Source organism: Calidris pugnax, unplaced genomic scaffold (genome assembly GCF_001431845.1).
Source record: "Calidris pugnax isolate Ruff unplaced genomic scaffold, ASM143184v1 scaffold273, whole genome shotgun sequence".
Lineage (NCBI taxonomy): Eukaryota > Metazoa > Chordata > Aves > Charadriiformes > Scolopacidae > Calidris > Calidris pugnax.
Window position 1 is genome coordinate 11,297,498 of NW_015094508.1, and position 70,667 is coordinate 11,368,164.

General features: G+C 40.6%; 5 protein-coding genes across 6 annotated transcripts in view; 3 read left to right on the forward strand and 2 right to left on the reverse strand.

The window, feature by feature from the left end:
- Positions 1-4,769: 4,769 nt before the first annotated feature.
- Positions 4,770-9,210, reverse strand: GPX8 (glutathione peroxidase 8 (putative)). 2 transcript variants are annotated; one of them, XM_014964874.1, is made up of 3 exons: positions 8,981-9,210; positions 8,098-8,359; positions 4,770-5,500 (listed from the first exon to the last, which is right to left on the reverse strand). In XM_014964874.1, exons 1-3 carry the CDS (start codon positions 9,185-9,187, stop codon positions 5,337-5,339), a joined length of 633 nt encoding a protein of 210 aa, XP_014820360.1. In that variant the 5' UTR covers positions 9,188-9,210; the 3' UTR covers positions 4,770-5,336. The 2 variants fall into 2 exon arrangements, with proteins under 2 accessions (XP_014820360.1, XP_014820362.1); XM_014964876.1 differs by lacking the exon at positions 8,098-8,359.
- Positions 9,211-9,622: 412 nt separating this feature from the next.
- On the forward strand, positions 9,623-34,285 carry CDC20B (cell division cycle 20B). Its single transcript, XM_014964853.1, has 11 exons — positions 9,623-9,718; positions 11,747-11,945; positions 13,555-13,676; positions 19,742-19,841; positions 22,527-22,637; positions 24,069-24,265; positions 24,935-25,029; positions 27,819-28,047; positions 29,138-29,263; positions 29,971-30,088; positions 34,122-34,285. The coding sequence occupies exons 1-11, from the start codon at positions 9,623-9,625 to the stop codon at positions 34,283-34,285; spliced, it is 1,557 nt and encodes a 518-aa protein (XP_014820339.1).
- A 4,952-nt stretch (positions 34,286-39,237) lies between these two features.
- Positions 39,238-44,475, reverse strand: GZMA (granzyme A). The gene is made up of 5 exons (XM_014964883.1): positions 44,350-44,475; positions 43,473-43,620; positions 41,690-41,828; positions 40,722-40,994; positions 39,238-39,974 (listed from the first exon to the last, which is right to left on the reverse strand). The coding sequence occupies exons 1-5, from the start codon at positions 44,408-44,410 to the stop codon at positions 39,819-39,821; spliced, it is 777 nt and encodes a 258-aa protein (XP_014820369.1). The 5' UTR covers positions 44,411-44,475; the 3' UTR covers positions 39,238-39,818.
- A 4,773-nt stretch (positions 44,476-49,248) lies between these two features.
- Positions 49,249-54,997, forward strand: LOC106901870 (granzyme A-like). Its single transcript, XM_014964882.1, has 5 exons — positions 49,249-49,354; positions 49,442-49,583; positions 51,212-51,359; positions 53,229-53,492; positions 54,225-54,997. The coding sequence occupies exons 1-5, from the start codon at positions 49,294-49,296 to the stop codon at positions 54,390-54,392; spliced, it is 783 nt and encodes a 260-aa protein (XP_014820368.1). The 5' UTR covers positions 49,249-49,293; the 3' UTR covers positions 54,393-54,997.
- Positions 54,998-70,524: 15,527 nt separating this feature from the next.
- The window catches only part of ESM1 (endothelial cell-specific molecule 1), an 8,838-nt gene continuing 8,695 nt past the window's right edge, over positions 70,525-70,667 (forward strand). The window contains exon 1 of the mRNA XM_014964877.1: positions 70,525-70,667. This exon is cut by the window's right edge and continues 447 nt beyond it. The gene's annotated coding sequence lies outside the window, so the exon portion shown is untranslated.

Genomic DNA, 70,667 nt, shown 5'->3' on the forward strand with positions numbered 1-70,667 from the left:
TCAACAGAATGTGACAGTCTGGCAGTGCATATTAGCTGGCTGTTGTCTCATCTGCCAACAGCTGCTAGCTGCACTCCATATTGCTTCATTCAAAAGCATCAGGGAAATCTCAGAGGTGGCCTCCTCTTGCTGTGGAATAAGCAGAAGTCAGTTAGCCCGTGCTTTTCTGTGGCTGCTAAAAGCAGCACTCAGGCAAGTAAATGTTTCAGTGTTTTGTATGGAGTTGACATTTATTTTGAGTGATTTAAGACCAGCTGTTAGGAAGGAAAAGGAAGGCTTCAAATTTGGCATTCATTGATGCTTATGCAAACTGTCTAACTTGGTGGCTGCTTTCCAGCATGGCTTCAAAGGGCTTTCCATCAAAATGGATATTGTAAGTAAAATTTTACCTCCATCTAGCCTAAATCTATAAGCTTGAATCTGGCATCTTTATGCATCCCCCATTATGTGGCTGTAAATGGAGGTACAGTGTGGCTCATCACCTAAAATAAGTTGCATTATGGAGTAACCAATGATAATTCTAATTTCAAAGTAACCTAAAATTGACCATACTGAGTTAATCTCTAGGCTAAGGGCCTAAGACTAGACTAAGGGCCAGGTTCCGACAGTGACCATAAACGGATGACAAAGGGCAAAAAGGACTGAAGTGTATGATACTAACTAACTTGTGGAGATAGCATACTATACTGGTGCTCATACAACTGAGGCAAGAAACTGATAGCAACACTATCCAGATCCTTTTGGACAGTCTAGGATCTGATTCCACATAGGTTTTATACTATTACTTTAATTGAAGTCTTACTGATTCAGAAACTTAACTGTGCCATTTATTTCATGCCAGTCACTATTTACTGCTTGAACTTGCATATATATACATATATGAAACATGAACCTCAAAACAGGTGAGCAATGCTGAATTTAGGTAGAAAATAAGAGATGTTTCCAGGCATGTTATTTCACGAGACATCTCACTGCAGACTCTGTGTCTGGTAGGCAGTGTACTGCTAGCTGGCTGCGGTGTCTCTGTGTAGCAGTCACTACTGCACTGTCACCTGCTGCAGGGGCACCTCCTTGCAGTTTAAAGGCAGTTCCTTTGGAAAAGTGCTGGGGTTCTAACTTCCAGGAATGCAGGTGGTGCATCTGTGTGTGATGGGATGGCAGTGTATGTTAGCTGGTTGAAATTCTGACACCAGCTAACATGCAGTTGCTGTCCTTTTGCACATACCTTCATCACCAAAACGGAGAGCTGCTACTTTTGTATAAGGAATATTTTGGGTCCACCTGATGATTGCCTTTTTTTTTTTGTCCATCAGGCTCATTTTTGGTATTATAGCGGTATCCTGTTTTTCTGTTATCCAAAGAATTGTGAGAATTTTTGGTTGATTTAGAATCTGGTTTTCATCTGCTTTTAGATACCAAGGTAACAGGAAGTTTATAAATACTTGAAACAGGTAAATAATTCAAACATTTCAAACAATTTTAAGCTCTGGAACTTTTCTGAAAGCAAAAGAGGCACAGTTTAAAATGTTGCAGGAGTTTTAAAGTTTGATTTTTTTTTTAAACTTTTTTTTAATAATGATATTTAGCAAATGCAATTTGGTTGGTATTTTTGGGGGCGGGGATGTTGTTTTGTTTGTTTTTTTTAACTGTGTAATTAGATGCTGCAAAGGCTTAAAATCACTTTCACTAACTGCCTGAATGCTATATCTGAAAAATAATTATCTTTCTATTCCATAAAAAAAATAAGAGAAGTCAACTTTAGAGTTGTTATTCTCCCCGGCTTCTCAGAATAACTTAATTTGTAAAAGGCAATACATTAAAACAACTGCTCATAGTCTCACCAACCGGGAGACACAATTTGAATAGGACATAATATACTTCTGAAGAATAAAGGCTGGAAGCACATTGATCCTTTTGATTCATTTTACACTGGAAGCTTCTATCAAACATAGTGCCACAAGCAACAGAGTTTTACCTCTGTCCTCATCCTGGCACTTCAGGCACTTACAGAATGGAAAAGAAACTCTTTGTTATTACTTGCTTTATCTGAGTGCTTCCGTATGTGCCTTGAAACCTGAAGGTCTCCTAGGAAGAGAAATAGCATCAATGTGAATGTTTGCAGAATTAGGGTGATCCTAGCATTGTGTGTGGTGATTAGGCAGTGTATTGTTAGTTAGCTGTTGTTCTTACACCAGCAACTGACTACACTGCCACATTAGCACATCACTCTTGAGACAAGGATATAAACACTCTTGTAAATATCTCATTGGATCCTTAGCTGGCATGGGGCCCAGTTCCCCTGACTGAGAGGGGCTGTGCTAGGTTATGCAAACTGAGTGAACTGTAGGGTATAAAAATAAGTGTAACTGTTTTTTCACACCCTGAGACAGCTAATCCAACTGGTTTCTAAAGAATTTACTAAATTATGCAAGTGTTAAGTGTTTGGGTTCTGTGTGAATATGTTTCCCTTACACCACTAAATGTTTACTGGAGCATTGATGCGGGGGGTCAGCAAATGAGTATTTTCTGATAGTACCTGTATTAACAGGGAGGTTTCCAACCAGGGACTGAAATGGATTTAGCATATTTGCACTCCCAGGCAATTTTTTGGAAAGAGGAAGTGACGTTAAATGCTATCTGTTGGAGATAATGAGGATGTGTCAGACCTAGGGAGTGAGGGAAGCATGAGATAGGAATGAAGGAAGTGTTAGGATGAAGGGTACAATAGGTGATGCTCAGATGGAGTCGAAGAAACTTTAACATTCATGGATTGAACTCTGTTAACCTTCTTAAGAGGACAGTTTTATCTTAAATTGGTGGGATTATTTAAGAATCCAATAGATACATTTTAATCTGTTTATAGCATTTGAAGTTTAGTATTTTTTATATGATATATCCTGCATAAACTGTAAGTTGATATTTATACAAGTAAGTATTCATATTATTTTGTGGGTTTTTGAGTATAGATAAATGTCTGTTTGTATAGCAGTGTTCTGACTTTCCAAATCTGTCTAGATTTGGCGGTTAAAGATGCTTTACCCTGGACAACTGGTAACTTGGTTTTAAGAAAGAAGTGATTCGTTTATCAATGCTCTGCCCTAAATATTACATTGGAAGAGCTGATATGTCACATGAAGAATAAGTAATACAAACATACTGAGTTTTTGGAGGAATGGTAATTAGCAGTGAACTTTGAAAAACTTACTCTGTGTAGATTCAGGATTGAATGGTACCTATATTAAAATTTCTATAAAAGATGGATGTAGTGGATTGTGACAGTGAAATAAGAAATTCAATGACTGTTTTGTCAGGCAAAACCTTATTTTTCTATTAATCTGAAGTAAACGTAATTCAGGAAGCAGTGAGTGAAATTATTCTGAATACTAGGAAGGATATTTGATCTTAATGCTGGCATTGAGTTATTTAAGATCACAGCGTATCCTGTGAAAAACAGAATATGGGCTTTAGTAAGTGAATCACAAGCAAGGTGTGCACACTCCCTTCCCTCCGTTGTCCCTTCCAAACTGGAAAAGGATACTGCACTGTTTAACTTTCATAGGGTATTTAACTAACTTGAGTGAAGTTTCCCATATGCTGAGTAACTGTCAGGCAACACCAGGACTACAAAAGATATTTTTTTTTCAGGTGTTCAGCTAACAGCACCCAACATTCCTTTAGATCTACCCTTTCTTCTTCAGTGATATGAGAAGCAGGGAGCTATAGCACTGCACATGAATGGACCTGCATGTTTTACTCATGTACATTTTCAAGTAAAGATATCATCCACCATTGTGTCCTGCCACTTAGTTCCATGGAATCTGGACTGCTCCCAGTGAGGGGAGAGGATCCATATCTTAATTCCCTTCCTGCTCCGTCAAAGCAGTAGGGACATGTGACAAAATTCACTTGACAAGTTCTGCTAAATGTTCCCAGGACTGGAACTGTACATGGGCGAGGAGACTGGAATAAAACACAGGACCTCAGCATAAGAACAGAAACTGTTTTGATGGGTTGGATGTGGAGTCTTGTGGGCTAATGACAAACAGCTCAGAGGCTGGTCTAAAACACCAGCAGTCGGCACATTTGGACTAACTAGACCCTTACAAAGGTCTTAACTGATCTTTGGAAGTTAGAGTGGCTTAAATTGTCATGCATAAGGTTTGACTTCCAAAATGATGGTTTTCATTACTGAGGGTGACTTTAAAGTTTAATCTTCCACATTGGTATCATTAAGCAGTCTTTTAATTTTTTTTAATGTCATTATCTTTCATGGAATTTTCTGTGGAATTCTCAATGGATTCCATACATGAATGAAAAATACTTCTTTTTTTTTTTTAACTTGCTTTTGAATTTCGCACCTTTTTAATACAGTTAAGTGGTTATCTTTGTTGGAAAATGTTTTGAAGCACTTCAGGTATTTTTGGTTAGTCTTAGAAGAGAACAGCACTACTGCTACCAGTCCTTTTTTCATGTAGAAAGCTATTCTGAGACACTATTTTCTCCTGTTTCTGTTTTTTTCAGCCCTCCTTTAAGACTTTTTGTGCCTCCTGAAACCTGCTGAAAGCAACCATGTACATTTACACAGGCCCTGCCTTCACCCAGGTCAGAAGGCTGGGAATCCATCAGCAGATGAGCTTATAGCCAAGGCACCGTACTTCAATGCAAATGTATGGAGAAAACTAAAGCAGTTAAAGACGTTGTAAGGGTGCTGTAAAGGTGAAATGTAAAATTAGTCAAAATACAAAGCAGGCAAGAAAACGTTTTTGCAATTTTTTTCTTCTAAAAATTTTATTTTCTATGTACAGTTTTTTACAACTAAGTTGACAGCTTCACAACTCAGTAATTTCCCTTGAGAAGGTATTGCAAAGCTGGTATCTTCAGCTGTATTGGTCTCTAAAAACCCTGGTATGATACCTCTGCACCCCATGTCTTTCAGTCAGGTCAAATATGTGTTAATGGACTATCAAAATCTATTTGTTACTCATTATATGGGAAACAAAACTCTTCTGTGCAAATACTGAGTAATTTATCAACAAAGCCTCTTCTTAGTAATCTTCCTGCTGATGACAATGCTAATTAGCCATCCTCAGGGATTTAAAGAAACATCCAGGAACTTTATGCAAACGGAAGGTCCATCCCTGCAAGGTACTGATTGCTTTGCCATTCTCAGTAATCTCGGTGGTTAATCCAACATTAATAGACATAGTGTAGCTGAAAATACTAGCGCCAAAAGAAGTAACATTACCTGATGGTTTAGCTTCTAGCAGCGTTTCCCAGGAACGTAATAAAGCTGTGTACCTGTGCTGTTGAATAGGTTCACAGTGTGAATGGCTTCTTCAGAGGTCTTCTCTTTTTTTCATGATAATCTGCCTGATTAACGATGCTACTTCTGGTTTGATACTTTCTATGGGCTCTTCAGGTCTCCAGAATTTCACAACTTTACCCTCAGGGCTGACAAGGTACTTCCAGAAATTCCATCGAGGCTCTTTCTTTGAAGAATCTGTAAGAATGGCATCAGGTCATTTAGTGATTTACACTTGTCATTGCTTCATTATCCTGCAGTGGTTCTTCAATTATTTATGCTGAAGTAACCCCACTTTGTTCTTTGCTAGTATTCTAGGCATGGATTAACCTTTTGGTGTTAGTGATCTGAAAAGTGGTGACTCATGCTCTCCCCTTATTGTAGAACCGTTTATGAGTTCCTACTTTTACTATGCTCTGCTTCCTATGGAGGAGGATATGAGGGCTGCATACTTATTTGGGGAATCCTCAGTTCTATGTTGGTTTAAGGGAAGTGAAGTGGGAGCAGGAAGTCATACTGGTGTTGGCTTAGTTCAACTGCTTTCATCTCATGAGGCAAAACCTTACCGGTATCTTTGTTATCATGAATACCTGACAAGATAATCTCTGAGATCAAGGGGCTATCAGGAAACTATGTGGCTCCTAGAGGAGGCAGAAGCAGTTTCTTGACTCTGGTATTGTCCTTGGAGAATCTCACAGGTTTAGAGGGAAATCTCTTTTTGAGAGAAGAACTAGAAGAAAATTCTGGGAGATTTTGGCTGGGGAACAGGTGCCCAGTGGGGAACAGTGCTGAACCCTACACTGATTCTTGGTAGCAGTGGGTTGAACTTTGCTGTTGGACTAATTCGTAATATCATGCTTGCAAGGGAGCACCATGGCAAGCAAATTGGTGTGGTTAAAGCTCATGTAATGGAGGCTGTGGCCCAGCTAGTAATTATATCTTTGCTGAGTTGGTGTGTCTAGGATCAGTCCTGAAGTAACATAACCCTGTCTCTGAATATTCTTCCAGTGTTCATTAATGGATATGAGTATATACTCATATATTTCATATATGAGAACTCATACAAAGTATGAATACATAGGAAGCTGGGCATTATTTGAGGAAAAGTGAGGCTACAAACCTTACTCTGGCCCACCTGCTGCTGTGAAAGCTCAAGAAGCTGTTGTGTGAAGGCCTTGGCACTGTGTTTATGCTACCAGTGGATTCTTTTCGCACTAGACTGTCTGACAGTGCTGGACAAACTAGCTAGTAGTCACAGTCATAAGGGGGTGTAGCCTGAAGATGTTCAACCTTCTGATTGTCAAGACAGCTACATGAAGAAAACAGGTGCTTCTTTAATTGAAGATGCACAGTAATTTCATGTGAAGCAAAGGAATGCAGCGAAAGAAAGACCTTATTCCAAAATATTTAAGTACCAGAGGATCTTTCTCCTTCTTTTTGGTGAACGGCACGTCAAATAAGAAGGGACTGAGTAAATATGACTGTTCTGTTTTTGTATAGGTATTAGCACCTGGTACTGATTGCACTTGTAGAATCTGGATTCATCCCACCCAGCTGGTGCTCTAGTCTCTAGGTGTGCTCTAGTCTCCTCTATAGTGAGCTGAGAGGCACCTCCAGAGTGCATTCAGTGATTGCACTGGACGTCAGGCAGCTCAGAGCAACGAGGCTTTACCTGAGGTCTTTGGTGACATGCCTAAGGGGAGGTAGGAATAAACACAGTTACAGTGACGATGGTGGCCACTTAAATGAGTCCTAAATGATAGTAATTTCTAAGTATATAAGAGGTATTCAGAGAGGATATGGCAAGAAGCAACAGGCAAGTGGCATGAGAAAGATTTCATTTAGATTTTGAAATAGCTTTCTGACAAGAGGAGCTGTGAAGAGCTGGGATAGACTGGGAGGTTTTGGATTCTTCCATACTGTAAGTCTGGAGAAGCACATACAGTACTGATTGGGGGAAATGTGATCCTGTATTGGGGCAGAGAAATGGAATACAGGTGTGGGCCTTTTCCCACCTCATTTTCTAGTTAAAATGATGTGATAGATAAGTATTTTGTTCTAATTATCCTTTCTTTCATATATCAGTGTTTAGTATGGATCAAACCCTTGGCCAAAGCTCAGGCAAATTTGGGTGTGTGGGCTCATTGGTCAACTGAAGAGAGATTCATTTAGCTTGTGAGAGTATGAGACTCCAAGTCAGTAAACGGTTGTTGTAACAGGAGTATGGGTGTGTGTGGGTTTTGCAGGTTGGGCCCTGAAGTACACAAGACAAATCAAGGCAAATCAGTTATATATAACTACAGCATATATATTTCTTCTTTATGACATTGTTTATATAAAGGGGGATATATAACTCTGCTAAAACAGGAATCTCCTCATCTGCATGTGTTTATGTAAAATCTTTCAGTAATTTAAAGACACTTCTCCCCCCAATAGTTACATTTTTGTCCATGAGAAGTTGTTTTTCATCAAGTGTCACATAATTTGAAATGGGATTTTGTAGATGTCAGTCTTTGCACTCAGGTTTATACATCTACAAAATGGATATTTCTAACAGGGCTGGTCACAGTAGTCTGTTTTTATAATCAGTGGGAAGAAATTGATGTTTTCATGCTACAAGTCTTCTAACCATATTTTTGATACCCACATTGAAACGAGATGAATTGAATGCTGAGTGCCCCTTTGGCTCCATAGGCTATGAAGGCTACAATGGTTCCTGACAAACCAACTCAGATCAGAGTTTAGGGCAAATACCATGGTTAGAGGCAGTTTGACATATAAAAGAAAACAGTTACCTATTAGAAATTTAAAGGCAGGCTCTGCTTCTGATCCTAGGATCTTGATTTTGTGGAAAACAGGGAAGGTTACTCCATAGTTTCCTCTGGCAAAAGATTCTACTTCCTGGCTTGAACTAGGCTCTGATTCTCCGAACTGGTTGCAGGGAAAAGCCAGCACAGTGAAGTGGGAGGGACCAAACTCTCTGTGTAGTTCTTGCAGTGCGATGTAATTTTTGTCTGTGTGTTGGCAGTAACTGGCCACGTTTACAACTAAAGTTGCCTTCGGAGAAATCAAGTTATGATAGTAAAAAAAAAAAAAAAATTAATAGAGATGTCATAAAGATTATAATTAAGTATTAAAATGGCATCTTCTACTACCACAATCGTTCCTGCCTGAAGGCTAAATTTAATGTCTGATGATAATTTCGTTAAATAGATAAGGATGATAGCAGCTTAAGATAGTTACTCTCAGACAGCTTGTTTTAAAAATCCAGTAAATGTATAAACTTAAACTTACAGCTTTGTTTAAATATAAACGCGTAAAAAGCAGATATTTAGGACAGACACTAAAATCATATGTACTAGATCAGCTTTCAGAACTCAACACAACATGCTACTATTTTTAACTGAGGTTAAAACACACAAATTGTATTGATAGAATCTATTGATTTATAATAAAGAGTATAAAACCCCATTTTTCTTGATTTATTAAATCTAATACTTAATTCCTGGTGCAGGCCTGGATAAAATAAATTTCTCTCTAGTTTACTCTTTGAAGAACAGGAATTTAGCACAAATCTCTGACGAAAATTTCCATAACCAAACTTTTTGTTAACCTACAAACAGAAACCTGTTTTTCAGTAAAGATTCAAGACAAAGACATAATGAAGTTGTAACTTACTTTCCCTCTGTACTTCTCCAAAGAAACGATCCTTCCTCTTGAGTCCTTGACTTCGAAAGAATAAAAATCTTTGATTTTAGGTTTAAAAAATCTGAGTTGCAGCAGGCAGAGAATGGCAGTACACAGAACCATCGACAGAAAGACAACAAAGACCCTTGCTTTGGGCACTGAGTATTTCAGTGGATAAGTAGTTGTAAGAGGCTCCATTTTCGAAATCTTTCGAGAGGAGCCTGCGCAGGCCTGGAATGTGAAGGAGGAGCTGAAATATGAAACTCTCAGCTTGGACTGGAAAGAATAAGCTACTCATTTTGTCCCTGTTGCAGAAGTGGCTGTTTCATTTCACAGTGCTTCTGCTGCGTTTCAGAGCTCTTGGGTGAAGTGCAGAAATCTCTCTGGCTGGGAAAAAAAAAAGAAATTAATGAAAAGTGTGTTCCCATCACCTGAGTATGCTAATTGCTCTGTTTAACTGACCCGTGTGGGATACTCCAGAGTTTGCATGCTGCCTTGAGAAGGGCCTCTTTCATGGGTTTGTGGGGCATCTCTGCCACATCCCCTGGGCCCCTGGGGTGTCCCTGGCAGAGCTGTTACCATACAGACCTGGAGCAGCAGTTTGGGACCCTCTGTTTAGGTAGGAGGACAGCAATGTGGCAGAAGCCACCCAATTTACAGCCTCTGTCCTGCCTCTCATCAACTGCTGTGGGATCACAGGCAGCTTTGTTAGTAAAACATGCACAGGAGGTGAGAAAAATTCCTTGTTTATAGGCTGGCATAAAGGAAGATAATTTTTTAATTTTTTTTTTTTAATGGAAGGGGCAGCTGATGATGGAAAATAGGTATTTGTATTGCTGCTGGCTAACCAGAAACTATCTGTGCTGAGATGAGAAGATGGAAGGTTTGCATGGGAGAAGAATGAATTAGCCAAGAATTTTGGGTGTAAGGCAGGCAGGTCTGGTTGTGTTTGGCTGAGGCAATTGTGAAAGGTACTCTGAACTTTAGAGCCACACAAGTCTGGTGTCTCATCTGTCTTCATTTTACTGTTTTATATTTTAAAAATGTTTGCCTGCTGCTCTTCGTTTCTGAGGGTACGTCAACATGTAGTTGGTACAACTCAAGTTGAGGAATTACAGAATTTTCTCTTGTCTTTTTTCATGTCTTCCCTTGCTCAGTTCCTCCCTCTTTCTTTCTGTCCATTTGGTATTCTGTCTCCTCCTCTCAGCTTTCAGTATTTTGTTTTGTCCTCCTCATGTTTCTGTTCTTGGGCTTTTCTAAGCTATTCCTTGTCTTTCAGCCCGCTTTGCTTGTCAGGCTCTGCTAACTTTCTTTTCCTCCCAGTCCAAACCACCATTGAAGAGTGATTTCTGTCTCGGTTGTTTTTCATATCACTCTTATTTTTTGCTGTGCTCAGAGGCTACATTTTAAAGGATGAAAATAAAATGGGACTTTCTGAAGGTAAAACCTAGAATCTGGGGGTTTGTTGCTTTTCACTGACTCTAGTATAACCTCAACTATACTTGATTTGTACAATATCACAATAGTGGTATGTTCAGCTGTTTCTATAATGTTCTATAATAGTAAGGCCCATGTTAATTTTGTTTAAGAAGATTATATAGAGAGTTTCACACAGTTGTACATAATGAAGAGATGCTTAGGAAGTATTGTGAAATTTCAGTATTTGTATGGGTGTTTCCTGTGATCTGAGGACGTGTGAGGCTTGATGTCTGCCTGGCAGTGAGGCCTGTGAATGTGATGTTCTGGCGCTGGGGACAGAAAAAGTGCAGACTTCCATGCTGAAATGAACAAAGCTGTATTCCACAAGTAGGTACAGGTTACTAATGTTGACTTTTAAAAGCAAGTTTGAATGTGTTTGATTTCTGAAAATCCATGCAAGATCCTGGTGTCTAAGTTATGTCTCAACAGCTTGTAATTTGCATCTAATGCTATTTCAGAAATAAACAAAAAATAAATTACAAGACTTAATATGTTAGAAATATTGACAGGAGTACCTAATAATGATGTAGAAGCCTATTATACTTTCTGTGCTTTCTTACTGTTGTTACTTTCATGTAAAATATTGCTTTAAAACTCTGGAAAACAACATCTCTTGCTCTTACATTCAAATTTTCATACATTCTTATGCTTTTATGATACATTCTTATGTACACGAATTGCTCTATGAATGAATTTGAAAGTAAGAAATGTAAATCTGTCATTTAATCGTTATTTAGTGTGCCTTAATATATTAAAAGTGAAAGCATACCAAATAATAATGCGAGCAAGCCACAGTGGTGGTAAGAAGGTTCAGAAATGAGAAGCGATCTAAGCCCTCCTTTGGGTGAAGATCAGAAAACCAGCCTGGTTGCAGACAGCCAGCACGCGGGTTTGCCCAAATGCCCATCTTTCAGGAAGGGACCAGACCCAGGATCTGGTGCTAAATGCCTGATGATGCCTTGGGCCTTTCAAAGGCCAGTGCTGTAGCCTAGTTCACGAGTGACACTAATTTAGTTTTCTGCTCTGCCACAGGACTTCCGTGTGACAGTTGATTCAGGGGTGCGTATCTGACCAGAAACCATTGTTTCTTTCTGTCTTTTCCCCCTCACTCTTTCTCCATCCAGGTGACTGGCTGCTGGAGCCACCCTCAGCCCAACACCCCTTCCAACATGGCCTGCTGCTCTGAGGGGGCGGAGGAAAACCTGGAACAGAGGGAAGGGGCAGAATGCTATTCAGTCATCACTAATTGTGGTGTTTTGTCTCCTTGCACTTGTGCAGGTCCCAGACTCGGAAAGGACCACGTACGCCAGGTTTAAGAGCTCGATTAAGAGGAAGCTGGCGGCCAGGGCGCCGGTGGCGAGCAGCCCTATTGTCACAAGATGGCAGCAGCTGCACGCAAGAGGCAGCACTGAGGGTCTGGCCGGGCCTTGTGCCTCCGGGGTGGCCCAGCACACCAACGCGCCTGGGAAGGCTCCAGGTCAGACAGGGTGCAGAGGAACATTGTGGTACAGAGGATGGCCTCATGGAGGGACTTCTGAAATAACCCAGTGTGGGGAATTAGTGTGAGGCGTGGGTTGGTGTTCCCCCGTGTCCTGCTGTCAGGGGCTGTGGGGATGGCAGCGTGAAGCAGCAGCAGGCTGTGCCGAGCTTCAGAGGTAGAGCAAGCTCAGGGCCAGCATCCTCTGGGCAGGAGGACACTGCGGTCATGAGAGGGCCTCAGGAGGACACTGCGGTCATGAGAGGAAAGGCTTGGCCCGAGGTTCCTGCTCCCTGTGCGCAGACAGGCTAGGGCAGCGGGTCACACAGACAGCTGACATCAGGGGTGGTGGTGAAAGGAATTAGAGACATGAAAGCTTCATCCCCAGCCATGCCATGCCTGTTGCAGACCAGTCTTTTTTCCTCTGTAATGGAGGTCTGTATTGGGCTGGGTTTCATATGCACTGGGCTGTAACAGTGCACAGGGTTAGCTGCTGCGGCTTTATACCTGCAGTGTTAGCAGTAGCTGACAGGAGAGCAGGAGAATTCATATAGACTTTTCTCCTTCACTTCTGCTCCTTTGCCTTACTGCAGACTCAGCCATAACTGCAGCACTTGAACGGGGCTACGTGGCTGGATGTGGTATAGTGTACGCCCACTGAAGGAGAAGCGTGCCCTGTGTTATTGTCTCTTCCTGTGATGTTTAAGGCTTCAGATGTTGACAAAGGCCAAGGAACACTCACACTCAGTTTACTTTAGGAAGAGACTAGATCAGCTTCATAGCATGGATCAAACTTTCTCCATACCCCATCAGAGTTCTGAATAACCAACTCTAGGGGAGGCTGTTTCTCTCCAAATACAGCAGAAAGGTGAAACAAGCCACTCTCTCCTACTTCCATCAGTGCTAGGAGATAGTGGGGAAGTATTTACATGGGGTGTGTAGAAGGGCTTCCTGGAAGATGTAGGGAACTAAAAAGTTCACTTCTTGATTAATAATTAAAATATTTAGAAAGCAAATAAAAGATGCTGTTTAGTGTTCAGGATGTGTTCTGACGATGCCATCCATGCTTGTTGGTCAGAAAGCGCAATTCTGTCTTCTGCCAAGCAGAATACTGTTAATAATACGTGCCCAGCTCTAGGAAACTCAGGTTCTGAAACAACGTGAAGTCTTCCCTGCTTCAGTTTCTAGAACAGAAAGTCCTGCATGCTGTATCCACTGGCAGTGGTGAAAGTCTGTAATGGTTCTGGGGAATCAGATACTGATTTCCTATGGAGTAGAATCTTGTGTAACCTGTCAGTAAATCTAAGGCTGAATATGAGCTACAGTAGTAAACAGGCACACTTTATAAAGGGAATGATCAGTCTGACCTTTTTTAGACATCTCTTTTAGGATAAGATGAATAGTGCTGTAGAAATGTTTTTCTCTTCACTGACAAAAGGAAAGCAGGGTGACTAGTTCAAATGTTGATACTTGCATTGTCCCACTTAGTGTGTCAGATCTGCTTATAGAGTACTGCTACTATGAAATCAGTGCTACTCTGAAACATATTTGGCAAATAACCCTATGTATGGTTTTTAAAGGAATTGTTTCCATTAAAATTGTTTTCCAGTGACACCTCAGATGCCTAAGAAACTCTCCATTGTGAAAACTGTTGTGACTCCACCTAGCAGTCACACTGCAGCAGACTTGGAAGGGAGGAATAGAGGGAGAGCTGAAATGGAAAAGAAACAGGTGAGTAATGCAACATTCAAATGCAGAGGTAGGGTATTTGCTTTCCTGATGTGTTTTTGCAAATTTTTTAAATTTTTTTTTTACCTTATCTTTGGCCTGGAATATATTATGCTGATAGTACCTTATTGACATGGAGAACAGTAAAAAGAAGAGGTCTGTTTAGGTCTGCTAGAGAAATGTCAGAAGTAATTGCTTCATCATTTATTTGATTCGGCTTCTCTCCCCTTCCTCCAGGCTATCATCCTGCAAACTGAAACCGAAACCAACCTAATGAAGCCCTCAAGATATGTTGGTTACCTCTGAGGGAAAACGTATATTTAAAAAATACGCATGAAAAACGTGAATGACTCAGCTTTCCACTTATTTTAATAACCCCTATGTGTGAAGAAGATCACTTCTTCAGTTGTGCAAGGTGTAGCTGTTTGTTTTGTCACATAGACAGAATGAGGTGCTATGAAAAATTTGCCCAAAAGTAGCTTTCTGAGAATAAAATATTTTGTCATGACAATAGGAGGTTAGATTCTTGGCCAAGGCTGAAAGAACACATGGAATCTACCTAACATGAAACATAGACTTCAGATCACCTCCCATTTAGGTGTTGCTTTCTATTGCAGTACACTATATCCCTTAATTTTTCCTAGTGGACACTGACACTTTTTTTTTTTGCCATTATCTATTGCTTTTTGTCATCTTAAATAAACCTATGCTCCAGCCACCCATCTGTTTCTTTTTGCTAACTTCTTGCAAATTGACTTCTCATGTTAAGCATGTTATTATCATAACATTACACTCAGAAATACCTTTCTATTTTAGTGCTGTCTAACTGACTGTTTCTGTATTAAGTTGTAAACTTTTAGTCAGTGACCATGCTTTTTCTTGTGCTTTCCTTTCCTTGATTGCCCCAGTTGCAAGGTCAGTACTGAAGATGCTGATAGCTGTTTTCATGTGATTACTTTTTTGACTACACCTGTTAAGTAAGGTTGCTTCAAAGATGTGTACCCGATAACCTTGCTTATAGTGTGTTATAATCCTTATTGAGATTATTGAGAAGTTTCTGTGAGGGTATCAAGCTCAACTTCTAAGAAAAGGAGGTAGTGTTAGGACAGGTTGGGCTAACAGGCTTGTTGATTCATATCCTCTAATAATTGTACTCTTTGAGAGTCGTTGGATATATGCTTTTACATCATTCTGGAAAACCTGGGCTTCAGGGCAAGCAATTGCCTTTCTAAATAAACAAAATACCCTGGAAAATCCTCCTTTCAACAACAGTGCTCCCGTCATGGTCTGATTGGAAAGTCTGTGAATTTTAGAAGTGTTAAAATACACAACTCAATGGGTGTCGAAGGCTCTGGGGAGAGCCTTATAGCAGCCTTCCAGTACCTAAAGGGGGTCTATAGGAAAGATGGGGAAGGACTCTTTATCAGGGAGTGTAGTGTCAGGATGATGGGTAACGATTTTAGACTGAAAGAGGGTAGATTTGCATTATATATTAGGAAGAAATTCTTCACTGTGATGGCAGTGAGACACTGGAATGGGTTGCCTAGAGAAGCTGTGGATGCCCCATCCCTGGAGGTGTTCAAGGGCAGGCTGGACAGGGCTTTGAGCAACCTGCTCTAGTGGGAGGTGTCTTTGCCCATGACAGGGGGGTGGGACTCAATGATCTTTAAGATCCCTTCCAACTCTAACCATTCTATGATTCTGTGAAAAAGTCTGTCCCTGTCTTTTTTATAAGCCCCCTTTAAGTACTGAAAGGCTGCAATAAGATGTTGCCGGAGCCTTTTCTTCTCCCAGCTGAATAACCTCAGCTACCCCAGCCTGTCCTTACAGGAGAGGTGTTCCATCCTTCTGATCATTTTTGTGGCCCTCTTCTGGACCTATTCCAGCAGGTCCATGCCTTTCTTAATGTTGGGCACTCCAGAGCTGGATCCAGGTGGGGTCTCACAAGAGCAGAATACAGGGGCAGAATCACCTCCCTTGACTTGCTGGTCATGTTTCTTTTGATGCAGCCCAGGATACAGTTGGCTTTCTGGGCTGCAAGCGCACATTGCCGACTCATGTTGAGCTTTTCATCTGCCAGTACCCCCAACTCTTTCTTGGCAGACCTGCTCTGAATCCCTTCATCCCCAAGCCTGTATTGATACTGGGGCTTGCCCCAGCTGCGGTGCAGGACCTGGCACTTGGCCTTGTGGAACCTCCTGAGGTTCACATGGGCCCATTTATCGAGCTTGTCCAGGTCCCTCTGGATGGCATCCCATCCCTCAGGCACGTAAACTGCACCACTCAGCTTGGTGTCATCTGCAAACTTGTTGAGGGTGCACTTGATCCCACTTTTGATGTCATTGATGAAGATATTAAACACTACTCATCCCAGTATGAACCGTGTGTCAGTCTTTCATCTCTATGGTGAAGTTACTTACCTAGAATTAAACTGTAATTTACAAGGAGGAGTTGAGTTAGAACTAAGATATTAGGAATTCTACATCAAGGACCACAACCATTTTCTAAACGTATGACGGGGAGGTCTTTGAGATAACACTGTCGGATGACCAAAACCCAAGTTCTTCCCAAAATGTAAAGAACTTGGAAGTCAGAAAATCTTTTAATCTTAGATATGATAAGAAATGACTATTTAATTTGTGCTGCTTGGTAGCATGAAGGGATGGGGTGCATTGAAAAAAGTAAAATCTTCTCACATTCCAGTGAATGTGTGTGGTCTGAGGTCTCTTTGTGGGCCAAAAGATTACTTCCTTGTATACACAGTTGGTTTTCCACCGAAATATCTGCTCTTATGTTAGGGACACAGACACAGATCCAAGCAATCTGATTAGCTTTCTGCCAGGTTGTCTGTATAAATCACATAGAAAATGCCTCTCAAAGCTGAAGGCCTGGTGTAGAACAGCTGGGATATATAAAATCTATATAAAAAGGAACAATTTTTTTCCAGCTATGTTTTTGTAAGACATTTCTTATCATGATTGGAACAGGGTTTTGAAAAAGTACACTGAGTGTGCTTGGAAGGATAGATTTCACAGACATTGGAGGAAGAACATACTAATTTTGAGTGGCTGGTAAAAACATCAGCTGCATTTTCACCTGATTGCAAATACAGACCAAACAGACAACTGACATCAGAGCATTCAACTCAGGGAACGTTGTGAAGGAATGCATATGAGTAGGGATTGGTGAAGAGATTCATATCCCCTGTGAGGTGATATGAGCCTTTGCCTGAGTCTTGGCTAGAGTCCTAAGCCATTCTTTTTTCTTTTTTTTTTCAAAAAAAAAAGAATCAGGTTCCAATAACAATTCAGATCTGCCTTTTCTTTTCTTTGTCTGCTGCATCATCTGATTCTTTGTCACCCAAGGAAATGATAATGTAATTGAAAACATCTTATTCAGCTGAGACACCTTCCATATATTTTCAGTTTCATGTTGTAATTCTGGTTTAAGGAATGGGATCATGGACTCCAAGCTCTGGGACCCTGTTTTGAGAGAGAACTCTGACATCCAGTAGGTCTCCTGCTGGAATCAATAGCCCTGCTCGTGTATGTACCACACAACTGACCTTCCCTCATAGAGCAAGCCTGAGGCATCAGACTTACAGTTGGCATGCAGAAACATGGCATTGTGTGCTGGTAAAATGAGGCCAAAAGCCAATTTAGAAGAGGAAGAGAGGGCACTAAGGTTTGGCAGGTGATCTGTGGTAGTACCTATAGATGTACAGGGCCTGTGACCTCTTCCACTGGTAAGATGGCCTTGTTCAAACAGCTTTGTTAAACTTTGTCATCATTAGTAGTGAATTGGTGTTTTATGGAAGGAAAGGTGGTGGCTCAAGTTAGAGCATAGGACACCGGTATTCTGTATTTATTACTGATCTCCCATCCAAGACACAAGCTGTTTTGAAGCTTTTATGTAATGAATGTTGAGCCCTTGGATGGCAGTTGTGTTATCCATGATGCTTACATATGTTTTTGACAGATTTATTCATTCAGTCATGTTTTCACTTCTATGTATTTAACAGAAACGTCCTTCTCAGCTTCCACTGGTCCAGGAGGCTGGATATAGCATTGCAAAAAGTGGTGACATGAAGGTCTGTGAAAATACCAATTGCATCTGGAAAGTGCCAGTACCCCCAACTCTTTCTTGGCAGACCTGCTCTGAATCCCTTCATCCCCAAGCCTGTATTGATACTGGGGCTTGCCCCAGCTGCGGTGCAGGACCTGGCACTTGGCCTTGTGGAACCTCCTGAGGTTCACATGGGCCCATTTATCGAGCTTGTCCAGGTCCCTCTGGATGGCATCCCATCCCTCAGGCACGTAAACTGCACCACTCAGCTTGGTGTCATCTGCAAACTTGTTGAGGGTGCACTTGATCCCACTTTTGATGTCATTGATGAAGATATTAAACACTACTCATCCCAATATGAACCGTGTGTCAGTCTTTCATCTCTATGGTGAAGTTACTTACCTAGAATTAAACTGTAATTTACAAGGAGGAGTTGAGTTAGAACTAAGATATTAGGAATTCTACATCAAGGACCACAACCATTTTCTAAACGTATGACGGGGAGGTCTTTGAGATAACACTGTCGGATGACCAAAACCCAAGTTCTTCCCAAAATGTAAAGAACTTGGAAGTCAGAAAATCTTTTAATCTTAGATATGATAAGAAATGACTATTTAATTTGTGCTGCTTGGTAGCATGAAGGGATGGGGTGCATTGAAAAAAGTAAAATCTTCTCACATTCCAGTGAATGTGTGTGGTCTGAGGTCTCTTTGTGGGCCAAAAGATTACTTCCTTGTATACACAGTTGGTTTTCCACCGAAATATCTGCTCTTATGTTAGGGACACAGACACAGATCCAAGCAATCTGATTAGCTTTCTGCCAGGTTGTCTGTATAAATCACATAGAAAATGCCTCTCAAAGCTGAAGGCCTGGTGTAGAACAGCTGGGATATATAAAATCTATATAAAAAGGAACAATTTTTTTCCAGCTATGTTTTTGTAAGACATTTCTTATCATGATTGGAACAGGGTTTTGAAAAAGTACACTGAGTGTGCTTGGAAGGATAGATTTCACAGACATTGGAGGAAGAACATACTAATTTTGAGTGGCTGGTAAAAACATCAGCTGCATTTTCACCTGATTGCAAATACAGACCAAACAGACAACTGACATCAGAGCATTCAACTCAGGGAACGTTGTGAAGGAATGCATATGAGTAGGGATTGGTGAAGAGATTCATATCCCCTGTGAGGTGATATGAGCCTTTGCCTGAGTCTTGGCTAGAGTCCTAAGCCATTCTTTTTTCTTTTTTTTTTCAAAAAAAAAAGAATCAGGTTCCAATAACAATTCAGATCTGCCTTTTCTTTTCTTTGTCTGCTGCATCATCTGATTCTTTGTCACCCAAGGAAATGATAATGTAATTGAAAACATCTTATTCAGCTGAGACACCTTCCATATATTTTCAGTTTCATGTTGTAATTCTGGTTTAAGGAATGGGATCATGGACTCCAAGCTCTGGGACCCTGTTTTGAGAGAGAACTCTGACATCCAGTAGGTCTCCTGCTGGAATCAATAGCCCTGCTCGTGTATGTACCACACAACTGACCTTCCCTCATAGAGCAAGCCTGAGGCATCAGACTTACAGTTGGCATGCAGAAACATGGCATTGTGTGCTGGTAAAATGAGGCCAAAAGCCAATTTAGAAGAGGAAGAGAGGGCACTAAGGTTTGGCAGGTGATCTGTGGTAGTACCTATAGATGTACAGGGCCTGTGACCTCTTCCACTGGTAAGATGGCCTTGTTCAAACAGCTTTGTTAAACTTTGTCATCATTAGTAGTGAATTGGTGTTTTATGGAAGGAAAGGTGGTGGCTCAAGTTAGAGCATAGGACACCGGTATTCTGTATTTATTACTGATCTCCCATCCAAGACACAAGCTGTTTTGAAGCTTTTATGTAATGAATGTTGAGCCCTTGGATGGCAGTTGTGTTATCCATGATGCTTACATATGTTTTTGACAGATTTATTCATTCAGTCATGTTTTCACTTCTATGTATTTAACAGAAACGTCCTTCTCAGCTTCCACTGGTCCAGGAGGCTGGATATAGCATTGCAAAAAGTGGTGACATGAAGGTCTGTGAAAATACCAATTGCATCTGGAAAGGTATGTTCCAATATAGCAAATATTCTCATGTGCACTGAACGGTAAGGTACAGTAGGCTGCATCTGTATTGGAAAAGCAAGTGCATCTTCCTGTTCCAGCAAGTGTTACGGAAGACTGCAGAGTGGCTGAGATCATGCCACTCGGGGCTGCTTCTAGAGTTCCCACTGCCTGTGGAGAGATAGTATTACACCTCTTCCAGTGTGGTATTTTACTTGGATCTCCTTTGGGTCTGATCTGACACATTAATGGCCTGAAAATGTTAGTTTCCTTTCGGCTTTTCAGTTTTAGAATCCTACAAATAACATGGGGTTGTGCTGCAGAATGGGGATGGGATAAGTATTAAATGGACTGTTGGGTACATGGGAGTGCAAGACATGAAGAGGTGGTGGGGTCCTGCTCCTACCTGTAGGGAAAGGTAGCTGGAGCAGACTGTCACTAGTACTGGTGTCATCTACTGGGGAGCTGGTTAGTTCTTTCCAAAAGATATCCTAGGAATGAATGAGCATAAGGGGGTGTGAATCATCAGGCAATTGGAAAACAGGTGGGATGTGAAGAGCTAACTTGTGGAATAATATAGATATTCCCAGTTATTTGTGTGTGAGCCAGTTCATTAAATATCAGACCAATGTTTTGTTGTGTTCTGTCTTGGACAGATGATTTGTTTTGGTGATCTGGCTATGTCTGTGTAGGATGGGTTCTTGCCAGTCAGGGCCTGATTCATGCTCATGTATGACGGTGAAAAACAGCTTCTTTATGAATCTGGAGTTTAGCTCCTGTAGAAAAAGTTCGGGGCTATGTGACAGATTTATATATTCCTTTGTTGCTCCTCTCCAGGCAAATAAGACTCAATTCAGAGCAGTCAATAACAACAGTATAGGGATTAGTCACAGTGTTTTTTTTTTTTTGATGGCAAATTAAGACAGGTATCAGTAATACTGGGTTTTATTCCACCCACCTGCTTGTTGAACAAGTGGTGTGGTGTGACAATACTGACTTTATACCACTTCCTGAGTCTCATTTTGAGAAGTGAGAGCTGAACTCCTACCATGTCAGTGATATCTACTAGTAACCAGGCAAAACAACAGAAAATGGTATAATGAAGCTTAATTTCCACTAATTAAAAAGCCCATTATGCGCATTCATATGTCTATGAAGTATGTGAATAGAGCTGAAAGCGCGATCAGTATGAATTCAGGGTAGATGAATTACTCATGAGAGAAGAGAAATCTGAAATGAGTTACAGAGATGATTTTATTGTTTATATCTCACCGCTTAATACCAGCTACCAATGTTAAAGAAGAAAAACATTTTCAGAGTGTTTCAGAAGTATTGCCATTCATCCAATGGTTACAATTAAATGTCTTAGTTTTCCTGAATTATCTTACTTGGCTGGGTTCAGAAAGGTTTGGTAAAGTTTTCAAAAAATAACAAAAATCTAGATACAAGAAATGCAGATTTTTCTATACAGAGAAATCTCATTTCAGTAATATTAAACTATTTTAGGGTTAAAATGCAGTGTTATATCAGGTATATCAGTATCAGGGGGGTCTGAGAAAGTCATTCCTGCAAGCCTACTTGATTATTTAATGGCACAAAATTTTAGATACAGAAGAAAATCACTGTGGCCTGCTGCTTGCTTATCTTTATTGACTTGTCATTATTTGGTGAGAGAAGGGGTACCATAGCTGAGAGGGGAAACATTTGTTGTCCAGCAGAAATGAATTCTGGATTAGGGGGGAAGATTGAGGACAGTGTAGGGAAGGACTGTGTGAAATAAGTTCTCCACAATTTGTCATTGGACTTCCATATGGGATGTCTATGTGTGTATTTAAGTTACAGAGTACAAAAACTTTGTCAGTGTTGGATTTTTTTTTAACAGAGCAAGTTAGTTATAACGGTAAATAATGTCTTCTGCCCCTGAAATTTTTGATACTCATTCTACATACTCCTCTCTGGAGAATAATTCAAGAAGTCAAAACACAGAGAAGAGCACAGAAACATGGATCTTCAGCTTTCTGCTCTGCATGTTACATCAAGATAGTTTCTTACACGTAAAAATCTAGCATTCATAGTGCTAATGATCTGACTTTTTTTCTATGATATTTAGGAGTCCTTGCAGCATAATGTAGACAATGACCACAAAGGATGACTCTTCTGCTTGCTCATACTTGTATTTGCTTTTGTTTCTCACTTATGCATTGTCACAAGCTGTGTGTTGATTTAAAAACCTTTTCCTGTGGTTAGATATTGATGGGGGAGACCTTTTGGTGGGAAATTAACACAAGAAGGCAGAGAAGTTAATTGCTGTATGAGGCGGTTTTGAAGTGGGAGAGCACGTATGAAATATTCTGTTACTAACAACTTTTGACAGAAAACTAAGGTGAAAAAGATAAAAACCAACATGGTCTGTATTGAGCTGTAGTACAATTTAAACAAAATATAGTGGACTGTATTCTCCGTTCTAGCTGAGTAAATCCATGGAGGTTTGAAAGAGGTGGTAGACAGTGGCTTTCAGCAAGTTTAATGTCTCTAGTGTTTTGAGCCGACTCCAGGATAAATTAAACCCTTCTGGCCTCCTCTGACCATGGAGAGACAAATATGGTGAGAATGTGAAAGGCTTAGGCCCAAGAAAAACTGGTGATGTTTTGCATTACTGATTTACATGTGATGAATCTTCAAATACAGGATGCCGAGAGGGTACCCAGAATGAGTTCAGAGCTGCTACCATCATGAAGCCTTCCATACCATTGGATCCAGAAGTGAGGGTTCATATTACTGGCTTGCGCAATGATTACTGTAAGTTTATTTCTCCTGTGTGGTGGTTTTTACAGAGATGCTTCAAGAAAGAATGTGAAGGTCTGTCTCCTTCACATAAAGTGGAAACTCTGCAGGACATATGCATGATGTCATTTTTCTTATAAGGATACATCTTTGAAAACTGCTTGCCCCAGGATGGAGACATGAGTAATCAAATCCTAGAATCACTACTACTTAACTCTCATGCAGTTTCCTTCAGCTATAGAGCTCAATACAACTTTCAAATCAAACCAATATACTTACCTCTGCTTAATTAAGTTATACGTTTCAGCTATCAGCCTTGGATATCTAGATGCCAGTCAACACATCAGCAGCTTGATTGAGCAGACTTTGAAATATCTTATTTTGAGAGACATCAATGACATTTTTTATGGTTTGTGTGGTAGATACCTTCTGAACTAATTTCTGACTTATGTCTTTGGTGGTATGCAGGCAAAAATTAAACATGCACAAGATGAACACACGTGGATCTGTGATCTACAGCAGCAAATAATATGTTTTAACACTGATAAGATTAACAAACAGCTGTATATGTGCAAGTGTGCATAAGTGTCTCTGTGGAGTTTTTTTCAACATATCCTTGCAAATGTTCCTGTATACCTATGAACAGGACAAGGGTTTGTTTGTATGATTTACACTGATTGTGAACAAGGTATGTCCTGACACTCACAGCACTAATATAAGTCTTTGGAAGTGATTTTGTAATATTTATTTCTGGCTGCAACAACCAGGACTGTAGTGAAACAGCTCACTGACGGATTCAGGTGTTCTTCAGAGTGATTTTAGTTATGAAAATATGATGTCAGACCTTGGCCTGTGGTAACAATCCTTTGTGTTTCAGTGATCATGCAAAATGACTTTTTAGCTGTCCTAAACGGGCAGCTGAGGATTTCCCTTGACTGATGGGAGAATATCCTGGGTTGGTATTAGTTGTTGTATACCAGCTTCTGGCCTACTTGACATAGCTGGCTGTTCTGGAGCTAATTGCTGTAGTAACTTGCTTTGCCAGGGTCTGCAAGTACAATGCACCCAGCATCAGGGGCAGTGGAAACAGTATTATTACAGCATATGCTTGCTGAGCAAGCTCTGAATGTGAGGAGCAAAATTAACCTAATTCCTTTCTGAATTTTTTTCCTATCCCATGCAGGGTAAATGTTATCATTAGCCTGAAGAGGTAGGACAGACTGTAGCATATAGACTCCCTCCTATGTCAAGACCTTGGTTTGTTAGAGATACTTTCCTTTATGTAGGAGGAACACTTGCTAGTAGTGGTTTCAAGGAAGCATTCCCTTGAAGGTTATCCATAGCTATTAAAAAAATTATTCCTCTCTCCCCCAAACCATAATCCCCCTCACACCATGCTATTACGTACAACTTTTTTTGCAGTAATTTTTAGTAGCTTTCTTCTAGATCTAAACATACTGGACTGGAGCCTTGAAAATCTCATTGCTATTGCTGTAGGACCTGCTGCACACATCCGGAATGGAGAAACTCTTCAAGCCATTGAAAGCATTGATTTGAATTCCAGTTCCAAATACATTTCATCTCTGGCTTGGATAAAAGAAGGAACTTGCCTTGCAGTTGGCACCAGTGATGGAGAAGTGCAAGTACTAGATAATTTACTTTTTTTAGTCTTTCTCCATTTTTAGCTAACATGGCTTCAAGACAACTTGATTCTGACTTTTTTTAAGGAAAGGAATGAAAAAGATTGTCTAAACTACAGAATAACTCTGCTGAAGACAATATATAGCACTTCCCTGTATCATGCTGCACCTTGCTGAATGGCTTAGCAATACCCAGTGTTATCTATATGTAATGGAACCTCTGAAGCCACTAAAAAGCTGATGACTGAATTAATGGTTCAGTTGTCCAGAAACAATCAGATTTTTTTCCACCTGTAAGAGGAATTCTTAAATTAAGTTGTTTTACTCAGCACAGGTTATTTTTTCTTGTATCTGTCTTGCTAAGATCACTGTAGTGATCAGTGCTTTGAGAACTCAAGCCAAAACTCTCCTTATGGATTCACACACAAGAATTTTACTTCAGTGTGATTGTACACGTACCCCTCAGCCTGATGTTATGGGACAGTCCAATTATCAAAAGATTTCTGTGGGACTTTGGCTGAGATGCTAGATAATACAGGGACCTACCTGCTGCAGTTCTGAGTCAGCTATCTGAAAGTTCTGAAGGCCACTGCATTCAAGTATGAAAATTTTTGGTTTTGTTGTTGTTAAATTTGTATTTCTTGGTTTTTTTTTTTTTTTTTTGATTGGCAGCTGTGGGATATTGAAACCAAAAAGAGACTCAGAAATATGTTTGGTCACCTGTCTGTAGTTGGAGCTCTGAGCTGGAATCATTATATTCTGAGCAGGTGAGTGATATAGTGTATTCCCAGAAAAAGTCCATCTGCTTTTAGTTAGATAAATGTCCCATTCATTTTTGCTGTTTTCATTGGCTTTGCTCAAAGGTTACTTACCCTGTTCCTGTACTTATCAGCCATCTCAGAAATCACATGTAGATTTACTGTATGGCAGGAAAGCAGCCAAAGGGGATTTAGCCTGCCTCTTTAGTCTCTGTTTCTCACTATTCTTCCGGAAAGCTGTCACCACTTGCAGAATTTCACTAGAATGTGGAGGCTGTGGCTCTGTTTTTTGTGCAAAGCCTGAGCTTGAAATCTGTTGTCTCCAGTGGGTCAGGACTCCAAAAATCATAGTCTGTCTGGTGCTGGGGAGAGGGCATGTAATTTAGACTGCCCCTCCATTGATACCAAGATTGCATCTGTCTTTTCAGATGCACAGAGAAGCACAGCTGTTAGACTTGTACATCTCTGTATCTACAAGGGAAGGCCAGCTCATTGTTATCCACAACTAAAGAAGACTGAAGTGTGTGACCTTTGCTTTGCCGAGGGTGAATTTTAGACTAGCTGGTGAATATTTTATATTTAGGAACCATTTCAATATGGGAACTCAGATGAGAAAGATCAAATGTACTCTTTTGTGCTGTTTTTCCTCCCACTTTCAGATATTTGACTAGGGCTTGAAGGTACAGAGGAGATATTTGTATATGATGGATGCTTCTGCGATTTTAAAATCATGTGTTAGTCTTCTATTAAGGATGGACTGACCTAATTATTGAATTCAAAATGAAACTAGTATCTCTGAATAGGAACACTAGAGGTAGTTTTATTCTGGTTTGATAAGATGCTGTGTCTTTCGATTCTGTTAGGTCTGCTGGCTGGAGTGAGGCACAAGGATACCAGCGAAACAAGCAGTTAATAAAATGCAGTGGCTTGAGTAGGTACCCTGGGTGGGTTAAGTTACAAGGATGCAGCTAGAACATCCTGCCAATGCCAAGTGGCATAACCTTATAACAGTGAGCATTAGTTTCAATTTGCATTTCAGTTTTGCTAAAGGAGTGAAAACAACAGGAACTCAAATTACAGATCTTTCTGAGTAGAAATTTATTATAAAAATCATCATGGACCTGTAAACTACAGTTATGGTTGACAGATTAGGTAGAGACAATATTTATTTCTCCTGCTAGGTTTGAAACCAGTTCATTTAAAATTGGAGCAGAGTTAAAGTGTCTGTGTAAGTAGAAAAAAGATATGGAGTTAATATTTGTTGCTATTAAAATAAGAGCAGCATTCTTACTGTAAACTTTACTGTGGACAATTGGTACTTTGGGATTGCGTACTAATCTCTGTAGTTAAAATGAGTCCAACACCACATCATCATGAACCTCTAAGTAAATTTCAGTACCATAAATTAACCCATCACAAAAATTTTGCTGGCTTCTCTTGGTCTTTAGCAAAACAGATGCCATCTTCTACATCAAAAGCAAATGATTTGGATTTCTTTTTATGCCAAATAGGAAAATGTCCTTTCAGCCAGGCTTCTTGGGAAACTAGTTCCTTCCCGTTCACACGAATAGATTCCCTGAAAAACTTAATATGGCCAACACTGGCAATTCAATTTTTTTTCTCTTGGCTAGATTTTCTGCTTATAATTTAGTAGGAAAGATCTATATAAATCTTCAGGAGGCAAACGATGATGCCTTTGCATATAATGCACATATCCCATGTACCTTCATAGGTATTTGCCATAAAGATGTGCCTGGTTGTGCACTGCTTGGTTGGAATCTTTCTTGCCTTTGTGATCTTCAAGAGCTTGTCAAATCCCTGATATAAGCACAATAAAATGGTGTTTCTTGCAGTCAGTCAGTTTTGTGTGTACATTTTTAGAGCTTCCCAATCACTTAACTTGTGTCTGAAAAAACTTTAAGAGCCAGTATGGCAAAGTCTCCAGACATTATTGCCTTAAATAATCTATTGCAGTAATGTAAGATATCTGTTTCTCAGATACACAGAAAGATAATATTGGAATTGCTGATGTTTTCAGTGTCACCAGAATAGTTGGAAATGTGAATTTCAGCAGGAAGTTCTTCTGTTTTGTCATAGGTTTAATGCAGGTAATATTCTTAGAAAAACAGGAAAAGAAAATGTGCTGCAGGGTATTTTCAGTATTTTCAGTTCAACTGTATTGATGTGTGAAACCCATATTCAGGAGCTAAACTGTAACAGTAGCTGTGATTCCAGGCAGGGTATTTCTTCCTTCTTTGGTAGGCTAATAATACTGGCTGTAGAACCAGGCATCCGTTTCCTAACAGGCAATTATTGCAACTGTGTCAAGTTATGCAGGTTTTCCTTAATCCTGAAAGTGGGAGCGAGAAAGGGGACAAGTGAAGGGACAGAACCAGAGAACCACACTAGTAAGGCCTTTCCTAGAGCAATGCAGTTTTACACTGCCTCTTTGTTGGGTATGGAGTCACATCGCCTTTTCAAAAATCATCTTGCAAAACTATTTTTCATGAAGAACAGGAAAGAATTTACATTAAATGGCTTGGGAGTTGGACAGGGCGCAGAATAGATATTCTGCCTGGCTTGAATTGCGCAGCTGCTTGACTCCTTTCTGTTGTCAGCCACTGCTGCATTCAGGGCGTGCTTTTGATAGTTGGTCTGTGTTTCCTTTTACTGAAATACTGTTGTTCTGCAGACACGTTTCACTCTGATGTGGTCTGCTTCTGAAACCACTGAAGAAACAGCGTGATGATGTAGCTTGCCTTTAACATTCAACCCATGCTGTCTGTTTTCATCTACAGTGGTTCACGACTGGGATCAATTCATCACCACGATGTTCGGGTTGCTCAGCACCACGTTGGAACTCTTTGCCAAAACAAACAGAGCATTTGCAGCCTGAAATGGTCACTAACTGACCAGTGGCTGGCAAGTGGGTCTAGTGGTGGTATGTTGAATATCTGGCCTAGTGACCCTGGTGTGAAATTGCAGTCACAGCCACTGAAAACCATACCTCATTCCTCAGCAGTTAAGGTATATTAAGAAGGAATGTCTGCTTTTCTATATTTGTTCCCATGAAATCACATAGTTTGGTGGACAGGTAGGGAATTTTTCAAATTATCTCATTGATCTCTACTAGTTTCTTCTCCCCTGACTGTAATTTTAAGACCAGTTCTCATTCCAAGTCACAGATAAGTTTGCCAGTGCTTTGATCAGGAAATTTTACTGGATTAGTAGGCCTTTGCAAATATAATGCCAAATAGAAATAAAATTTAGAGCCTTCTTCTCTGTTTTGTAACAGAGTTTGTTTTGGTGGCACAATGCTTACAAGCTAACAAGCAAGATCTTTCAATTTTTGGAGTTTTGGAAAATTCTGTCTGCTGAATTTTTTTTAAAATATGAGGTTTCTTTTGCCTTCCTGCCCGTAATTTCATGTCATTACTGGTAGCAAAGAGTCCAAAGTAGGAAACTGGAAATGGGACGATTTAGATTCTTCATCTTTATGAATTCCCAGACTGTGTGGGAGAGAGGACAGGTATCAGCAATAAAAGGCAGAGGAATCCAGCATTTATAAGCTGTTTATCCTCCTGGAAAAATCTGGGGCTGGCCTGAAGAGCTGGTGTTAAAGGGTCAGAGGAGATTATTGAAATAGGTGGAATTCAGTTCTTAGTAGCTTTCTTCATAGTCTAAGCCTTAGGCATATCGTTGAAATGTCTCAGAAGAAACCATATCTCTTGTAAGCCCTGTTAGTCACAGCGCGGAGGCTTCTGCAATGGCTTGGCTTAGGCAGTAAGACACTATCCTGCTGGATTCTTCTGGTACTGAGGCATGAATCTGTGGCTTGTGAGAGGTAGGCAGAGAAACTGGAGTTTTATGGGCATATCTGTGACAGAACAGGCTACTGTGAAGTAATGGTATAGGAAGCAGTATTTGGAGTTATGGCATTCTATATTGCTGTGTATGTATGGAGAAAGAGCATGGTGTAGGGTGAAAAAAGCCAAAGATACATTCTAGGTGCTTGGTGCAGTTAATTTTTCCATCTAAGTTTTAAGGCAGAATCTACTCTGTTTTTTTCAGCTATCCTTCTTGTCTGCTCTGGCATCTATTTTCTCTTTTTTTTTAGGCTATGAACTGGTGTCCTTGGCAGTCCAGAGTCCTTGCTACAGGAGGTGGAATGAAAGATGGGATTTTGCGTGTCTGGGACATAAATCGTGAGAAAATCATCCAGAGTGTAGCTACAGATTCTCAGGTGAAATGATGAAATGTCTGCATACTTAGGCTATGCCCTTCTTGTGTAACTGTGCTCATTTGGCAAGCTCTCACTGACTTCGAGGGTGGTTCTGCAGTCAGAGGAACAGCAGGATTTTCTCTGGATGTGCAGTTGTGCTACATTCGGCACTGCAGTGTGTGATCGGACTCAGAAGCAGTTTGTTGTTTCTCCTTCACCACTTCTGTCTGACACAGAAGTGATTGAAGAGGAGGTGGTCTTCCGGCCAGACACTTTTCATCATCTTTTCCTTATTGGCAATAATAGCTTTGGCCAAAACTCTTGATGTGGAGAGAATGTTGAGGGGGAGGGAAAATTCCCAGATTGCTGGGGTGAGAAGAGGTGTAAGAGTCAGAGGGCAAACATCTGTCTCTGGAGTTTGAATATTAGGAGAGAGAGGAACAGATTTTCAGCTGGAGTAAAGCAGCATAGCTGTTGATTTTCCTGGAGCTATTACAGCTTAGCTGAGGATGTGTTTGAAGGGCTTTGGTTTTATACTGATAGGCTGTTGTCAGTTTAGATAGGACAGTAAAGCAACTGCACTTTGAAGCGTTGTAAGGAACGAAGTGATCCTTCTAAATAAGCAAATATTCCAATGTGACTATTTCTCAGTAGCTTGTTTAAAAATCTACTGAATGGTGCATGTTAGCCCTTTCTGAAAACTAAAGCAGAATTTTAAATTGCAATAGATTTGTTCCTTGCTCTGGTTACCCAAAACCAGCGAACTGATGACTGGACAAGGCCTTCCCGGAAACAAGGTGAAAATATGGAAGTATCCCATGCTTATGAATTCATCTGAACTCTATGGCAAGTATTCCAGTTAATAGTTTAAACTAGTTCAGTTAACTGCCTGTCTAAATCAGTGTGTTTTTGCAAGTGCATACCTTATGCATTTACGTAAGATAGAGTTGAAAGAACAGTCACCTACACATCGTCTCTCTGCCTACACACATACATTCATGCACACAATCGTGGTGCACGGGGTTGTAAAGGTTGACTTATTAAGATAATAGCATAAGTTGCATCTGTAAAATTCCTTGATTTTAATGATGGGATTCTTCCCGATAACATCTAAGGCCATCCCAGCTGCAGGTTGTGTATTTCCACTTCTCCCTAAGGCTTACTTATCATGGACTGAGTGTGCTGATGTCACGTTGCTTCCAATATATTCTTCTATGTCCTTCTAGATAACTCAGTGGCTCTTCAGTTTTGTAGCTCATCATGGAAGGATACTGAATCAGTTTCCTAATGATATTTGAAATAAATCTCTCTATGTTATTTAGAGCTGTCTGGGGTTTAATGAATGGTTTTAGCTGTGGAGCAATGCAGTGCAGCGTGTTTCCCTTGTACTGTGCTGACAGAGGATGTGGAGTTTCCTTGCTGCTCTGTGTTGGTCCATGGAGCTGTAGAGCTACACGACACATCAAAGTTTTTCCTTGCTGTTAAGCCTTCTTGTTTCTGATGCTTGCTGTCACTCTTAACCATTAGAGTTAATGGTTAATTAAACTACACTTGTTTCAGTGTTAACTGAAGTGACCCAATAGAAGCATCTCAAGTTAAAAGAAAAACCAAATTATTTGCACATTGGCTGAATTTTCACAAGTATGGTTGTTTTTTCACACTTGCTGACAAAATGTGGCTGAAGAAGCTTTGTACTTTGAACCTAACAGCTGATAAAAACAAAACAAAAAAACCACCAAACAACAAAAAACCAACAAAAAAGCAACAACACACACAACACCCCACCACATCACACCCGCCACAAACCACTTGGGCACTAGAGCATGCCCTGGAGAGCCATGTCAAGTTTCTTAATACCTCCAGTGATGGTGACTCCCTGGGCAGGCTGTTTCAGTGCCTGACCACTCTCTCAGTAAAGTAATTCTTCCTAATATCTAATCTAATCCTCCCCTGCCACAACTTCCGACCATTTCCTCTGGTCCTGTCATTATTCCCTTGGGAAAAGAGGCCAACACCCACCTCTCTACAACCTCCTTTGAGGTCGTTGTAAAGTGCAATGAGGTCCCCCCTCAGCCTCCTCCAAACTAAACATGCCCAGTTCCCTCAGCCTCTCCTCATATGATTTGTTCTCCAGACCCCTCACCAGCTTGGTGGCTCTCCTCTGGACATGCTCCAGCAGCTCAATGTCCTTCCTGTAGTGAGGGGCCCAGAACTGAACACAGCACTGGAGATGAGGCCTCACCAGTGCCCAGTACAGAGGCACCATCACTGCCCTAGTCCTGCTGGCCACGCTGCTCCTGATATAGGCCAGGATGCTGTTGGCCTTCTTGGCCACCTGGGCACACTGCTGGATCATGTTAAGCCAGTTGTCCACCAACACCCCCAGGTCCTTTTCTGCTGGGCAGCTCCAGCCACTCTTCCCCAAGCCTGTAGCGTTGCCTGGGGTTGTTGTGACATGGCCATGTCCTGCGACGTTCTGAGAAATAATCTGGAAAGTGACAGGATAATTAGTCTTAACTACTGTAGCCTGTAGCTTGAGGTTTCTCAGATCTTTGTAAGTCTTGAATTTACTGTTTGAAATGAGACTAGATCTACTCTTACCTTTGAGAATACAGTGTACAGTTACCATATAAGTCAAATGCTTTGGTAATTTGGTGAAGCTGGAGGGTTACTTATCATCCTGTTTCATATTCAATTTACTTGTCTGCAAAAGAAACTAATTTTCATAAACAAAAAGACCAGGAAATGGTTACACAGATATACTCCTGCTTGTGAAGACTCTTATTACCTTACTAGAGACAATTGAATATTGGAAGAAATTATTAACGTCTCAAAATATGTTCAGAAAAAATACTGTGATGGATGTGATTGTGAGATGGCTCTAAATCAGCCTCATCAACCCTTAACCACATGAGTTTTACACTCAAAGAAATTAACAAACAAGCAGTAACTGAATCTCATTGTTTTATCCTCCTAAATGCTGAAGGCCTCAGCTGACAATGAAGCACTGTCAACTACTGTTGAGTACTTTAGTAATTGAGGCTCCCCATTACTGGGTCTATTCAGAACAGAGTAACAGCTGAAAGATACTAACCTTTTTATAGCACTGAGCCCACTTGTGAGATACTTCTGATAGAACTATTAGAGTAATTTACTAGAAAAAAAGATTCATTTTCGATGTAAATGCCCTCCCCTTAGAAAAGCTGTTGTGGATCAAAGAAAACATACAAGCAAAAAAAAATGTAATTATTAAAACTTATCCGAATGTGATCTTGAAACAGTGAAATAAAACCCCAACCCTCTCCACTCAGAAAACATGGAAATGGATAATTTAAACTTTTCTGATTTCTCCCTATTCCCCTTCCTGTCTTTTTGACTGAAACTATTCACCAGATTTCAGTCAGTATTGTGGATAGTTTTGGATACTTCCAAAGACTACATGTCCAGCTCTTTCTTCAGAGTTGTTACAGACACAGAATGGAGACAGTGTAAATAATTTACTGGGTTGTAAACTCATGATCTTAAATATTGACAAAAGATCATGTACATTTCAATAACCTGAGAAGTAGCAAAGCCTGCAAATTAATCTCTGCTGAAATAATTTGGTGGTGTTGTCAAAATTCTAGTCACCAAGTTTAGGTGGGACACATGCTACTCAGCACCAGGACAGCAGGTATTTGCTTTTTGTCACAGTGGCTCCAGAGAGCTATTGTAGCAGCTTCTCAAAGTTAAGGCAGGCTGTCCACCTACAGCAGTCCTATGGATCTTCGTCAGGTGTCATTGTGATAAGTACCACAGTTCAGAGGGCTTTACAGTTCCTCACATGTTTATCCTCGTAATATTATTTTAAGCTAGAGAAGTGGTCATGGAGAACTCAGATAAAGATGATGTCCCATGAGAGGACATGCACTTACATTCATTCAAGTTGGTCACCCAAGACTTCCTTCATACATTGACACTTCCTTTTAGGATGTGGTTCATCTGGTCTGTTTAAGAAGAGAGACACCATGTCTCAGAATCTTCTTTTCTCCCTCTTAGATTAGCTCAGCTATATGTTTGTCAGTAACTCACCCAACCAGAGAAACTAATGGCCTGTAATTCAAAGTAAAAAGGCTTCTAATTTCTCATGTCCCTTTTTGCCTAAAAACCTCAATGGTTTGCTTAGCATTGACATTGTGCTAGATGATACAGGAGAGCAGAAGTAAATACATGTCTCAACAGTCTCAGTTTAATACTAGACTCTTTCTGCCTTCAGTACAATCTCAGTTGCTTTTACTGAGGGAGTTATTTGAATAACTAGGTTAATGGGTTTTCTGTGTTCTTTGTGCTGCTAGACTGGGGTAGCTTCTGCCTTCAGTGTCTGGCTCCCAAAGTTTATTACAACCAGAGACAAACTCAATATACAATTCCAATAAATTATTCAGTGGGATCACTGTTAAAAGATATCCTTAACAGTAATAACTGAGCAGCTGGAGACACTATCTCATGATTGTTGGATCAGCTGCAAACTGTCTGCAAGGCATGTGCAGCCAGATGGGAAAGCTCAGCAGTGAGACACATTACCAAACACAGATGGGACTGATGTTGTAAATGCAGTGGAGAATCGGGAGTTCAGGTTCAATGTTCTCCTTTGACAGAAGTGTCTTCTCAATGTGGTGCAGCCCTGGCAGTTAAAGCCTGGTCCTGGGTAGGAAAATACTGCCTTCAGCAATTTCTTAATGTGAAAATAATCTATAGATAGTGCTAGCTACCCACATCCTATGCAGCATTTTCAGCTGCTATAGTAAAAGTGGAACAAGCCGTGCTGTAGATGGGGATGGTGAAAGTGATTGGCATAATCAGTGTAGAATTGTGATGTATCTTTGCATTTATTTTACAGGTCACAAAGGGAGAGTCCTGCATATAGCCCTGAGCCCAGACCAGAGCAGGCTCTTTTCTGTTGCGGCCGATGGGATAGCTTGTCTGTGGAAATACCATGAGTCTGGGGAGAGCAAGAACAGCAGCAAGGCTTTTTCTAATGGTTATCATAGCTCATTCTTGTGACTTCTTTTCCTTGAAAGCGAGTGATTAGCCCATTCAATAATGTCAAAATATGTGTGTGTCTTCCATTGAAAACATGGCAAAAGATAGATAGTACAATTTTTTCAAGAGAAAGCAATTTTCCCGGTCAGTCTGTCATATCAAATATTAGTACATCATCTTACTCTAGAGGAAATATATTCTAATTCTGAAGAGTAATACCATATTTATTTTCATTAAACTAGCATAGATGGAATCCACTTTGTGTAAAGTGCCAGCACAAAGTTGTAGGTCCTGCATTTAGCTATGATTCTTGTAAGTCATTTTACATCATGTTAGCATCCCCATTGGGAATCACATGCCAATTTGTGTAAATTGCCTTGAATCATTCAAAGGCTAGGATCAGCAGACATCAGTCCAGGGTTCTGTGCTGTTCTATATATCACACAGATCACGGTGCAGAGTCTGTCTAAATATTTCTAGGGATCTATGTTAAATATATAACTGTAAATAAATAGAAATGATTTTTTGGGAATTCTTTATTGTTTCTGTAATAGTAATGATGGCTAGCTTAATTAGAAAACTGTCTTGGATTTTGAATTGTTTCCTTAACTTAAACCCACCTACTATGTTTGGTAATGATTGCAAAAATAAATTTTTGTAAATATAAATAATTATGTAATCAACTGGTTAATAAGCTGGATGGACATAGTCAAAGAAGCGTGCTGTTAGAATCAAACACAATGGTTCATTCATTCCTTAAGGGTAACAGTTTAAATCTGGGTGTTGGCAAAACTGGCAGCTGTCACCCTCTTATGAATTTTATTTAGTGCTCACAAGGACCAAATGTCTTGGAATTTAACAGAATCTTGCCTGTGTAAGACATGTGCACTGTCGACAGCTAAGTTAGGATGTCGGGATTGGTCTTCAGATACTGCTCAGTAGTGCTATTCAAAAAACATGTTCTATCCACAAACATCTTTGGAGCTTTACTTCCATTGTTACGAATGAAGAGAGGCAGAGGGTAAGGATTCACTCTTGCATTTGTATATTTAAACCCCTGTGATCTCAGAAACTCATGTTGGTTTTTTTTTTTGGTTTTGTTTTTTTCTTTTTTCTGCTGGAAATTATTTAGAATATTTCCTGTAGCTGGGGGAGATTGGGGGATTAGGGGAGTAGAGTGGTGTTAGCCCATGGAAAATTAAGCTGTGATCAAATGCATAAAAAGAGATAGGCAAAGAGGCAAAGTTAATGGGGGCACAAGTATCTCTGGAAATGAATGTGAAACTGTCATGTCTTTAGTTCTCATCATTTTCAAAACCTCATCTTCTGTTCATAAATCACGTGGTTGCTAACTTTAGATCTGGCAGGTTGAGACCACTCATCTTTTTTACCCAGTAATATGTTAACTTACAATAAATCTGCCGCTAAACTGCTGGTTTCTGATGTCATCTCATGTGGTCTTCAGAATGGGTTAGAAAATGGGAACGTTGTTGAGAAATGACTGCCAAGAAGCATATGTCTAAGAATGGGTAATAACTTGTACTGTGCCTGTCTTCTCATATGAGCATGTTTGTTGCAGCAGATTTTATCAAACATTTAGAATCAGATTTAAATATTCAAAATAGTATTTTCAATGAAGTTTTTTTAAATGTAAAAAAGATTTTTTTTCTCTTTTTGATGGGGAAAAAAAAGCAGTGGAATTAGTCTCTTTACTCATATATTTTTTGTATTCTCCCAAAATTTCTCTCTTTCCTTTGATGGTACCTAAATGGTATTGGTTTACCAAATACAGGATAACACAGGATGGGGGGGCTGTAGTAGGGAAGGACCTGGTCAGTTTTAAATGAACTGTATTTTGTTGGATGTTCAATTTCAAAATAAGAAAATACATTTCTTTCAGACTGGGAAGTGCTCATTTTTTAGTTAATTATGCTTGATCTTTATTGAATGATCAAGCTGTGTTGCCCTAGAAGTATTGTAGCATAATGTCTAAAAGTGGGAGAACCACTGATTTCAGTAGAACTAACCAACAGCCCATGAGTTTGGGAGAATCTCGTGTGTGTAACCTGTAGCTCTGTTCTGTGACCCTGTCTGAGAAAGCATTTAAACATGCATTTGAAGTCCAGAATGTGACTAATCTGGAGTGAAATTAAACATATACTGGAGTGCCTTTTCTGGATGTGCTTCTTTTCTAGATAGGCTCCTTTGCTGTCAGTTTATTTCACATGACAGATAACTGTGTTCTTATAATAGGAATTTGAGGAGTTGAGTAGGCAGCATGAATCTGCTTCACTGATCTTTTGCAGGTAATATCTGCTTCAATAATCTTTTGCTGAATACTTGCAGGTATAGAGTGTGCAGTTGCTGAAAGTAGCTCATTGTTCTTGCATAGCTGCCTCATTCTGCAAAGGTCTTAACATATGAAGTCATGGGCAAATGTGAAATCCTGACTTCCTGACTGTAAAGTATGGCATATTTTTTATGTGGTTGTCTGTTACTTGCTTGGTATATTACTCAGGCCCAGACTGAGGCAGAAATCAGAACCCATTTCCAAGAGGTCAGCTCGTTCTGCACCTGAGCTCTGTATGCACTAGAGGCTGAGTCTTCAGAGGTGGCACAGCAGATCAAGTAAAATTTAGGTTGCCTAAACTCAAGCCATCATCCCCACAGTCCTGTCCAATATTGAGCACTGTACAACACATGGAATCCAAAACTTTAGGACAAAAATAATTTTTACAAGAGGTAAAACTTCATTGCCTGTACGGGGCCTGTATATTCCTGGGTATACCAATATGACAAAGTGATTGTCTGTCTGTAAGGCAATTGAATGGATTAAAGAAACTCAGGCTAGAGAATGCTTTTATTTCCATATATAAATGTGCCAAATAGTCTCTAGCAGACAGTCCCCTGTCCTTCAGCCACTCAATGATCTGACTTGATGCTACCTACATAAATGTTGCATTAGTTTGTGTAATGCAGTTTATACCTGTTCATTTCCCCTGGTTATCTCATACACCCACAGTGAGAAGAAATTGTTACATTCTAGATGTCAATATGACAATGAATGATCATAACCTTTTTCTTAGCTGGTATGTAAACTTGCATGGGCTCCATCCCATAGTGGTGGAGCTGTATTGCAAGTAGGTTCACAACTTTTTATCAGAGAAAGCCTCAATTTAAATGAAAACACAGTTCCACCTCCTTGCTGCTGCTTTTTCCCCCTGGTTTTCACTACTGGCAGTGGTAACAGAGGGTTGAATGTTTTATTTACCATGTAAGTTCAGTTCTACTGGCTCATTTTGCACAATTCACTAGATAAAATTCTAATTAAAAATTTAAATTTTTCAAGTATTTTGGGGTAGATCCTAAATTTCAAGCTAGAGGAGGAAGGCTGCATTTTTTTTCTTGCACATTTCTTCATGCATTGTAATCTTCTTGGTCAGAACTTATCCTTCCTTTTGATCCCAGCTGGGCCAGAACTACTGTCTGAAAAATAGGGAAATACTGAATGATAGTCTTTGAATGGGATTTTCCAGTGACAAGGATGCTGCCTGTGGCTTCCTGGGAAGAGGAAGAAGCAGACCAAAGAGGAAGCAGTAACATGAACAAAATACTATAGCAGGATGAAAGAAAGACACTGAAAAAATGGACAAAGAGGAAAGAAATGAGTAAGACTAACGTATGGGAAGAGTGAAATAGCCCTAGATGGTCAGTTGTCCCAAAGATCAGCTACAGACTTTTCACTAGATTCATAAGGATATTTTAATTTTGTGAAGGTTTTTAGAATCGGTTCTTTCCTAAGCAAGGGTTTGGTAGTTTGCAAGAATGGAAAAAGTCTGGACTAGTATTTCCTGTGTGTTTGAAGACAGAATCAAAGTCACCGCTTTGGATGTCAGTAGCAGCCAGTGCGCCAAATTCTCCTCTCAGTTTCACTGATGCAGTCTTACTTGGCTGGAAGTTCTCTCTGCTCCTGCTTTGCTCCTGTGTCTGCGTGTGTCTCTGTGTCTGTGTGCTTATTTGTGTGTGCAGCCCAAGAGCCAGAACAAACGTTTCAGTATTAAGAATAAGGAATGTGAAAAGTTCTGACTGTGTAACATTGCTAATGGACAGAAACTATAAAAGAAGATGTTCAGCATCAAAACTTTCAGGAAAGATCCCTGTAGTTTAGGCTTTCTGCTTCCTTCACCCTTTAGTTTAAGCTTTTTCCTTCATTCACCCTTCATTATTCCTCTGTGACAAAACTACTGTTTCTTCTCAACAAGATCAGGTGAAGGCAGTTGTGTAAAAAAGTTTTAGTCTGTATTTTACCATGTTGTGTTTATAAGTGATGTTTAATTGCTGATGGTGAACTAAGCAATCATTTTTAAATTGAAATCAATACAAGATTTGTTCACCCTTCGAATGTCCTCTCCTTTCTCTTAACTAATGCCTGCTTCCAAGTAAGAAAACCCACAAAGCAATGCAAAATAAAGACAAGCCCTTTTTGAGGCGTTCATAGCATTGAAAGTGATCGTACGTGTTAATAAGTGCCAGTGTGTTAATACAGAGAGGGGAAAAGTATTTTTCACCTCTGGTCTGTTTGCTATTTAACAACTGGTTGTTGAAGTACTTAAAAATTTCACTGCATATCTGAAGCAGGAGTAGTGTCATCATAAAATTGAGTTGATTGTTTTATGTTGTGAACAGGACTTTGTCCTACTGACACTCCAGCTGAGACACATTCTGTCATTTCTCTGGAGGATGGGTTTTCAGCTGATATTTTAACAGAATGTTGCTGTTCTTGGTGCATTCTGCAAACATATTGCACATCCAAAACAGTGTGTACACAGCCTATCTGTACTGCAACAGACTGAGCTTTCCACATAAATTAACAGCTGCAAACAGTAGATTTTTATTGCCATTTATTTATTAAGAAATACATGAAAGGATGAAATCTAGAGGTTTCAAATACAAGACACTTAGGGAATGCATGCTTATTATGTCCCACAGTCAAATGCACTTGCCGAAATTTAATTTTCTGAAGCTTAGCAGTCCCCACACCTGTGAAATCAGGAGATCTGCTGCAGAGAAACTACCCAGTTTTTCAGGTGCCTGGAGTTGTACCTAGCATTGCACTAACTTTCAGGGTTATTTGCAGAAGCCCGGATACAGAAGAGTGCACTGTGTACTTAACATGCAGTGAGAACAGAACCAGCTGGGTTTTTAGATTCTTGGTCAGAAATACTCACCCATGTAGAGCTTAGCTTAGTCTGACTGTGCGGCGCAAGAACGGTGGAAACCTGAGACACAAATACCTGTCAAATGACTCCACGGCTGACTGTATAAGCTACAAGTGCTGTTGTAGCAGAGCACTGTATTCTGGCCCTGTTAAGATCACATCTGCCCTTAAAACACTCATATGTATTTTCATCTATAAGGACATCAAGCTGATAAAATTCAGTGTGGGAATACCTCTTATACTGGCATAATGAAGCTATTTTTAAAAGCGTATTTCAAAACTAGATATTGTTACCCAAGTACAAAGCAGGAAATCACTTGGTCAAAGCCTGATCTATTAGGCTCCCCCTATGGTTTTCCTTATCCACTGAACGTAGTGCTTTGTGAGTCGAGTGTAGACACCAGGACCATCAGGAGCACCACACTCTTTCTTCCCAAAAGCAGTGATGCCTCTCATCACATTATTGCATATTAAAGGTCCGCCAGAATCCCCCTGGAAAATGGGAAAGAAAATTGTCATTCAAATTCACAAAAGCTAAAAAATGCTTCTTTTAAAGAGAATTTGCACCAATTGCATGGAGAAAATAAAAAGGCAGACGGTGCTATTGCAGAATTGTTTTTTTCCCTCCTTCGAAGGTAAGATTTTAATTAGCAAAAAAAAAGGACTTCAATCTGATCTTTCAAGTGTGAGTTATGGGAAATGAGTCTAGCTCAGTGCTAAGGAATAGTAAGTCTTTTTGAATATGAAAAGAAAAAGCTGGAAACTTTCCTCTTGAAAAGCAAAAAGTCTCTAGAAATCAGTCCCTTTTTTGTAACTTTGTTAATTCAATAATTAAAAGTTTTAAAATGCGGCAGTTCTTACACGGTTGTGCATTGGACTTGGGGCCCAACCAAAATGCCTTTTATCAGCAAAACCTGTTTCAAAGTCCTCTGACATTCGAGAAGTTGTTCCATGGAGGCTGGCTGCTTGAGAATAGGCTCATAAGCTATTTTTCTATTAAAAGCATTTTATTGAAGAAGACAATAGCTAACTGCCATGCCTGCATAAATTCACAATATCCTAAGTCTGTAAAGGTGAATTTATCAATCAGAAGTTTTGATTTTAAGGATTAGAAGAACAATTCGTTAATTTTTAATAGAATTCTTTATTGACCTGAAGAGAGGCAGAAATTATAAATGTGTAAGAGCTAGTATTTGGTATTTTATTTTTAATAAATATATAGACAGTAAATATACTTACACGACATGAGTCCTTTCCTCCATTCTTAGCTCCAGCACATATCATGTTTTCTGTTATAACAGGTTTGTTTTTATAATGCTTGTTGTCATTGCAGATTTCCCTACTGAGGACAGTGACATTAACCTCCATCAGGGTATCAGAAATTTTTTTTACAATACTGTCAGTTTGTCCCCATCCTGCTACTGAGCAAATTGTTTCTGCTTTGAGATCATCAAATGAGGTAGGCAGGTCAATGACTTTCACTGCTTTACCAAGTTTTGCTCTTCTCTGAAGCTGTAGAAGATAGGGAAAATAGTTACTACAGGGCAGAGTCTTAACAGAAGCCCCTGCATGTTAACCATTGGATCTTTTCTATTATGGGAAATTACTGCAACATCTTTTTGAGATTCCTCATTTCTTTGTGACAGGATTTATGTAATCAATATAAGAATGAGGAAAACCCATGTCTCATGAAAACCCATTTAGCTTCTGCTGAAATATTAGCTCTAAATAAATACCCTATGTTACTTCTCTGACCGTCAGACCTTTGGGAGGACAAAATGGCAGTAATCACAGAAGCTGAGGCAAAACTGAGAGTCAGAGAAGTCAGAAATTATTAATCACAACTGTTTTTCAGACAAAACATTAGGACTTGTAACGAAGTTATTTCACACAATGTGTGATATTTCATCAAGAGTGAAATACACTCTTTCTGTGGACAATCTTTATTCTTCCACTGAAAAGCCAGAAATTGGAATATCTTGGTCAAGCTCCAGAATTTTTCTACTTGTAGCATTGGCATGCATTACAGGAATTGTTGATTGCCTCAGCTCCCAGTGCATCCCCAGTCTGCTAGATTAGCAGACCAGACTATATCACCCCAGGAAAAAAGTCACCAGAAACTCCCTTGGCTCATCTCCCTCATAAGAAAGAAGAAACTGGTACATCAGAGGAAATGCATATTGCCTAAGTGATGTGTAAGTCTATACCTGCAGCAGCATAATGTCATTTTCGTGAGAATCAGAATAGTAGCATGGGTGGCGAATTTGTTTTGCAATCCGAAAAACCTGTTTTTCTCTTTCTTTTGTTTTCCGTGAGTGAGCTCCAAGAATAACTCTGCCTCCTTCCCTGAGAAGAGAGACAGCATGGTTAGTGGGATTCACTTGCTGTAACTCTGTAGTTCTTTGCTGTTAATTGTGGTGCTATAATGTCCAGCTACAGAATCTATTTTCTCATGTCTGAAAAGCAACAGTAATTTAGAAAAATATAAAAGATTACCCTGTTTTTACTAGGATTTAAAAAAAAAAAAGACTGAATCAAAACTTATACTATCCTATTTTCAGCTTCCCAGGAATATAGACAGGGTTCAGGTACTTGATTCTGAACCTACACCTATTGTTCCCTTTGGGAACGGAATGAGGAGCAGAGACAACAGCTTTGCTGTTGGTAGTCATCTTACCAACTGTGCCCTCTGCAATTTGTGCTGAAAATTCAGGAGAATAGCTCACAGCACTGTCAGTCCAGAGGTCAACACGGCCGGATTGAATTGTATCATTGCTTTGCCCTAACACCATTTCAACACTGTTCTGAGTCCATGTGAGACATAGCTCATTTCTTTTCTCTAACTTGTTCTGCAACTTAGATGCTGAAGTGGTGACAGTTGTGCCTGCTGTGGCCCTCTGCTATAGAAGCCAGGAGTACAGCACTCCTTGGTCAAGCAGTCCTGGCAAAACTTCTATATCAGACCACAGGTGTAGCTGTTTGTGGGAGAACAGCGTACGATACAGCTGAATGGGAGAATATTCTTTGAGCAGGTATGTAGGTTGGCCCTCATTTCCCACTTACTGCAGCGAACACAACCCTGAGGAAGAAACTGCTCCTGTCCTTCAGCTATTACGAGCTGTCTGACTGTTGACTGATGACCATTAGGTTAATTCTTTATTGTACTTTCTCTTAAATTTGATGTCATTTGGAAACACTCTATACCTTATGTTAATATGACAACTTTTGGGCGCCCTGTGCTCTCTTTGTAGTAGGTCCCATTGTCTCCTTGTTTTGACAAGGACAGGAGAGATGGATACATTTCTCTGCTGTCTGCAGAGCCCAGTGATTCACTGGGCAGGTCCTGGGCAGGCCATTGATGGAGCTTGTGTGAGGTCTGGGTCAGCAGCAGCTCCAGTCCTCCCTGCAAAGGCAAGGGGTGGGATGTGTCCTGTAAACCTCACATCTTGCCTCACTGAGGGACTCTGCGGGGCCAAACATCCATTTGCATCTTGAGTCAGACAGGAATAAAAAAGGCTGGCTGACATATCCATCTCTCATTGGCTACTGTCATCTGTCTGGAGGATTTTCGCTCCTGTGTAACTGCATACTGTCTCTTTCTGTGGTGAACTGCATATCATTTACAGAATAAAATGACAAGAATTTATTTCTGTTTTCTGAGCAACTGTTTAAACTGGCTGGTCTTCTAGCCTACTTGCCTGAGAAAACAGGGATAAGCCCTTCCCCCAGTTTCACTACTTCACTGTTGCTACTCTGTGCTTTCATGCAGCTAGAAGCTTGTAAAATATCTCTTCAGAAGATCAGTATACCTTGTTATTATTTTTTACTCAGTGAAGCATATTTGTCAATATAAATTATAAAACACAATAATCAGAACATGATTAGGGTCATGCTAAATGTACAAAATCACCAGTGACACTAACTTTCCTTCTTGATCAGAAGCACCAAATACTCACTATGGACAATCTCTGAATTGGAGTAAGAACTTACACTTTGCAGTGGGCAGCTGTTAACACCCAGTTTTTCTTGATCAAAGCTCCTCCACAAATAAGGCTTTCATCTTTTCTCTGGATTAGGGCCATATATGGTCTTGAGTGTGGTGGTACTTCTGCTCCTCCAATGATATCCACACAGAAACCTAAAAATAAAAATAAGCCACAATACACACAGCTGGGCTAACAAATACTGTAAGAGACTCAAAGTCTCTTAGATAAAACAGTTAATATAGTCACAAAGTATACAGACTCATGAGTGTGTGCATATGTTACAATGCTGATCTTCAGGGTAGACTTTTAGAATTGCTCAGCAGTACTACTTCTGTATGTTGCGATGGGATAAAAATTTGATCAGTAGGGTGAGCTTTGATAAGAAAACCACCAAATTATTGTTGCTTTTGCACAGATTTCTTTTCCTGAAGTTCGCTGCTGTGGTTAATTTCTTAGCTTTCATTGTGAATAGCAATGTCAGATCTGCCACATGATAAATGTTGTACAATATGTGACTTATGTAGACACCTGGAAATGGGGCTACATAGTGTAAGTCACATTACATTAACCTGTTTTTCAGAAAAACAGAAAATCAAAAGATTGAAGTACGTGTATACCTCTGGAGAGATAAACATTATGTTAGCTCCTCTGAACACCTCCATATAACCTGTCCTCTGTGCAACTTTAATGAATACTACCCATTCAGAAATTAATTTGTTTGTATGAAAGATCAAATATATGCAGACAATGGGAAAGAGCTAATAATAAGAACTCAAATAATAATTATGTTTACTTCCAACATGTATCCATTGATACATGTTGGCTTACCTGGAACTCTGTACACAGCATTTACCTTCAAAAGGATCAAACTGGGCACTTACCCCTACAAATTACCAGGAGAATGACAGCAGCAGAGGTGGACAAGGTGAGGAAGGTTCCCATGATTTCTGTCTGGTGTTCCCCCTTAGTCACTGTTTAATACATATATATATATGTCTAAATGAAAAGGATGTGGGTTTTGTTTTTCCTCTTAAGGACACCTGACATTTGTAACTGTGACACAGTCTCACCCAGCCCCTCCTTCCCCCCTCCCACCCCCACCCCCTAGCAATGTGGCTTACAGCAGAGGTTTTAGTGAGAAACTGCATCATCTGTTGTGGTATGAAGACGGGATCTGCCCCCCTTGATGTTCTCTGTAGCATTTGCAGAGAGCTAATACATGAGTACTGGGCTGAAAAACTTGCAAGTCACTACGTGTCCAGTTACACGGTGGGACTCAGCTCGCATAAATTTAAGCTTGATTCAGTTGCCCACATGAAGACATATAGTTTAATTCTAGACACCCCAGGTAGCCTCCAGGTCAGAGATGAATCCCAGCCTATTCCTCATTAGACCGTTATATGTGCTCTTCGGGAGCCCCCAGGGCCAAGAAATCTGGTGCTATATGAGCATCCATATAGCACTGAGTGTGGTTTAGTGGCCCCAGAACTAAGGGTATAATGCCATTTAAGGTGTCTTAGCTCTGCCTCTGATGCACAGCTTTTCTGTAGATGCTGTGTTAGATTTGCCAGCCCTGTGCCCCTATCTGGGAAACCCAGTCTATCTCAAATGTCACTAAACGGCCTAGTTTTAGGCAACTGAATTTAGTCCTGAAAACTGAACAAATCTTCCTAGAGCCTTGTAAATATATATATATATATGCACACATTCTCCAAATATATACCCAAATAATAGAAATAACTCCCATCAATATTAAATAATTTGGAATGTCAAATATTAACTAACTAGGTACTTTCAGTGAAGTGTCACTACCACACAGCCTGAGAGGTTTCTTGAAGACCTGAGCCCCGCTACAGTCAGTCTGCAGAAAACTTCTGCGTTCTGTCTGTGTCACATCTTTGGGTTTAGTTTGCCCAGCCTGATGTGAGTTTTACCTGTAGAACTGGAGTACTGTGTCCAGTCCTGGGCTCCCCAGTTCAAGAAGGACAGGCAACTGCTGGAGAGGGTACAGCAGAGGGCTGTACCAGAGGGCAGAGGGCAGGCCCCTAATCATCTTTGATTTGATGCCTGGAGCATCTCTCTTATGAGGAGAGGATGAGGGACTTGGGTCTTTTTAGTCTAGAGAAGGGAAGACTGAGGGGGGATCTGATCAATGCTTATAAATACTTAAAGAGAGGGTGTCAAGAGGAATGGGCCAGTCTTTTTTCAGTGATGCCCAGGGATAGGACAAGAGGAAATGGGCACAAACTTGAACATAAGAAGTTCCACCTAAACGTGAGGAGGAACTTCTCTAGTTTGAGGGTAGCAGAGCACTGGAACAGGCTGCCCGGGGAGGCAGTGGAGTCTCCTTCTCTGGAGACATTCAAAACCCGCCTGGACAAGTTCCTGTGCAACCCCCTGTAGGTGTACCTGCTTTGGCAGGGGGGTTGGACTAGATGATCTGGAGCGGTCCATTCCAACCCCATATCATTCTGTGATTCTGTGATTCTGTGAACTTGGACAGACACCTGGCTCAAATTAGCCATTGCTGTCCCTTCTGGGACAGAGGGTAATTGCTGGTGATTTCTCTGAGGAAGGCAGATGTGGAGATGTTTTTAGAGATAACAAAGCTCTTTGTCACTGCTGTGGCTAGTCAGAGTGACATGGTGACAGCTTCACACACTGCAAAACCACACCAAGCTTTTAATTTTCTCATACTTTTCTCCTCACTACCTGCACATTCCCTGTAACTATCAGCAGTTTCTAGAATTGGCATTCTTTTTTTTCATTGTTCTCCTGAACACAGTATCACCAGGTTTCATAGGTATTGTTCTTTCATTGATCACTCATAAATAGTTTCCAACATCTGATTTCATGACATTTTAATTATCAGTCTTACCATACTGAAGCTGTTTCATTTCTGGACTATGCACAGACATGATACGGGTGGGCACTTGTGATCGAAAACCCTGTACACTGAGACCTGCTTAACCACTTAGTACTACAATGATTCATACTTTGATATTCCTGCGTGAGGTGCTATATCTAGTGAGAAGAGGTTTGGTAGGTGTCATCCTATGTTAACCTGATATATTTTCAAGAAAAGCCTATTTGGGAGGCACAGAATAAAATATTAGCAGATGTTCCTAGATGTTTTCAAGGCAACTAAGATAAATCTATGCTTACCTATGCCTATCTAAAATCCAGTCTTCTACAGCCTGTTTATATTTTTTCAATATATAAATGCACTCCTGTTTACTTCTAAGTCTGACTTACTTCTAAAGATATTTTTCTGTAACTCCATAGGTATTAGTATACCCATGCCTTTTGAAAAATCCCCTTTAATCCCGAGAGATATCATTTACATTGATAATTAGAATTAGGAACATGCAGTCTAAAATATTATTTGTTAACAACTGATCGCTTTCTGTGCAGGTTCTTTCTGAGCAACAACTCTGACTGTCACATAGTCCTAAGATTTATTGTACAGGTATTAATGATCACATTGATATGCACATAATGAGCCTCTGGTTTTGTACCCAAATGCTTTTGTCAGAGTGTCCTCTTCAGCTTATAATTTATGTAGATGAGGATGAAAAATTGACATCAAATTTTAGGGTGTGCAACAAGTTGGCTGCTTTGATTATAGCAGTAAATTAAGTATGGTCGTTTTTATTTGCTTTTATTTGCCTCTGACATGTAAAGTAAAACCTCAAAGCAAAATTCACTCTCTATTTGAGTGCATTTTCAAATCCTTTTATTAGCTCCTCTGCTGTGTAAGCAATTGGTCTTCAAAAGGACTGACATACGTAGGCAAAATGGTCCTTCTTTCCCCCTGCAATGCCCACCAGGCATAGCCACTCTCTCAGCAGAAACCACTGCCTGAGTAAAAGAACATCGAGGCTACCCGGCTTCTATTTCTAGCCTTTGCTTTTCAGGAGATTTTCCATGGGCGTTAAGCCCCATGGGTCAGTGGATCACTTTCCGCTCCGTTTTGTACTGTTGAGCGCTTATGTCCCTTATCTCATACTCAGTTGTTTCGGTCATTTTCTTCTCCAGTGACTATCCTTCGTGCTGCTTTCTGTGGTGCTAAAGGTGAACATCAGCTGTGATTTTAGGAGACCAATCCAGGAGACCAATTTAAACCACAGTTTTAAACCTTCCGGAGCCGCCGGGTACCCGGGTTCCGGCAGCGCCCTGTCTCAGCCGCAGGGCTGGGGTAGACAGGGTGGGCAGTGGCTGGCAGCACAGCGAGGCAGAGCTGGGGCACCTTCTCTGTCTCCTTTCCGGGCCACCCCAACCCAACCCCACTCAGGTGTGTTTGCCTGGACACATCCCTCAGTGGCTGGGGGATGCATTCCCAGGGGCTCGCTGGGGAAGGGACAGGACATATCCTGGGGATGCATATTTCACTTTCTTCTCCAATACCAGTGTCTCACAATATTTACCTGTTGTCATTTCTGCCTCAGCTATTTCCTCAGCTTTCCTATTTCACCTATTTACTGTGTCATATCTAAGAAAAAGACAAGTGAGAAATACAATAACTCAGAGTCCTCGAAGCTTTGTAGCGAGTCAGCGTTACTTCTATGAAGTTGAATGTTCTTGGCAGAAAGAATCCAGCATTAGATATTATTCTCTGGAAACACAAGCTTTCTCTTGTCTGGTCAAACATGGGTCCATTGCCCATTTTGTCCCTTATGCTGATTTCTAAGCTAGCCACTTAGTGGGAGGGCAAAGCCATAAAGGACAAACATAATTATGCCTCTAGGGCCCTTTTTGTGGAGATGAATTCCAGTGGGTGAATAATCCCAGGATTAACTGGAGGATGAAGAGTGATTTTGGGGTAATTTGATCTGGCTCTTTTATGAGCTGATGAATTTTAAGGGTCACATGTTTTCTTCTGAAAGAGCCTTGGAAGAATCTTCTGAAATATGAAATGTGTTACATTATGTTGCATCATGTACATGTTTTGAGACTGAGTTATAACTAGTAAGACTCTGTGCCACAGAAATAAGCATTTCAATGCCATAATCTCATTCAACGATCTTGAGAGTTGTTGTTCTCTAACTCCTGAATAATAATGAGATCTAACTATATTGGGCAAGTTACATTTCTGATTCTTTCTAAAAGTACTTAAGATCATACCAGGCTTTTTAAGTTTTTCACACAAGGGCAAGCCTTTCTTTTGTAGTGGTTTACCAGCAAGGCGTGCAAAAGGGGTGCAGACGCAGAGGTTTGCAGTACTGAGTTGTCCTTCTCGCAACTGTTATCTTTTTATCTTTTTCTTGTGAACACTGATTAGAAATTTTGTTTGCATTTGACAGGTGCATGCTGTAGGATTTTCTGCATCTGAACCCTGCATCCTCTTGAATTATTGCTAAGAAAATAAAAATTTCTCTGCTCTCCATGTCTCTAGCCCGTCTTTTGTGTCAGATATTCCTAAACTTACCAAACAATAGATGCCTGCCAATTCTCAGAGGTTCTCATAAATCTTATGTGTGAATCTTTTTCAGCCTTTCAACTGAAAATGTTACCTGGGCAGTATAATTCTGCAGGGAATTTGCTGGTTAATGCTGTATCTTGGTCCACAATTTGGAAATTACTTTTGTACTCTACATGCCCTGACTTTAGTCTCTCACTGTTGCTCTGTGAAGCCTTTTCAGGTGGCCCTTGTATTTGTTCTCCCATTGGTTTGCTTGCTTGAAGATAACCAAAAAACCCCCGTTAAAATAATGTAATATTGATGATGTAAAGGGAAACTTCAACCACCATTTCCTGTTAGAGACATTAAATAGAAAAGATGGTATTGTAACTTCGAATGCTCTTGTCAGTAAACAGCAGCAGCTATGACAAGCCATCTGTTAGCTCTCCTGCTCTTTCCAATTGCCCTTAACCTACCACCGAGATGTAAGTACTCCTCTAAGGGTAAAAACATCCAAATTCCCCCTTCATGTGGGTAGCACATAACATAACTGCACTTCTCTTGTGTTTCAGATGGCTGCACAGAGATAATCGGAGGACGTGTTGTGTCCCCTCACTCCTGGCCTTATATGGCTGCTATTCAGAGAGAGAATTCAACTGTGTGCGGAGGAGCTCTTGTGGAAAAGCAATGGGTTTTGACAGCAGCGCATTGTGAGTAAGTATCTTATATTAAGGGCAATTAATTGCGGTGGGGCATGGTATGCAAGCCTGTAAGTAAAGGCGGATATTGATTTTTTTAAGAATTATTAAATGCTGCAGTTCTCTCACTAAATTAATCTAAGAATTTGTCATTCTGTTTTAATTTGTTTTGTAAACTGCTGGTCTATATTGTGTACAGTTACCTTCAACAGTTAGATCCCGCCACTGTTACAGGACATAGACTGTGGTGATAAAAGGCCAAATTCATTATTTATGCATCTGTAACAGCGGCGTCTTAGAGAAAGGGATGTATTCCAAAGTTCCAAATCTTACCTGTGTGCCTGGGACTAAGCACTAAAATGCCCTGAGAGATGAAGTTGAATTATATGGAAACACTGTTCTCCCATTTGAAGTCACTTGGGCTCACAAAAACTGAATGTCCGTGATGACTGTGAGAAGAAGCCTTGTCCTTTTGACAAGTCAAGTGTTAGCACAAGCACCCCTTCCCCAGGGGGGATACCCCAAAGCTGGCACAGCTGTTAAACAGCTGGCTCAGGATAAGGAGGACATCTACTGTTCATGTTAGGAAGTAAAATGCCCTGGTTTTGCTAAAATGTTCTCCAAATCATATTTTAGTTCTCTATTTTTTTTACTTTATTTTGAGTAGCTAAAATCAAACCAATTATAATAAGCCTGTGCAAACCTGACATCCTCAAACACAGTGGGGGTAGCTCAGCCAGCCTTCTTCCATCAGGTAGCCTGAAATAGAGGATACAGCTCCTTCTTTTTAAGTGAATTTGACTTTCACACTTCTTCAGCTGGATCAGGTTTGGTTGCATTTTTTGTAAAGGTAGAAATATTCACACCTAGCATGTGCTGTTTCAGACATTAATTCCGAACTCTGGAAATCCCTGAAGGTCAGCTATCACTATTGTTTCATCAAACTAGATTTGTTTCATCAAACTAAGTAAAGAAATGTTACATCCCCAGGGGGGATACCCCAAAGCTGGCACAGCTGTTTAACAGCTGGCTCAGGATAAGGAGGACATCTACTGTTCATGTTAGGAAGTAAAATGCCCTGGTTTTGCTAAAATGTTCTCCAAATCATATTTTAGTTCTCTATTTTTTTTACTTTATTTTGAGTAGCTAAAATCAAACCAATTACAATAAGCCTGTGCAAACCTGACATCCTCAAACACAGTGGGGGTAGCTCAGCCAGCCTTCTTCCATCAGGTAGCCTGAAATAGAGGATACAGCTCCTTCTTTTTAAGTGAATTTGACTTTCACACTTCTTCAGCTGGATCAGGTTTGGTTGCATTTTTTGTAAAGGTAGAAATATTCACCCCTAGCATGTGCTGTTTCAGACATTAATTCCGAACTCTGGAAATCCCTGAAGGTCAGCTATCACTATTGTTTCATCAAACTAGATTTGTTTCATCAAACTAAGTAAAGAAATGTTACATTGTACAGGAAAATCCAAGCTCATGTCAAAACACCAAAATGAACAATATCCTTCCATATGTTTAATCATGTTGTTGTAAAATGAAATTGTGAGAATTATGCTACATGTCTTTTGATTGTCTTGAGAGATGTTGCTCAGCTGTAGTAGTTACCTTTTGTCCCTGTACTTTCTTTAAATTACAGATTAAATGAACCAGAAGTTAGAGTTGTTCTTGGAGCCCACCAAGCATCCATAGCTGAAAAAGAACAGCAGATATTTAAGGTTATGCGCTACGTTCCTTATCCTCAGTTTGACAGGTCTTCCAAGGAAAATGATATAATGCTCCTCAAGGTACTGTGTTAATTACTATTGTATTATTATAAAAGGAATTTTGCTGATGATAATTTTCGCTATTCTTTGATATTGAAGAGTACATAGTTTAGATAGCTTAACAATATCATAGAACACCCTGCTTCTGGTTGTACTAATCTAGATAAGGTTACAGGATCACTGGCACTGTGAGCAAGGATGGCATTTCAAGCCCGTTCTGTGCTCTAAAACATTCTTTAAGCCACTTATTGCAGTAACCTCTCCAAAACCCCAAAACACATTCTTTAGTAATTTTTCAAAGGCAGTGCTGAAGTGATGTGTGCAATGGAGTCTGGGTCACAGCTGTAGCCCAACAGGGTATCTTGTGCTGAACTAGGCAAAAATGGGGATGAAACTTACTGTTGTTAATTATTAGGGGTAACCACATAAAGTAAAAGTATGGATAATACAGGACATAGATTAATTCAGGTCTAGGAGCTCAAAGTGGTCACACTCAGGATACCACACACAGGCTCAGGATACCACAGAATGAAGCATGGAAAGATGCCCTCACCAACCTTATCTTCATGGTTGCCAAAGTGGGGCAAGGCTGCAAGAATTTCCTGCATACCAGCTCCTGCTCAGCCTGGCTCATGCCTCATGTGTCCCTGCACTGTGCACTCTGTTAATCCAGCACTGAGATTGACATGGAGGCAGCCATGGGTGTTTTGAATAGGGAGAGGTCAGTCTGCATGCAGGAAACCTGTACGGGGTCAAATGGTTCTGGAGGACTGCCTTCCTGGTACCAGCAGTTTCACTGCTGATTCAAAGTCCCTGAGAAGAGTAAGACTTGTACTTTACCTTGCCCATACCTTTAGAAACATCATGACTTCAGTATGATGCCTAAGAAACCTTAGATGGATCTTTATATAGACTGTTCTTTTGTTACGCCTGTGATAATGAAGAAAAAAGTACCAGGGCTCACCTCCCATCTCTACAGTTCTGCTGTAGTGGTGTACTAAGTGACTCGGGACAAACTTTTAATCTTTGGAAATTCCCACCAGCACTGGTGATAATAATCTGCAAGGATTTTTTGGATAAACCTGTGATTTGGTGGAGTGCCTTTTTTAAAAGGTGTAAAGGCAGAATCGTTTAACTGACAACCATTCAGCGACATGTATAACAATCTGTGAAATGAATCACGGTTCAGTGATCATGTGTAAAACAGAAAACGTCTGTTCAGTAGCTGTGAGCCCTTAGCAAGCACACTGAGGATATATGTTTTGCTGTGTTTTGCTATGCTTTCATTTACAGGCTTAAATTGGCCTCTCCTGAAGGATGAATCTTTCAGGTAAGGCCAACAAAACACAGTGCGTGTGGATCATTTAAGCCCTTTTGAACTCTCTGAGCAAAAACTCAGCACTTGGAAGAGTTCAAGAACTCGTTTTTCCCCAATTATGTCGCTGCTCTCATGTCTAATTGTTTCATCTTTGTTCCTGGGTACATTGCACCTTGCTTTGAGACCTTACTTTGTGTCAGTCAAACACCAGAGCCTGATTTCAACACAGAAGCTCAGTGGCAGGTTAGGTTCTTGAACAGGACATAGATCCAACAGCCTAACTCCTGTGCAGGTTTTTAATTTCCTACTGTAGTCAAAAGGAAACTGGACTTGAACTCAGTGCTGCTGCCATAGATATGGAATTGCTATACATACACCAGGGAAATTCTTTTGTATTTGCAAAAGGGTAATTAAATTCAGGATCAGTTCCTAAATGTTGAAAAGTGGTTTATATGGAAAGTAGTAGTAGAATGAGACTAAATGGCAGTTGATTTGCTGAACTAAATGCCAAAGTGGAGTATACTTTCCTTCCTTTCTGCATGAGAAAGCATTTTTTTCTTCTTTTTTTCCAGCTGAATGGTGTTGCAAAGCGGAACAAATATGTGCAAACTTTGTGTCTACCTGACTCTTATGAAGATATCAAACCTGGCACAATGTGCAAGGTGGCTGGCTGGGGAGTCACATCTTCAGGAAAGCCATCAAAATGTCTTCAGGAAACAACTCTTAAAATTGTTGATAGAAAAACCTGTCAGAGCAAATACAAAAACCCAAAAATAACCAGCAACATGTTATGTGCTCTAGGGAAAAAACTCCATTCAAAGAGAGATGCTTGCCAGGTAAGAAGAAAAGTTACGAAGAGGATGGGATATGCTTTTAAAGATGGTTCCCTTTTCACTGCAAACAAAGCAGTGCTAGACACTTAATGAGGCTGATCAGATTTACAGTGATTTTAACCAGATTTGTAAGAGACTTTATTGCTGTGAAAAAGAAGTGTTAAAACTTTGAGTAGTTTAGGTCAGTGCAGATCTAAAGGATGGGAATTTGGGTCTGGGATTATCTCCGTTATCTTCAGGTGCATTTCTTTAGCTAAAGTGCTCTCCTTAGGCAGCACCTCTAGTTGTCAGAGAAAAATGAGAGCTTTCAGCGTCTGAATCGTTTGATCCTTTCCAGATGTCATAATCTGAATAGTACAGAATTAACTGTACACTCAAAAGTACTGTTTGGATCTTGCTTTTGATGTCTTCTCTGACGAGTCCAGAATGGCTAATGGCTAAAGAAGTGAGAATCAATTTATACCAACAATAAAAAAATACCATTTGAAAAAGAATTATGATAGCACTATGCTGCTCTACAACATTTACATCAAAGTCTCCCTCAGGCTTGAAAAGCAGCCTCTCCTTTACCTCACCCAACTACCATGAAGTAACATAGCCAACTAATTAATTTCATAGGTTGGAACAGGTTACAGGCAACATTTCCAAACATTGTTATGCACTGCAGGTGGCACTGCATGCTCCTCTGTAGAGCAACGAACACACATTGATAGCGTCTTTTATTTTGTGTTCCAGGGAGATTCAGGCGGGCCGTTAATCTGTGCTGACCAATACAGTGGGATTGTTTCTTTTGGAAGCGGAAAAGGGTGTGGAAGAAGAGACGCGCCTGGAGTTTATACGCGACTAACTGAAAAATATATTGACTGGATAAAAAAAACAATTTCCCATGACAGAGATCCATGAGGCAGGCAAGACAGTTTTGATAAATACTCTGCAGTGCATTAGGCCCAGATGCTGCTGCTTTAGTGCGCCACCTTTAAAAAGTAGATCCCAGCTTTAGAGCTTTACTAACAGCACCACAGCTTTATGAGAACAGTTCAAAATATTCCCCTTTGTACGGAGAACATGTTTGCTCATCCTTAGTAGGAAACTGCCTCTTAGATAACACAATCTGTTTTGCACTTCACCTTACTTCTTAGTGTGATGGGAAAGTACTGCTCACCTTATTCATTGTGGCTGGGATAAAGCAGTATTTTTGAATGTGTACTTACAGAAAAATTAAGTTCCAGAGTGATAGTGAATGAAATGTCTGATGAATGAGAAAAAAAAAAGAACAAAAGCTTTACATGTTCAAATATTTCACTGTGACATTATTCAAAACCAAATGATTCAATTCTTCATTACTAAATATTTAAATAATTTTCAAAGAGTTAAACTATTAAATTAATATTTTTCCAATTGATCTTCAGTTACGAGAGAGAAAAAAAAATTCTTTTTCCCCTAGATTCTTCACTTCTTTGCTTATTGCCTTAATATGTACCGAATACTGTAAGCTTTGGCATGTTGCAGAGGCATGAATAAATAACTCCAACACATCAGCATACTGCTCTTGATTATTGACCAGTCACTGTGCTGAGCAGAGCAAGCCCTGTCTCCTGAAGGCTGTGCCGGTAAAGGGGGCAAATGGGCTCCCCAGAGCTCGGTTGGCAGTGGGACACGGTGCAATAAACCCTGCCGATGTGGAGTACGGGGGCTTGGTCCAGTTCTCACTGATGGTCACGGGAAGATCTTTAGAGATGCCAGTGACAATTGGCTCAGGCCTGGAACACAGACAGAAACTGGGAAGAACTAGGGGGAAAAAAGGGGACGCGATGTAAAAGTGGAAGGAATAACACTTTTCAACTGGAGGTCTCTGAGGATGCTGCAAACACAAATTAGCCCCTTCTACCTTTATAAGGTAAATGACAGCAAGGATATCCTCCTGTCCATCCCACAGGAGACTTTTGATGCCCCGCAGCCCAATAACAACTAAAGGGTGTTTAGCCACAATTTAACAGTTCACTCTCTCTGTCCATGTGAACCGTGGCTGTATCTTGGTCACTGATGGGAAAGGACGAGTGATAGAGTTTGGAAACCACAACCCAGCAGGTTAGTTCCAGTTCAGATACTGGACTTGGTGTGTGTGATTTCCTGTGATGACTTTACTTCATTTACAGCTTCTTTCTTTCTTTCCTGGGCGATGCTGCAGGTGGAAGGGCGCTACTGCCAGGCCCCCCAGGGCACCACCAGGCCTGCCTGCCCCTGCCCACCCCCCCGGTGTCTCCCCCTCACACCCACTCACCCACCCACAGCCCAGGACCCATGTCAGTCCCCACAGTCATCAGCCCCTGCCCCGGCGATGCCACAGCAGGGCCGGTCTCCAGCTGCCCTCAGCCTGGCCTTGCCCACCATGGGCCCAGCTGAGCCGGGCCTACCCGCGGGCCGACGTCCCGGCCTGGCCTTGGCCTGTCCTCAGGGAAGTGCAGGAGCAGTGAGGCGAGCAGTAACCTTGGCTCATTCTCTGTCCACCCTGAGGCAAGCAGAGTCTTTATTCCATCCACACGCAACAGGAGGGAAGTCTTTGTTAGTGTTGAAATCCCCATGTCTTGAGAGGGTGCCTGCCCATCTGCCCTGGTGCGAGGTGGTCTGGGCCAGGGAGTGTGGTAGGAGTTTTGCAGCGGGGCTGCAAAATGCCCTACAAATCTGCATTTTATTAGCACCTGTGAAAGCACACAGTGGAATGATGGCTACTTCTGTGGCCAGGGGTAGGTGAAGGCCCAGGAAAGGGTGAGTGTTGGCTGAACAAGGTGACCACAGGTGTCACTCGTTGCTGAAACCACTCCTGGGCTGGTTCTCAGAACTGAGCTCAAAACAGGAAAGCCACAGACAGTAACCCCAGGTACTTTACAGTTTTACAATAACAGACACCCACAAAGCCTGACAAAATTAAGCTAGAAACACATTCTTACTAGACTGAGAGGGACTCGTATTCAGAGGCTTGTGGTGGAGTTTACTATAGATGGCAGTTGTTTCCAGCACAGCTTTTCTGATTCCACTTTCCTTCAGTAAGAGAAACCTAGTCTTATCTCTTTTAACCTCTTACACCTCAGCACTAATCTCTAGAGGCCTGTGAGGTGTCCCCTTGCACATTGCCTCCCGTTTTCCAAACATTGACTTCTTGTACTAGACCAGTTCTTCCATACTATCTGTTTTCATCTTTACTGGAAATTTCTGAATGGACTAAAGGAGCCCTGCCCCAGGAATCCTTCTGCCCTTGGCCAGGGCTGGGCTCCTATCTATGCTTGCACTTTGCGGAGTTCACTTCTCTATCGGACGTTTGCATCTGTCTCTGTTTTTACTGAGGTCTTCCAGGTAAATAGTATTTCTTAAGGATTGCTTGCTGAGAAGTCTGTTTTGCTTGTTGACTGTCATACAGTCATATTTGGGCATAGAGAGCAGCCCCTAAGGTTGACCAAGCATTGCAAAGACATGACATATGTCACTGACATGCGATGTATGGTGCTGACATAGAGCATACAGTGCTGACATAACAGCTGATGGCTCTCTGTGCAATAGAGGGGGCTGGAAACTGGGATTCACACATCACACATGGATGCAGATGCCAGTTAGCTTTAGTCCTTATGTTTGTTCTGCCCTTGTACCCGGCAGTAGTGCCTGATGTTTTGTACTTGTTTTGGCTGTACCTCTAATGCACTGTATGTTCAATATGGGAATCTTTATTTTTTTAAAACAAACTTCTAGTTCTCAGTACAGAAGGTAGCATTATCAAATGTCAACAACTGTTGTTTCCTGAAAGTGCAGTGATATGTTAGGAGCATGAATTGCCTCCACAGATCCTAGTCAAAGTCTTTGTTTTATCTTCTGAATACAGAACCACCCACCACCTAGCAAGCTGTAAAAGTAGCCTTCCTTTTGGGCAACTCAGTCTGGCATCAGGAAGAAACATTTAGAAAACAAAATTATAACAAAGAAAGCCATCAGATTTTCAAGATAATTTTCTTGGATATTTGCCAAAGAGAAATAAAGATAAACTCGGAAAACCCTTTCAAAGTCTGAATAGGTCAGTCTGCCATAGTCAGACAAATTACAGCAAGTCATTTTAACTTGCCTGTTACATCTTTTAATTATGATTTACTAGTTTCCAAAGTTTATCCTCATCTGATTAATGATCTGGCAGATGGTTTGGACACCTCCACCCCAGTATTTTTATAAGCCCACAATCATATGATGAAGCTCTTTCTGGATTGACTAATAATATTTAATAATCAATACTTAGCAGGTTGCAAGCAGTTTAAATTTAACTGCAGTTCAATTCGAGGTAGCACAGGTTGCTTCAAAGCCATTGGAATCAGCTGTGAAATGTGCATTCAAAGTCAACCATTAATTTTATAAGTCATTGAGTCTAAAAGCTGTACCAAGAGCCACATCCTTGCCATGACAAAAATGAAACCACAGAAAGATGTGCAAGAGAGCCCTTATTTTAATGAAGAACAGAACAGTAACGTACAGAGTTTAGCTAGTTCCAAAGACACAGATTAGACTCAATGTGTAAACCACGGAGTTTCACAGGGTTCATTGTTATGTACATTTGTTTCTAAAAAGCAAGAAACTTTGCCCTGTTAACACACTTTCACAGATCTTTTATTTCAACAAAATATCAAACCTCTCTGCAGTCACATAGAAAATTAAGCAATAATTAAAACAGTGACAACATCAGTAAATGAACAAAATATATGTCACTTTAATCACTCTTAAGCACTGCTGTCATAAAAAAATATTAGTCAACAGTATTTAATTAACCATTTCCATTTAAATGAATAAATAGCACATGGTTGTTGGCTTAGATGATCTTGAAAGCAGGTAGAGGAAGTTTCCTATTAGGATGTAGCATCCAGGTTTCTTGGAACATCTGTATCTCAAGCTGTTGTAACCAAAGCCACATGACACATCTTTTCAGCCCCCTTGGTACAGGATTAAAGCAGCTGCATGAAAAGAAGGGGGAGTCCCAGACTAACGTGTTTGCAAAACCCCTGACATTTATAAATGGCAATGGACCACACTGACAGTGTTGTGGCTCTCACTGATTAAACTCTCATGCAGGCACATCCTGTGCTGAAACCTGCAGTCCTCGCCGAGCACTGGTCTTAACAGAATTCAAGTAACAGGTGGTCACTCTGGGCACACAGCTTGTTCTCTGAACTGAGGCTTCGGGCATGCTGATGGAGCACTGTGGAGAAACTCGCACTGCTTCCTTTCACTAGCTTTTTTGAGACATCCCATCTTCCAAACTGGTCCAGCCAGGTCTTGTCAGCAAATCCCTGCTACGTACAATCCACATCATAACAAAAAGAATAATGTGGAGGCAGTAACTATACTTGGAGCACTGAAGATCTCACACACACAGAGACAGAAGATAAACTGACTGATCCTGCTGCATAGTTAATTTTCTTCCCGCAATATTTCAAAGGGATGGGTTCTAACTTGCAAGTGTTCTTGGGGATGCCTATACACTAAAACATAAAAACATGTGCTTAAAAGTGTGATATAGGTAGCTACAGCGCTGATGATTCAAGGTACACCAACTTCAGAAGTTATCACCTCTCTAGCTGGAAGGGAGTGGTGTTTGTGCTCCTCCAGGAGTGGAAACGGGTGGTTTGAGTTAAGTTGCTGCCCCGTGAATGAGTTTATGGATCTGCGAAATGAGACTGCTGCAGCAGCAATCAGCCAGGCAGCACCACAGTGAGATTTGACAGGGACTGCACATCAGAGCCCTGAATTATTAAACAAAGTCCATTTGTGTATTCTGTCTTATGAACAATAGTGTTGATCTGATCAGGTGGTCTTGGCCTCATTATGCAGAAATATTGAGAGCATCTGCATGAGGTAAGAGCACAGCTAGTGATAAGATAATGCAAGAAATAGACTCAGTTCTAGTGGGATATTTAAAGTGTTTCTCTTCCAGTTCCCTGTCACCTCCCATTTTTTGTCCAGCACCCAGTTACTGAAGTCAAGGTCACGGTAACAGTTACCAGTTTTGATATTCATACTTGGGACAGTTGTTTTCAGAAGGGTTTGTTATTCCAACAGCTGTGTTGGGTTGGGTTTTTCCCTTCTCGTGATGCTTGTTTCCAGCTTAGCCATCCCAAGCAGTGTTCCTCTGCCTAGCCAAACACGGCTGGTGACCCTGGGTAGGTTTCAGTGGGCACAGGCAGTGGTTCTAAGTCCTGTTTCAGGCACTTCTGTTAGGCAATAGACAAACAAAAAATAATTCCTTTCCCCTCTATGTTGGTTATGGAAAACAGACTTATTTGTTTGCTACCAATGCTTCATAAAATGAAAAACATTTTTAATTTTATAAAACAGAAAAAGCCACTGAAGCCAGAACTGAAGATACTATTTCCCAATTCTGTCCCAGGTGGCCTCATGGGATCCACATGAGGGAGTAGCTTGTGTACCACAGCTTTGGGGGCTGTTTCCTACTGTCAACAACCATTTCCCGACCTTCCTTTTGGTCCCCTTTGCAGCTTTTTGATGGGCAGAATGAGGTATTTTCCCAGCACCCGGCCAGCGTTCATAGCCTATAACATTATAGACCAACCCCTGGCACAGTGAACAGGATCCATTATACAGCATGGGGGGCAATTAGAACATAGGACTGGGAGCTGAACAGTGACTAACTGATTTTAATTAGTTCATCTAAGAAAGTATGTCTGATAGTGAGCTATTGCAGAAATTCTGCTTCCTTAAATAGTTTCTTCTATCAGGAACAGGAAACATGTAAAATAATCCATGGTCAGTCTATGACAATTCAGAAGATAAAGCAAGAGAGAAGAAGAATATGCCAGTATTCAGTCTTTCAGATTCATAATTTGGGAAAATACTGCAGCTTTGAATAATTTACTCAAATTTTTTTCAGGCATTTGTCTTAAAGGATTAAGCTACTGGGCATTTGATTAAATGACTGAAAATTAACACAAAGTTTTTGATCAGATAAGAAAGGTTGCTCTATGAATAAAATAAAAAAGCAATACAATTCACCGGATTTTATTTCATTCTCTCAAATATGCTAAACAGATATAAATGTGTATAAATGACCAAATTCCTGAGTAAGAACACAAGGTTGCGTTCTGCACTTGTAACACTGCTAAGATATAAGAAATCTTTTCTTTTAGCAATTTATTAAGACAGTTGAAAATAATAATGAGATAGGAGCTGAAATAGATTTGGAAGTGATTAGGCTGTTCTTAGGTTTGTCTCTTATAATTCTAAGCTTTCTGGCAGTTTTGTGGCTTAATGGAACACAGACTTATCACAGGCAGTATGCAGCTGTTACCCCTCATTGCTTTCTAATTACAGCTTGTTTGCAAACATTCTTTTCCTACTTCGAGTAAAAAAAAAAAACCACAACAATTTTTGAACTGGCTTTGGTTTCTTTAAAGCAGAGAAGATCACAACATGTTGAAAGTATTGTGCTTTCAAAAATTCAAAAATTTGAAAATACAGCCATATGATTGATGAGGCAAAGGACAAAGGGTGCAGGAAGCATGTGCATGCATGAAAGCCCTGTTGACACCCTGGGGAAACAAATAGATCCCTCCAAGTGCATTGTTATGGGAGACCTTGACTGGTACCTCTTTTCATGGAAGCCAAGATTCAATTTGTGCCCACATCTGTTCATTGAAGTAGGTACCAATTGCATATCACATGGAAATGCCTGAAGACCAACTGTCAAAAGTCTCCTTGAAGAAGACTCTGCACCAGGTAGCCCAAAGTCTCAAAGAGGCTTCAGTCTGGATAGACAAGACAGAGTGTGAGGACTGTGAACAAAAGAAAGATATAAAGATGGGCTGAAGGGATACGGTCTTACTTTTAGGGTATGTTTTGTATACGGCATAAGTAGACTTGCAAAGGGTAAAGCTGCATATAAATCAGAGAGAGAGAGAGAGGATGTTTAAATGAAAAGATGAAAATGTCAGCAGTGAAGAAAGAATAATAAGGCATAATGAGGACTAAGGATGAGCTCGAGAGATTGCTTGGCAGAGAGAAGCCAGAATGAAACAGCCACCACTCATCCTAAGGAAAGAAAGTGTGTGTAACACTGTGGAAAATTATTTAATAGTTTCTGTTGGTGTCCTTACTCCTTTTGGCCTTTGGCTGGCTCTTCCCTGAATTTTTATTACCTAGGAGATGCTGAAGTCCTCTTATGGCCTCTCTGGGATCATCTAATTATTCTGGAGAATGTTTATGCTTCAAAGATGAGTACTTATAAAAAGGAAGAGAGATTTCTTTTTAAAGAAAAATGATGATTGGTATAAATTTGATCATTTCGCTTATCTAAATGAATTAGTTAAAATTGTTTTTTCTCTGCCAATAGAAAGGTTATTATCCTGGCGATATTGCAAAGAATACATGGAAATATTAGCTCATGAGGACATCTAACCCAAACTCAACATAATGTTTCACACATAGGACCACAGATTTGCTTGTCAGTAACCCATGGAGTACAAGAACTGAGCTTTTAATAGCTTTGTCATTCATTACAGGAAACAGCTACTTAGTCAAGCCTAAATTATACATAAAGCATAGCTAAAACTTTTGCAGAAATGTTGTAAGACAATAGCACTGCTTACTTATAACGAGGTTTTCAAAAACGTGCTTTAGAACAGAAGAGTAGAAGTCACTTTAATACTTAAGATATGGTTCTATTCCCTTGATTATTTTTTCCTTAAAGAGCAGAGATCAAAATCAGCTTGAGTTGCAAATAAAAAAAAAGACACTCTACCAATCCTAAAATATTTGATTCTAAAATGTATACCTAGGATTTGAAAAACAAACGGTGCACCTTGAGATTTTGCACAGGTACCAAGAACAAACATTTCTCAAATGGGAATTTGGCTTAGTTACCAGGGACTGATAGAGTCAGAATACAATTACCATTCACATTGAGTAGGGAAAGGTTACAATTCACAGTACTTGTCATTCTATTGACTGTTGTATTAGTGTTTATATTATGACAAAACTAATGAAAATGCTTGTTCTACTCTAATATGTTTTATTCTAGTTTTGCAGAGAACTACTGAGAATATAGGCTGCATGGCAATAGAGAAACGAGTGAGTATTTCTACATCAGTTAGTTATGTCAAATAGTGAGAGACAAAATACCTTTCACATTATCTCAGTATTAAGGCTCTGTTCCATACTGGCAGAATATATGCACCTGGGCACCTAAGTAAAACATGTAAAGAATCAAAGAACCATCATTCATATCTTGTTTTCTTTTATTGCTAAAGAAACTGAATCCTTGAAGGTGTTTGAAGATAATTCCTGAAAGTCTTTTTTTTCCCCCAAAAGTTTGAAAATCAGCAAGTGTGAAAAATAATGGAGATACTTTTCCATGTGGAAAGGCCTTTTTTTCCTAGGCAGATATACAGAATCATAGAGTCATTTAGGTTGGAAAAGACCTTTAAGATCATTGAGTCCAACTGTAAACTTAACACTGCCAAAATCACCACCAAACCATGTTCCTAAACACTATATGTACCCATCTTTTAAATATCTCCAGGGATCGTGACTCCACCACTTCCCTGGCAGCCTGTTCCAATGCTTGATAACGCTTTCAGTGAAGATATTTTTCCCCATATCCCATCTAAACCTCCCCTGGGGTAACTTGAGGCCATTTTCTCTTGTCCTACCTCTTGTCACTTGGGAGAAGAGACCAACCCCCACCTCACTACAGCCTCCTTTCAGGTAGATGTAGAGAGTGATAAGGTCTCCCCTCAGCCTCTTTTTCTCCAGGCTGAACAACCCCAGCTGCCTCAGCTGCTCTTCATAAGGCTTGTTCTCCAGACCCCTCCCCAGCATTTTTTCCCTTCTCTAGATGTGTTCCAGAACCTCAATGTCTTTCTTGTGTTGAGGGGCCCAAAACTGAACACAGTATTCGATGTGGGGTCTTACCAGTGCCGAGTACAGGGGGGACGATTGCTTCCCTAGTCCTACTGGATGCACTCCTTCTGATATAGGCCAGGATGCTGTTGGCCACCTGGGCCACTTGGGCACACTGCTGACTCATGTTTAGCCAACAGAACCCCCAGGTCCTTTTCCACCGGGCAGCTCTCCAGCCACACTTCCCCAAGCCTGTAGCGCTGCAGGGGGTTGTTGAGACCCAAGTGCAGGACCCAGCACTTGGCCTTCTTGAACCTCATCCCATTGGCCCTGGCTCATCGTTCCAGCCTGTCCAGATACCTCTGTAGGGATCCTGCCCTCAAGCAGGGCACTCTAGCGCAAGTTGGTGTTGTCTTAATCAGGGTCATTTAGATTCCTAGGACCAAGAGGTCTCACAAAAGAAACCACTACTGACAAAACTATTGATAGGGTGAAGGTGTGTGAAGGCAGAGCATTGGTTTGGGCTATGAGTGGTCAGTCAAGTTTAGCACTGTCCTCAGTAAAGTAAATTTTCTGAAGTGCAGAGAAAGTATGTGACTTTGTTGTACTTTTAAGAAACTCTATTGTAGATCTTAGAAGTCTTGGTCACTGAAACTCTTTCCTTCCTCTGGAAATGTAGATGATTTGAAAGCAGTAAAAGAAAGACTTCAGCATAACAGCATCACAACCTATTTTTTCAGTATTTATCCCCACTTGTATCAACTACCTATTTACTGCATGTTATAAACCCAAACTTGCCTGCCTTGGAGAAAACTGACCCCAGTTGCCATGTAGGAGAGCATTTCCACCAGTCTATGATGGTTTTCGTCTCTTGAACATCTTCTACAAGCTCAGCAGAATGATGTGACTCGATTAATGAATTAAGGGAATTAAGGGAAAGCCACTGGCTTCTGCTATGCAGATCATGGCAGTGTTGATAAAATCACTAGGAATAGCCGCACTGTGCGGGGATGGCACAGGGTAGAAATCCTTCAGGCAAAGCCAGGCCCTGTCTGTAACCCATCAAGGAACAGGACCGTGCCACGTGGACTCAGCAGCACAGCCCTGAAAGGTGCCCAGCTCCATCTGCATGGCTGTAGGTCCTGAGGTCTGAGGTCTTCTCCGAGCAGAAGTTATGTGTAGTCAGTTTGGCTTCCAGGTCCCAGGCAGGACGTGCCCCATATTTGTATGTGGAGTTATGGGCAAGTATATTTTTAATACGTTCCCAACAAGCGGTGGCTCTAGTTCCTGAGTCTCTCTGCAGATAACCCCACCGTACCCCGTCACTTCTACAGCAGCTCCTGAGGTCTGTGCATAGGTAGCCAGCCTACCCAGTCCTCTGTGTAGCACCTGGCCTGCCAGGAGAAAGGATGTAAACACCTTTTGCCTGCAGCGAGTAGGAAATGTCCCAAAGCATCTATTTTTACCAGAGTGAAGTTGAGTTGCCACGTTACAGTGAAAACAAAGAGTAATTAGCAATTCATTGAAAAGATACAAGAAAAGAAATCATACAAAGGGGAGTCCTTGCCGCTATCTCACTTTCCTGATTCTTATCATTTACTTCCTATTTCTGGCTTTTCATTTTGGACTTTGCAGCTCAGCTTCCTTTCGGTGTTTCCCTTTGAATCTTTGCTTCTTGTATAGCATTGTGCTTATGGCTTTTTGTAGAGGAAGCCTGGGAAAACCTTGGATCGTTCAGGAATGTACGGTAACATATTTTTAGTTTAGGGACTGCCTTTTGCTTTTTCAAAATGAGCAACAAGGGTCATGCATTAAGCCTTTTCCTATGTTTAAAGAGATATTAATGCTTCCTGCTTGTCCCAAATTTACATGTTCAAAGGACTGCATAATGACAGTGGCCAGAATGCTTAAGTTCAGAAGAACTGGAAGTGAATGATTCTCTCTCTATCTAAAGAGTAAAACAAGCAAAACTCTTTGAGTATTGGCCTAAGGAATAGACTGCTCCTGTGTATTAGCACAGATTAATCATGTATCATGACGTATGTGCTTTCACGGGGATCCTTAACAGGTAGAGTCAAACTTTTCAGAGGCCATAAATGCAACCTTAAGAGCCCCCTACAAGCTGCCTTTCTTTGAAAAATGGATTATTTGCAAAAGAATTAGAAAACCTCTCCTCTGAAGGATTCAGCTGGAAACACATTTCATGGCTCACTGATATTAAACCAGTGATTGCTCAGTTCCCTGTAAAGCATTGGACCTAAGGGTTGAAACCTTTTCTGCTTCCAGAAGGAATGCCAAACATTATATACGGTGATGTAATTATGATGTAAACTGGCACCAAGACAATTTATACTGTAAATCTGGAAGAAAAATAATTAGCACTGATCTGTTCTGATCCAGAAAATCTTCCACATTTAAAGTATATTTATACCACAAGTTAAATAATGGTGCCAAATTTTCTGCTGTTGATAGCTGGGGAAGCTTCATTAATTCACATTGCACCAGTTTTCAAGGGAGAGCTTAGTTCAGGGCTTTACAGGATCAAGCTGTTCGTTGGAAATAAAAGCTTAATGGATTCAACAGGTAAAACAACAAAGAAATATTATAACCAGAGGGAGTCACATAGGATTTATTTCACTACTTAATCAGTGGACAGTGTGGAAGATCATAGTATCATTATTTCCTCCGCAATACTCATGTATAAGCCAGACCACTATCTGTTCATATTGTTTTCTTCCATTACATGTATTTTTTGATCCATTGTAATAATTTACTTTGGCTTCTAGCTCCAAGCACAGAATACAGTTTCCATCTTATTCCAAATAATATTGGCTAGTTGCTAGGGGAGTGTGCTGATTTCTTTTACAATTTCTTTTCCTCACCACATCTGGGTGCAATTTTTTTTTATATATCATCTCCCTAGGACATTTTCCCTGTGAGAAACCCAGACGTGAAATGCAGCCCTTTCAGATCTTGTTTGGTGTTTCATACAAAGGAGCATTAACTAAATATATTTACAGAAGAGGATTTTGCCTGCTGGTGTTTACTACCAGGCGTAAACACTTAAGTGCACATGTGCATGGGTCTGCACACTCCTCTGTTACCTCCTCTGAGGGAGCAAGTAGGTATGAATTTAAGGGCAGCTGTGAATTAACTTAAGGAAGACTTAAGGGCGAGCCTTCCTGCTCCTTTCTGCTGCAGACCTGTGAAGTCTCACACACTAAGTGCGCAGCCTGCTTCTTTGGGCCATTTCACCCTCGCGAGCAGATTTGGTGGGGGGAATGAACCGGTTTCTGCTGTGCTTAGCTGTGCTCCTGACCCCTCTGATCAAACTTAGCCACTCTCTCCCACTGAGGGACTGCCCCATGGGGTTTACACAGGCTCCTCAGCCCCACAGGTTATAGGCTGACCTGCTAATATAAACCAATGTCAATTTTAAAGCAGAAATGGGCAGTGGTTTACATTACTCTGCTGACCTGCGAACCACAGGGGAGATGTTGGGCTTTCTTTTAAGAACAGGCTTTTGCCATGTTGTAGTTGTGATGGGGTCAGGAATAGCACATGCATTTCTAATTTATCTGCTCAGTACAACCTCGCACTTTCATTCTTCCTCAGTTTTTAGTCACAATATTCACTTCTATGTTTGAAGTACTCCTTTCATTTCCCAGAGGGTAGTTGCACTGGATTTTGAAGATGAAGTTGTCTACTACTGCTAATTGCTGTCACCCCATGGCTACCAATAGCACTTTATCAGTTTATGTGAGACTTCAAGGCTTGCAAAGCAACCTAATGCTTTAATTTTCACACTTCAAATTCACTGATTGGTACAAGATTAAATGTGAAAACAGGCATGAGCTTGTGCATGTAAACATCTGCCAGCTGGCAACTGTGATTAGAAGACTGTATTTTGAGTAATTATATACTGTGTATTCTCTCCTCTCCTCTCCTCTCCTCTCCTCTCCTCGATTCAACAGGTAAAACAACAAAGAAATATTATAACCAGAGGGAGTCACATAGGATTTATTTCACTACTTAATCAGTGGACAGTGTGGAAGATCATAGTATCATTATTTCCTCCGCAATACTCATGTATAAGCCAGACCACTATCTGTTCATATTGTTTTCTTCCATTACATGTATTTTTTGATCCATTGTAATAATTTACTTTGGCTTCTAGCTCCAAGCACAGAATACAGTTTCCATCTTATTCCAAATAATATTGGCTAGTTGCTAGGGGAGTGTGCTGATTTCTTTTACAATTTCTTTTCCTCACCACATCTGGGTGCAATTTTTTTTTATATATCATCTCCCTAGGACATTTTCCCTGTGAGAAACCCAGACGTGAAATGCAGCCCTTTCAGATCTTGTTTGGTGTTTCATACAAAGGAGCATTAACTAAATATATTTACAGAAGAGGATTTTGCCTGCTGGTGTTTACTACCAGGCGTAAACACTTAAGTGCACATGTGCATGGGTCTGCACACTCCTCTGTTACCTCCTCTGAGGGAGCAAGTAGGTATGAATTTAAGGGCAGCTGTGAATTAACTTAAGGAAGACTTAAGGGCGAGCCTTCCTGCTCCTTTCTGCTGCAGACCTGTGAAGTCTCACACACTAAGTGCGCAGCCTGCTTCTTTGGGCCATTTCACCCTCGCGAGCAGATTTGGTGGGGGGAATGAACCGGTTTCTGCTGTGCTTAGCTGTGCTCCTGACCCCTCTGATCAAACTTAGCCACTCTCTCCCACTGAGGGACTGCCCCATGGGGTTTACACAGGCTCCTCAGCCCCACAGGTTATAGGCTGACCTGCTAATATAAACCAATGTCAATTTTAAAGCAGAAATGGGCAGTGGTTTACATTACTCTGCTGACCTGCGAACCACAGGGGAGATGTTGGGCTTTCTTTTAAGAACAGGCTTTTGCCATGTTGTAGTTGTGATGGGGTCAGGAATAGCACATGCATTTCTAATTTATCTGCTCAGTACAACCTCGCACTTTCATTCTTCCTCAGTTTTTAGTCACAATATTCACTTCTATGTTTGAAGTACTCCTTTCATTTCCCAGAGGGTAGTTGCACTGGATTTTGAAGATGAAGTTGTCTACTACTGCTAATTGCTGTCACCCCATGGCTACCAATAGCACTTTATCAGTTTATGTGAGACTTCAAGGCTTGCAAAGCAACCTAATGCTTTAATTTTCACACTTCAAATTCACTGATTGGTACAAGATTAAATGTGAAAACAGGCATGAGCTTGTGCATGTAAACATCTGCCAGCTGGCAACTGTGATTAGAAGACTGTATTTTGAGTAATTATATACTGTGTATTCTCTCCTCTCCTCTCCTCTCCTCTCCTTGCTGTCACCCCATGGCTACCAATAGCACTTTATCAGTTTATGTGAGACTTCAAGGCTTGCAAAGCAACCTAATGCTTTAATTTTCACACTTCAAATTCACTGATTGGTACAAGATTAAATGTGAAAACAGGCATGAGCTTGTGCATGTAAACATCTGCCAGCTGGCAACTGTGATTAGAAGACTGTATTTTGAGTAATTATATACTGTGTATTCTCTCCTCTCCTCTCCTCTCCTCTCCTCTCCTCTCCTCTCCTCTCCTCTCTCCTCCTCCTCTCCTCCCCAGGTTCTTATGCCTACATATACCAGAAGTATACAGATAACATACCTAAATGCAACATACAGTATGTTGTTTGTCTCATCTTCTTCACAAGAGAGAAGAGCTAAACATTTTGATTTAGATCTATCAATTCACATTTGCATTTATGAAGAAAAGGCTTTCCTGCTCTCCCGTATTTCCAGCACAGCTCTTCATTTTCCTTGGCAGCTTACTGGCAGTGTCCTCAGCCCACTCGAGATACAGGATTCCCAGATGGCAGGCTGGTCACATACAAGTTTAGATTGATTCAGTTCCCATCGACTTCAGTGGCAGCAACTTTTGGTATTCAGAAATTTATTTATGGCTAGCTTTATTCCTTTTTTCCTTTCCTGTGGATCTTTCTTTAGAGCAGAAATTTCCATCTCTCTGGTGGCTCATCTGTTTCACTGAACTCTTTGGTTGTTTGCTGTTTCTTGTCAAAGCTCTGGCAGTGTGAATAAAGTCTAAGAGGGGGGACTGGGGAAGTTGAGACTTTTCTGTTTGTTTACACTGATTTCATTGAAGAGCAACATCAGGGCATCTCACAGAGCTGGATGAGGACAGAAGTGGTGTAAAGGGGAGGAGAATCAGCCCCCCCCGGATCCACATTAAGGCTGTGCAAATGGTGCTGGTGATGGATGGGGATTTCCCCCTTTGGCTGTGAGGTCAGGGCAGCTCATTGATCATATTCCTGAACTTCCTGCGGAAGAATCCACAAAACACTGGTTTCTGTCTGACCTGTTTTTAGTTCTAGCAGTAATCTTTGAGTGAAATGTTGAATTCATCTCCACCTAAATACTGATTAAAAAGTACCATTTTGATGCAGGCAGGAAAAAACACTACTGAAACATCTGAGCTTGGCTGTTAAATGACATGATCTCACTTTGTTCCTTAAAGTAACTGTCCATGTCCCCTCGAAGGGGACGGCAAAGATTTATTCTTTTAAAGATTATTCTTTCAGCAGTGAGATGATTCAGTGTGATTTTCCTCTGGCTGCATGAGCTGTGTTGCCGAGGCAGAGCTGTCCTGTCAGCAGCATGCCCAGTGTCAGAGCGATCCCTGTCCTGCAGGAAGGTATGCAACATACTCAGGATTGGTTTTTTTTTTTGGTATGTGTGGGTTTTTGTTTTTTTTTTTTTTTTTTTTTTTTTTTTTGGGTGACCATGACTGCACATGGGCTACCCATGAATTAGGCACTGCTGTGGTTTGAAAAGCAAGCAAAGACACTTAAAGATGCTGCTTTTGCTCACATTGTGAAAGGCAGATGCATTTGAGAGTCGGACTCGTTATCTCATCCCGGGCAGCTCCCCCGTGGTGATACCACGAGCAGCAAGTCAACAACAGCCTGTCTAATGGGAAGCTGGAATCTGAGCATGAGTGACTAAATAGCCCTCGAAAAATAAAAAAAATAGGATACAAAAAAACAGACGTCCTTGAGCATTTGAGACGGATGTGAGAGAGTTTTTAGTCCTCATGCAAAACAACCAACTAAACATAACAGATTACATCAGCTCAGGCTTTTCAATTCCTGGATGGCAGCAGAGTGCTAATCCAACCTTCATCCTGGATTTCATAAACTGAAACAAGGGAGGCTGGCAGGAGCAGCGCTGCCGGATTGAGGAAGCTGACGACGGTGCAGCATGTGGGCAA

Bases quoted from the DNA above. Each gene is read 5' to 3' on its own strand.
- GPX8 (XM_014964874.1), bottom strand. From the start codon at position 9,187: ATGGAGCCTCTTACAACTACTTATCCACTGAAATACTCAGTGCCCAAA. The intron at 8,360-8,980 runs GTAAGTTACAAC...ATTTCTCCGAAG, and splicing joins TGGAGAAGTACAGAGGGAAA to GCAACTTTAGTTGTAAACGT. The intron at 5,501-8,097 runs GTAACTGTTTTC...CCATTCTTACAG, and splicing joins TGCCTTTAAATTTCTAATAG to ATTCTTCAAAGAAAGAGCCT.
- CDC20B (XM_014964853.1), top strand. From the start codon at position 9,623: ATGTGGCAGAAGCCACCCAATTTACAGCCTCTGTCCTGCCTCTCATCA. The intron at 13,677-19,741 runs GTGAGTAATGCA...TGTATTTAACAG, and splicing joins CTGAAATGGAAAAGAAACAG to AAACGTCCTTCTCAGCTTCC. The intron at 19,842-22,526 runs GTATGTTCCAAT...CTTCAAATACAG, and splicing joins TACCAATTGCATCTGGAAAG to GATGCCGAGAGGGTACCCAG.
- GZMA (XM_014964883.1), bottom strand. From the start codon at position 44,410: ATGGGAACCTTCCTCACCTTGTCCACCTCTGCTGCTGTCATTCTCCTG. The intron at 43,621-44,349 runs GTAAGTGCCCAG...TTTTATTTTTAG, and splicing joins TCTCCTGGTAATTTGTAGGG to GTTTCTGTGTGGATATCATT. The intron at 41,829-43,472 runs GTAAGTTCTTAC...CTCTCTTCTCAG, and splicing joins ACAGCTGCCCACTGCAAAGT to GGAAGGAGGCAGAGTTATTC.
- LOC106901870 (XM_014964882.1), top strand. From the start codon at position 49,294: ATGACAAGCCATCTGTTAGCTCTCCTGCTCTTTCCAATTGCCCTTAAC. The intron at 49,584-51,211 runs GTAAGTATCTTA...TTTAAATTACAG, and splicing joins TTGACAGCAGCGCATTGTGA to ATTAAATGAACCAGAAGTTA. The intron at 53,493-54,224 runs GTAAGAAGAAAA...TTTGTGTTCCAG, and splicing joins CAAAGAGAGATGCTTGCCAG to GGAGATTCAGGCGGGCCGTT.